The 72089-nt window shown below is 42.7% G+C and overlaps 2 protein-coding genes across 2 annotated transcripts; both read left to right on the forward strand.

Moving 5' to 3' along the window:
- Nucleotides 1–22867: 22867 nt before the first annotated feature.
- On the forward strand, nucleotides 22868–40303 carry LOC131269832 (uncharacterized). The gene is made up of 4 exons (XM_058272359.1): nucleotides 22868–22931; nucleotides 23365–23746; nucleotides 23864–24350; nucleotides 40133–40303. Exons 1-4 carry the CDS (start codon nucleotides 22868–22870, stop codon nucleotides 40301–40303), a joined length of 1104 nt encoding a protein of 367 aa, XP_058128342.1.
- A 15177-nt stretch (nucleotides 40304–55480) lies between these two features.
- On the forward strand, nucleotides 55481–56519 carry LOC131269833 (nucleolar transcription factor 1-like). Its single transcript, XM_058272361.1, has 3 exons — nucleotides 55481–55615; nucleotides 55691–55780; nucleotides 56394–56519. Exons 1-3 carry the CDS (start codon nucleotides 55481–55483, stop codon nucleotides 56517–56519), a joined length of 351 nt encoding a protein of 116 aa, XP_058128344.1.
- Nucleotides 56520–72089: the final 15570 nt, after the last annotated feature.

A 72089-nucleotide genomic window follows, 5' to 3' on the forward strand; every position in this document is an offset into this window, starting at 1 on the left:
GAAGATGAAAGGTGTCGCAAGATTTCTGCCTTTTGTATTTCAATTATTCTACACGCAGTGTGATTAACCAACTCTTGTAGATTAACTTCAGCTTTTGTTTCACTAATAGAAATAAAATCTTCACTTGGTGCGCAGGTTTTTTTAAGTTTGTTGATTTGGTAATATGACGGAAAAACTTTTTTTGATACTTTATGCAAATCATTATACTGGGATTTTGAGAAACTATTGTCTATAAAACATGCCAACGCTTCTTCGGCAGATACTAAAACATCACTTTTGGTTGTAATTGGCATAACACTTGAAGGATTTTTCAAAAACATGTCTATCATACTCATCAGCCTTAACTGCTTTTCTTTAAAAGCTAACAACCTCACTGAGTATAATTCCTTTTCGAGATTGCCGTTGATATCTGTCTCTTTGGCCACACTTCGACGTTTATTCCTCACGCAGAGATCATTAAACTCTTTTTTTGGCCGTCCACGACTTTTGTTTTCCGTATAGGCACTAATGTCAAATGGTTTGTTCAACCAGATTTTCGAATCCTTTTGAAAATTCTTCGAGTTTCTAGCACATTTCTTCAATCTAGCCTTGAAACTTTTTTCCAGTATCATCAACTTATTAGTCACTTTCAATTTATCACACGGTTTGATGCTTACTTTACTTTCAATGAACTGTAAAGCATACCCAATGTTTTCCTTGCAAGAAGCATTGTTTTTCAAAACGTTTATGATATCATTGATTATAAAGGAACCCATCGTGAAATTATTAAATCAATCTCAGATAGATTATTTACTTGAAAACTAAAAAAACGTTGTTCGTTCTCCAAGGAGCTTTCTGACAATTGGTGTTTATGCTGTTCAAGGTAAAGCTTGAATGATGTTTTTATAAACGAACGTATGTTATATATGTATCTTTTCAAATGCATACCGCTATGGTATGCCGTTCGAAGGTCAAAATTTTAACATCTACCTTAGGTATGGTTAGGGTATATTGTTTTCAAAAGCAAATATTATCAAATATTTGTGTTCACTTCTATGAGTTATCCACCCACAATTAGCGGCGTTTTACCATTAGGGTAGAAAAAGAGTGACAGGTATATCTACCCAAAATTCACGGCTTTTACAGGTAAGGGTACAAACAGAACAAAGTGTTAGTGTAGGGTACATTTATTATTATTTATTATTTTAGTGTAGGGTACATTATTCCGAGGAATTTTGGGTATAAAAAAATGGGTTTGTGAGCTGTAGAACAAGTAAAAGCGACCTGATACATTCAAAGCAAACCAAACCAAGTTTCATTCTTTGCCAGTGACTTGGCTTGTCTTTCCCCTTTTATGTGATGTTCAATCACTACCCTGCTTCACATTTTTCATTGAATGAGAATTTCAAATTTGAATGCATTGAATGAGAATTCATATTTCTTACCACACATGATGCTGCATATGGCATGATGGAGGCGCCTAGTAGCTGATAAACTATAAGCTTCACATCTAAAGTACAGAATAACGTAAAGATGCGCGCGTATGCGCAAAAAAACTATCATTTATTGTTACAAAACATTCTAGGCTATAAGTGGGTATGCATCATATTACAATCTTTCGCAATCCTTAGCGATGGCATAAGGTTAAAAACAGAAAATTGACAAATTTTCCGGGAGTTTTGCGAAACAATGCTTAATATTTTGTGACATTCAATTTCAATTAGCTTAAACTGTCAATAATTTTAAAGCTTGATAATAAACCTTTCCAAAACTGTGCTTGGAATCCGATTCCGACCATTATTATAGGAGTTACAGACCTTCAAAGTTGATGGATTTTTTTCAATTTTTCACGCAATATTTTCACAAATCTTGACTTTGAGAGGCTGTTTCTCAGAACCTGGAAGAGCAGAGGCTCTAGTTTTTGGGTCATTTCTTAGTTTCATCTTGTAGTTTAAGAAAACATGTCTCTTTTTTCTGAAATCCAAAAATGAATTTTTGATTTTTATCCCGGCTTCGCTCCATCGTGCACTGTGATAACCGCTGTAGGTTGCTCGAACGTTATTCCGCGAATTTCAACACTTTTCCCGTCGGTCTGCCTACAATTTTTGAGATTTGTTTACGTGCGCCTCGAAGTGTTTTCGGTTTGCTGCGTTTATTGAACCCGATTTGCGATGGCTACCCTTTGCCTTGCCTGTGCCCGCCCTTCGTCCCTGGAGGATCCGATCTACGCTTGCGACGGCTTCTGCAAGCGATGGACCCATCGATCCTGTATGGGTGTGAGTGGCGCCATCCTCAAAGAACTCTCGCGAGAAGGATCGCAACTTCTGTGGCAGTGCAGCAGTTGCACGGAGACCCGTCGAAATGGGAGAGAGCTGGCAGTTCAACAACTCTCTGCTGCCCTAGCGGACCTTCGCTCGCAACTGATAGCCGAGTTGGATTCATCCCGAGCACGTCTGGACGCAGCCACATCTTCGATTGAGGCTGCGTTGAAAAACGCACTCAGCCCACCAGTACGGCCCGCACCACGGGTTCACTCAACACACACACCCACCGCTTCAACCGCCATCACTACTCTGAATATTAATCCACCGAAGCGACGACTGATGGACCGTTCCCCCCCGTCCCCACCTGCTGTGGAACCAGCATCAACTTTTCTCACGGGCACTGCACTTCCAAACACCAAGGCATCTCATGCCGCGATAATACTACCGCCAGAAACGCCGAAATTCTGGCTCTATATTTCGCATTGCCGTCCAATGACCACTGTTTCGGAGATGCAAGCATTTGTCACTGAACAAATGGGCATTGATGATGCCACGGTTGTCAAACTTGTGCCTCAAAACAAGGAGCTCAGCACTCTGACCTTCATCTCGTTCAAGGTCGGGATGTCGCTGGAGCATAAACTGAAAGCTCTGTCACCTACCACGTGGCCGGTGGGTACAGTCTTCAAGGAGTTCATCAATCGAAGAAACACAATCCATGGTGTATTGTCCGCCTCTGAGGATCGTTCTGGCTTGGGGGAGGGCACTTCTGGGCACGATCCGAGAGTTCCACTACCAGCCTGCAGGACTAACTCACCAACCACTCCCGTCACTATTCCAACACGATAGCAGATTACCGACCAGCGACACCAAATATTAACCCGATCGATTGTCCCCGACCCCCGCTCACAACGTTGCTCCTTGTTCTATCAGAATGTCAGGGGCCTGCGCACGAAGAGCTCCGATTTTCGACTGGCGATGTCGGAGTGTGACTTCGATATCGTGCTCCTCACTGAAACCTGGCTTGACCCCTCATTGCCCTCCAGCCTATTCTTCGATCTTGACCGTTACGCGGTGTACCGATGTGATCGTAATAACGTAAACTCAACACGCACACGAGGTGGAGGAGTGCTGATCGCGTGCTCTCATCGGCTTCCCTCGCACGAGCTTCGGTCTAATTACCCCTCTCTGGAAGCTGTGTGGATCGACGTGTATATCAGCGGACAACACATCGTTATCGGGACCGTCTACATCCCGCCCTACCTCAACAATGATCGCAGGGCGATCGGAGTGTATTGGCGCTGTTTCGAGTAGACCATCCCGAGACGTACCGCTCATCATCATCGGTGATTTTAACCAGCCGCTCGTTTCCTGGACACCCGCCTACACCAACCTCCCGTTGATCGACAACTCACCGGTACTGTACTTCACTCCGTGCGCCGCCTCACCTGCCGCTCCCAGCCTCATCGATCTACTGCACTTGCACGATCTTCACCAGCTGAGTGGGATTCGCAACGTGAATGATCGCCAACTGGACCTTGTGCTGGCGAACTCTGCTGCCATCGCCGCCTGCCGCGTTTTTCCAGCCGTCGAACCTCTTCTGCCCGTTGACCCGCACCACCCGCCGTTTGATTTAGCAGTTAATTTTACTAACACCTCGCAACCTAGTGTTTCTAGTCGACCCAGGAGTATTACTCCCAGGCTCCTTAATTTTGCAAAAACTAACTTTCAAAAGCTGAACGATATCCTCTCCCGCGTCGATTGGTCTTTTGTTTTTTCCTGTACAACGATCGACGAAGGGGTGCAGGGTTTCAATGCCGTACTTGTTCAGGCAATTTCGTCTTGCACTCCTTTCCTTAAACCCCGTCCTTCCCCTCCCTGGTCTGACCACACTCTGCGCTCTCTGGGCTCGGACAAGCGCCACTATCTACGTATTTATCAGCTACACCGCTCGCCGTATTCCAAGCGCTTGTTTAAATACGTTTCCTCGGCGCACCGTGGCTATAATCGTGCTCGGTATAAGGGCTATATAATTCATCTCCAATCCCGTTTCCGTTCCAATCCGCGTTCTTTTTGGCGTTTTGTCAACTCTCGCCGAAACTCGAACTCACTCCCGTCTCGCATGTTCCGCGATGACATATCTGCGGACGATCCTGTTGGTATCGCGTCCCTTTTCTCGGACCACTTTAAGGAGGTGTCCGCCACACCGGTCACTGACCAGGCTGACTTGGCGCTGGGCTTATCGACCACCCATAGCAGCGCTCTATATGTCACATCGTTCCCGGTGGGAGTTGATCGGGTTGAACGAGCCATCCGTAGACTCAAGATGTCATATTCGCCGGGCCCGGATGGTATCCCGGCCTGTGTTCTCAAACATTGCCACTCGATTTTGGCGCCCGTTCTTAGCTCTCTTTTTGAGTGCTCGATATCCAGCGGGGTTTTCCCCCATGCCTGGAAAACTTCTTGGATTTGCCCCATCCACAAAAAAGGGGACAAATCGTCAGTAAAAAATTACCGCGGTGTCTCTCTGCTCTGCGCCTGTAGCAAGGTATTCGAACCTGTGATTAATCCGTCGTTACTGTTTTATGTACGCTCTGCTTTAAGCGAACAACAACACGGTTTCACTCCTGGTAGATCCACCACGACTAACCTCGTTGATTTTGTTTCTACTGTCAATGCCAACCTCGACAAGGGCTGCCAAGTGGACGCGGTCTTCACTGACTTTAAGGCTGCTTTTGACAGAGTATGCCACAGTCTACTTATGGCTAAGCTCCTCAAACTGGGCTTCTCCGAGATGATCACGGCTTGGTTCTCCTCTTTTCTTTCTCCTCGCTTCTGTCGGGTTAAAGTGAAACATTGCTTTTCCGATCCTTTTTCTTGTCCTTACGGTGTCCCGCAGGGGAGTGTTCTTAGCCCCCTCCTCTTCCTCATTTATGTTAATGATATCAGTTTTGTACTCCCACAATCGTCTTACCTCCTGTTCGCTGATGATCTTAAAATCTTGCTTCCCATTCACAATCCCTCTGATTGCTTACTGTTACAATCCCTCCTGAACCTCCTCGTGGGTTGGTGCTCTGCTAATTTTCGTACCCTTTGCCTCCCCAAGTGTTCCACTATCTCCTTTACACGCTCCCGTAATCCTATCCAATTTTCCTACTCTCTCGCAGGCACACCTGTCGCTCGCGTTGATACCATTTGTGACCTTGGAGTGATCCTCGACTCAGGTCTTCTTTTTAAGAATCACCTCGAGTCAATCATAGCCAAGGCCTATAGAACCCTCGGTCTTCTTCGCAAATACGCAGCCGATTTCTCAGACCCCATGTGTTTGAAGGCTCCATATTTTAGCCTGGTCCGCTCCATCCTAGAGTATGGCAGTGTGGTCTGGTGTCCCTCCGGTTCAGGCTGGATAGCGAGGCTTGAGGGTGTCCAGCGTTCCTTTACTAGGTTTGCTCTGTACCGCTGTCTTGACCACTCGGCCCCTAGCGCAGACTACCAGACTCGGTGTCAGCTTCTGGGTATTGAGACCCTCGAGTCCAGGCGCAATAACGCGCAGACTTTGTTCGTTGCGGGTTTATTGTTAGGCGAGGTTGACTGCGCCTCCCTACTGTCCCAGATTCACATCTACGCATCCTCCGTCCCCGCCCTCTTCTTGCTGTGCCTACTCGTCGTACGCGTCATGGCCAGGAGGACCCACTTGTGGCCTCCATCCGTCGCTTCAATGAGCGTTTTGAGTGGTTTGACTTTTCCTCCCTTTCATCTCTCAGATCCCATTTGCGTTCCTCCCCGTCCTAACCACTCTCTCCCCTTCATTTTCCCTTCTCTTCCTTGATACCTCTATTTTTAAGATGTTAGTTAGTAAGATAAACCATTGTTAAACCTTTATGGTGGACAATCTTAATTGAATAAATAACAAAATAACAAATATGTGCGGGTTAATATCTAACTATCGCGTTTGGATGCTGGATACCAACTGATGATCGCTTCCCGATCTGGATCGTTGGTTCACGGTCTTCAGATTGTAGGTGGTCCGCGTCGCTGCGGGAAGTGAGGAGGAATCACGATCGGATCCTGTGATTCCTTTAATTCCCACTAGTGAATGAGGAGGAACTCTAGCGACCGTTGCATATGTTGCGTTCGTTTGCCATTGGGAGCGCCATTGGGTTGGGAGCGCCATTATTGTTGATGTTTATGGATGACTCCAAATCATCTATGATGCGACGGCGTTTACCCACTGGAAATGCTGAGCGAGTGCTATAGGGCGAGGAGGGTTTAAGAGCCTCCAAACCGGTTCGAATCTCACTGGTCAGCGGTTCGACGACTAAAGTCTTAATTGATGACAACGCCGACTGAAGGGACGCCTGAAAGCCCACTTGGAGGCCCATCTCCTTAACTGCTTTACTACGTGGGTTCTTCAGCACGTTAGTGCAACCGATGCAGCTACAGTGTAGATCCGCATACATTCCCACAGCCGTTACTAATTGCTGCGGAAGCTTGGAGGAGCTGTGATGAAATGATGCCTCGCAATACGCGCAATTAATCCTCTCGTCACCCACGTCCAACTGCTTAGCACAAGAAAAGCAAATCTCCTCCATTTCAGTGGTTGAAAAAGCGGGCTTCAACGGGAACAAGCAGACTACAATAAGCAACAGGCACTGACTCGAGTAACGTGAGCAACGTAGCGCCACCAAACTTGGTCCAATCGAAAATCGAAAACCGTTAACGAACAGTTCTATAGACTTTTGATTAAACGCAGAGTTTATTCTTTCGACACGTGTGGTGAGTGTAACTGGCTTGACACGACTGACAGGTTCAAACAACATAGTTCTTAAGTTTATAGCATCCGGGTTGGATGTCCCATAATTCTCAACACCCCCTCTCAATTGGCGACCCCAATCATACTTCTAAGCCATTGGAACGGGATGACATCCAATGCTTTTGTAAAAATATCGGCTTGTTGCTGGTTAGACGACATTGAGACTGTAGCTTGCTTCCGACTTGTCCAAGAAACTGTAGAGTCGTATACTTTGAACATAAATCCCGTAACCGATTTACGATCCTCCAAATCGGCTGCCCAGTCAACATTCACATATCCAACAAGAGGTCCTGTATCAGTGTGTTTCTTATAATGGAGTCCCATGGCAGTTGTTCCTTTCAGGTATCTCATGTAGGAAAGCTGTTTTCACGTCCATCTGATGTATGTGGAATTCATCGTTGACGGCAACGGCTACCACCAACCACTCGAACTGTAGACAACTTCGCAACTGGGGCAAGCGTGTCCTCATATTCGATTTCCGGACGCTGCAGAAACCCTTTGCAAACCCTACCAGTCGCGCCTTACACCTGACCTGACGCCTAGTCTCGTCTTTCTTAAGTTGAAACACCCACTTTGTCTTTGATGTTCGCCATTCACAGCCTGGAACCATATATCACTATCCTCACGAGCACCAATGTTTTTATACGTTTCGGGAACGTCTGCGAAGAAGGGAAAGCCAACAGCACTGGCACTGAACCCTGTAAAGTAGTCAAGGAACTTACTTGGAAGACAGCGCTCTCGTTTGCTGCGCCTCAAGGACTGGTCGTCACCGGAAAAGTCCCGATCTAGATGCGCGAAATCATCTGCATCCGCTGCATCTTCATGCGTCGATTGAAACTCTCCCACTTGACATGGCATTTCATTCAGGACATTTTTCGGCGGCAGGTTGCTCATCTTTTTCTTCTCTTACATCAATGGCATCCTCGTAGCATTCCTGTTCTTCTTCCTTTTTGACTACATTTTCACTTTCCCCCTCTTGCTCGTGAGTTATCGATATAACCAGCTTTTTCTGCATTTGGTGTTTCTTTGTTCCACGCGAAGCATTGTTCGTTGAATTTAACTGAATAACGGTGGCCTTTCCACGACGGAGGGTCGATAGGTCCACATACGTCGGAGTGAATACGTTCCAACGGTCGGGATGCTCTGTCTCTCGTACCATTGAACGGCTCACGGCAATGTGTACCAAGAACACATACGTCACTAAACTTCAGCTTCTTAGGTTTGAATTTCACACCAAGGGCCAGATTCTCACGCACCAGAGTGGTCATGCTACTTTCACTGATGTAACCAAGTCGACGATGCCAGAGATCAGCACACTCTACTTCAGCTGTGTTTGCATTGGCATGCTGCATCTCCATCTCTAAAACATAGAGGTTTTCTCGCTGATACGCTATGGCGATCGTTTCTCCATTTATCTTAAAGGTAACTTGCTTTTCTTTGAATTGCACATCTACGCCTGCCTTAGTTAACTTGTTCACAGACATTAGATTTTTCCTTAAAGATGGAACATACAGGACATCTGTTGCGCTCATCATTGTTCCATGATTGCTCATTCCATTGATGACACCTACTTCCTTTGCCACGAGCGTTTCTTCATTATTTGCTATGCTGATGTACACCGGTTGCTGCAGTGGTTCCACAGATGCAAAATATTGCTTCGAATTTACCATGTGATCACTGGCTCCTGAGTCAAGAATAAACTCGAGCTTTTCCGATCCTTCATCTGATAGCTTCTTACATCTGACATCATCCGCTGTGAACACGACCGATCTTGATCCATTTGCAATGTTGGCATTCGTCTCGTTACGACAGTCTTTCTTCATGTGACCACGTTTGCCACAGCCATGACATTTTCCTGGAATTTTTTTTTTGATTTCGTACTTCTTACGATGTTCTCCAGCAAACGCAGTAGGCTTTTCTTCATAGCTATACATTCGATCCAACCGCTTCGACTCATCGCTTAACAACCGGACTTTCATCAGCTCGTATGTTAATTCGGCTTCCGGTAGATTGTCAAGAGCGGTTATTAGGGGATCGTAAGATTCCGGAAGGGTCAAGTCAAGAGCTGAGCAAACGTCACTTTCCTCGACTTTCGAACGACTTTCCTCAGCCAATCGAAGCTGTCGAATGAGGTCCTCGAATGTCATAAGGTGGGTACGCAATGATGTCCCTTCCTTAAGCAGGAGCCGTGCAAGCTGCCTTCTGATAACTGTTTGCTTTCCTGCCGACTTTTTCTCGAATGTGTCTTCGAGAGCCTTCCACATTTCTTTTACCGTAGACTTCTCTCGAATGCAGCCTAGATATTCATCCGATATTAGGCTTACCAGTACACGATGGAGCGAAGCCGGGATAAAAATAAAAAATTCATTTTTGGATTTCAGAAAAATGAGATATGTTTTCTTAAACTACAAGATGAAACTAAGAAATGACCCAAAAACTAGAGCCCCTGTTCTTCCAGGTTCTGAGAAACAGCCCGTCAAAGTCAAGATTTGTGAAAATATTGCATGAAAAATTGGAAAAAATCCATCAACTTTGAAGGTCTGTAACTCCTATAATAATGGTCGGAATCGAATTTCAAGCACAGTTTTGGAAAGGTATATTATCATGCTTTAAAATTGTTGACAGTTTAAGTAAATTGAAATTGAATGTCACAAAATATTAAGCATTGTTTCGGAAAACTCCTGGAACATTTTTCAATTTTCTGTTTTTAACCTTACGCCATCGCTAAGGATTTTGAAAGATTGTAATATGATGCATACCCACTTATAGTCTAGAATGTTTTGTAACAATAAATGATAGTTTTTTTTTGCGCATACGCGCGCATCTTTACGTTATTCTGTACTTTATATGTGAAGCTTATAGTTTATCATCTACTAGGCGTCTCCATCATGCCATATGCTGCATCATGTGTGGTAAGAAATATATGAAATTCTCATTCAATGAAGTATAAGTCGATGATCGTATCGTAAAAATGTGAAGCAGGGTAGAGGTTGAACATCACGTAAAAGGGGAAAGACAAGCCAAGTCAATGGCAAAGAGTGAAATGTGGTTTGGTTTGCTTGGAATGTATCAGGTCGCTTTTACTTGGTCTACAGCTCACAAACCCATCTTTTTATACCCAAAATTCTTCGGAATAATGTACCCTACACTCTAACACTTTATTCTGTTTGTACCCTTACCTGTAAAAGTTGAAGTTAATCTTCAAGAGTTGGTGAATCACACTGCGTGTAGAATAATTGAAATACAAAAAGCAGAAATCTTGCGACACCGTCCACGTCGTATTATTGTGCTCGTGGGGCATTGACGGATCTAGTGGACACAGCATTTACAATCCACTGTTTCATGGTTCCGGAGAAAATACTGCATCAGACAGTGATTTACTAGTATCGGCATTAACTCCTATCCGTTTTTCGTTCATTAGTGACAATTCAGAAATCATCTGGATAAACCTGATGCCCGAAAGTATTGGTGCTGAAGGCCAATTGTGATCAAGTTTGCGAAAGATTCCAAACGAAAATGTTATACAAACAGTAGATGATATCAAAAGCCAAATAACCACGTTAGTTCCTTATACAATTCAGCTAAATGAAACAATTTATGGGACTGAAAATTATTCATTTTACATGATTTGAATTGATGGAAAAATTTTGGCATATTTAACCGACACTATGTATACGCAAACATGTTGTATATATGGTGCAAAACCAACAGAAATAAACAATGTAGAGCACTTATAAAATGGATTTATTTCAAATCCTGAGAATTTATCTTATGACTTTTATACCACTACACTGCACTGTTGGATGAGATTTTTCGAATGCTTGCCTCACATTTCGTACACAAAAAACGAAAGGTTACTAAAAATTATAAAAAACATATACAATGATCGAAAAAAAAATTATACTGGAAAAGATGTACAAGAAATTTAGTGTTAACACGTTGACTGCCAAGCTTATTTTGGTAGTGTTTACCTGCAGGCCAACTTTTTCTTCATACAATATCGCTGGCTATCATTTTTGATAGCCATGGTCTGCTGGGAAGTGCATAGGTGCTCGAAGCACACACACACAGCTCGGCAATTGATATTTTTCTGGTGTTTTGCCTTTAACACCTTATTGTTTATTTCTATTGGCGTAATTATTAAATATATAGCGCCTCAAGATTTCTCCAATAAACGGCTTACTTATTAGCAGCGCGACTGCATCCGTCTCATTCACCCAATAGACACGCAATGACATTTAGCGAAAGAGACAAAGCGATTCACATGTGATTCTATAAACAAAAACCTTCCACTAAAACAGCTTGTAACATTTTTCATACCATAGTTATTTTAAAACCAACTACATATTAAGCTAGACAGAAGATGAAACTATGTAACTACCAAAGGATTTGTAGGTAAGAGTTGTCATTTCAAAGATATAGTACTTCAAAAATCATGGTAGGTGGCTATCAAAAATGATAGCCATGGCCCCCCAGGAAACATCACTGGCTATCAAAAATGATAGCCATGGCAGTCAACGTGTTAAAGTAGATGAACCAAGGTAAATGGGTAGAAATAGTACGACGAGAAATGTTTGTCGTCGGGCTTTTTCAAACATAGAAAAATTGAGCGATATTTTGCAAATAGAAACAGAACTTATAGAAAGGTTTCGAAATATTTTAATAGTCATCAACTGTTCACAGCCTTTAAATCCAAAAACTATTAGTCTATATTGCAAAGACACATACATGTTTTACATACATCATTACAATTGGTACAAAATGCCTTCCACTGTCCATAAAGTTCTTGCGCATGTAGGTGAAAACATTGTAAATGCCCCAGCACCATTCGGATCCTATAGAGAGGAAGCAGCAGAAGGTAGAAATAAAATATAAAGAAGGGATAGACGAGAACACGTCCGTAAAATGTAACGAGAATTCAATATTAAAGACATTTTTATGAGAGCATTACAATCATCCGATCCATACATTTTAACAATATCTCTGGCCTTTATAACCCTTTTTCGTAGATTACAGCTCCTCAAATAGTACTAGTCCCTTGCCAATTCAAAACCAAGAACTTGTACCATTTGTAACATTATACACATTTGTACCATTATAAGTTCAGAATATTCAGATAGTAGCTCTTCGTTAGGAGACGTTATGTCCGCGTTAGATGCTTTAAATATCAATTATTTTTCAGATGACAATATTTTGAATGAAAGTTTGTAGTAAATTTAATTTTTTTTATATCAAGCAAAAAAAATCTGTAAGTTAATATAAAAAAAAGATTGACCCATAGAAAAATACAAAAATATGCAGCGCCACCTGGCGGGATTGTCCAGAAACACCATAATTTCGTGTTATATATTAGTACTAGCTCGAAGCCCCGGCGAAGCTCGGGGAGGAAAAACGTGACTAAAGTTTTTATTCTTGGTCCATTTTCTATGCTACATTCAGATTGCCTACAGACATATCAGTATCTGTGATATCACGCGGAAGTTTTCTTTCATCAATAGTCTAGGGGGCAAAGTGCATGAGTGTTGTTCCGGAGGATCGGAGTTCGAATCTAGGCTAGGAAAAACTTTTTTGTTGACAGTTGTAAAAAATTTTTTTCATGATTTTTTTAAATATTTAATGTACTTTTTCAAATCTGATCATATTTTGTTACATAGATTTCAAATTATCATAACCATTTTTAAATTAACAGCTTGGTGGTTCAATTTATTCACATAGCCATATATACCTGTATTTTCCCTAAGCTATCCACTCGTTCAACTGGTGTACTGGTAGTGGTGCTCGAGCCTTGAATCAGAGGTTTGGTGTTCGAATCCCGAATGCGAAATTCTTTTATAGTACGAAATAAAATTTTTCTTCAAAATCTGCGTTTGCCATTCAAGTAGCGATATTTCCTCACTATTTCTAACTTGTGCTATGGTTCCTCGGCAAGACTACGGCTTCGCTCTTGGTAAACCCGTGTTCGAGTCCCATTTCCACTTAGAGTCAGGTTGTAAAAAGCATGCTTCACGTGCACTGTAAAATTATAGGGTTTATTGCCTCATCTCATCACGGGACTTTGAAACTGAGATTTATAAAAATAAAGATTACACGATATTACAATGAAAAAATTGCAAAACATTTGAATACGATTTTTATCCCGGCAATTTGCTCTTTTCGCTCCATAGTGCAGTATAGCTTTTGCTTTGGCGTCCATTTCTTGGAATTTCACCGCCTCTTTGTCGTCTGCTGGCCCATCCTTCACCACCGCGTCCCACACCTTCCAGGCTTCCAGATGGATCTGAACCCGGAATTTCCATGTGTCGAAGCCGGTTCCGGCGAACTGCGGGATACCGTGAACGGCCAATTCTCGTTGCTTATCTGGGCCCATAACCTATAGACTTTTGATTTAACGCAGAGTTTATTCTTTCGACATGTGTGGTGAGTGTAACTGGCTTGACGCGACTGACAGGTTCAGCTTATGTCAAACAACATAGTTCTTAAGTTTATATCATCCGGGTTGGATGTCGCATAATTCTCAACAAGTTCAGACTAAAATCAGCAGAAAAATCAACGAAAAAACTTAATGATAAGCTCGCAGACAAACGACACAACCGAGTGCTATGACAGTCCACTGTCAACTGTCAACTTCTTACTGACAATTCTAGCCGTTTGCCTTTTCTAAGCCTGCACCCGCAATCAAGGAAATAAACTTTAAGATGTTAAAACTCTAAGTCTTATTGCTTTGATGCTAAGATATTTAACCCTTTATTTGGACGTAAATATTGAATAAAATTTCTAGGTTGTATTAAAGTTTATGTCGTCCTTCCTCGGCGGTGGCACAGTTCCAAAAGAAAGGCTATCTCCACGCTCCGCCGAGGAAGACTTCCTTTCTCTCATCTTCCATCTTTATCCTACTTAGCATCGGGCGGGTCAACGTGCCTCGATAGCTTATCAGCTTCGATCGAGAGCTATCAGCTGATCGATGAGTAATGGATAAACTCATCGATCAGCTGACCGCTCTCGTTCTCCTTCCTCTCATGAAGGGACGTTGATCCGACCGTACTCCTCGTTCCTCATCTCACTTCTCTAACTCACACACTGCTGCTCGTTGACTTGGCAACACTATCTTTTATGTTCTTTCAACGGGGGGATGCGAGTTAAGTAAAAACCCAAAGGTTGGAGATGGCTTACACTTGCTTTATTCCGATAGTACAAGTGTTGACCTCGGTGGTCGAGACATGAATAACCTTATCGCACGATCTATCTTGTTTTGATCTGGCGTGCCTGGAAGGCACGATCAACCATCTCGCATCTCACTGCGCGTCAACCGATGAAACCCGACGTTTCTCGGAGAGCGCAGTGGCTGGCTGCGTACGTGCGTATAACATCTCCCCCCCTTTAGAAACGACGATACAGGTCGAACCTACCGGGCTGTTTTCGTTGCCTAGAAGACCGGCGTAGTGCCTGTGCTGGGGGCTTAGAAATTTGAGGAATCGGCGCGTGCGTGCCGGATGCTGATGATAATGCGCATGGTTAAGTTTCTTCCGTCGACATCAGCTGCGGTAGTACCGAAGTGAATCCTGGATCCACGGTAAGTACGGCTGGCGTTTGCGCCTGAGGCGCTGACGGTTTCTGCGACGTTGCCAGGTGCCACGAGTCCAACAAAACCGCTAAAGGTAAACGTCGCTGATGAGGACCCGCTGTGCCTCGTTGAGATGGTGTGTGTCGTTCGCGTAGCTGATTCACGTGACTCTTCATGATCTTTTGGTCAAAGGTCTTGACCTTGTAGAGAACCGCTCCAAGTCGCTCAATGATAGTACCTGCGACCCAACTCCATCCATTTCGCGAATAGCGCTTAGCGTAAATTTGGTCCGACGGCTTGAACTCTCTGTTATGTCCGGTAGTAGGCACCGTTGTAGGATCGTTGGAATGCTGGTGCCGGACGTAGCAAATCCAACGAGGTACGTATCGACCTACCTAGCATCTTTTCCGCTGGCGATTTGGACAATTCAGACAGAAACAGAGTTCGGTCCCAACTGACGGCAACATGCAACATTGCCCCGTTCCCACAGATTCCTACCCCCGCGAATCCAGAACTGTCAGCTTTCTCTTGCACACTTTGTCTTCCTTCTCGTTCTAATGATGAACCGGTGTGCTAGGGGAGAAGTCACATCTGCCCTTTCAGTCTGACACATTACAATAGCGGAGCCGATCGTGTAGCATTCCCACACTGCACAGCAACCCGAATGTGTGTTGGTGCACTTTATGTCGGTCAATCATGTAGAGCAGGGATGTCAAACATACGGCCCGCGGGCCACATGCGGCCCGCGACCCCTTTGAAACATTACATCGAAAGTTTGGATCCTTGAGTATTGGCTTATAGCAAATACCAAAATATTTAATGTAATTTTTTTCACGAACTGCGAATTGCAAGAGAACTGGACGAATGTCAATTTAAACAATTTTAATAAGAAAGTGATGTACAACTTTGCAGCAAAGGTTTTACACAGATTTTTCTAGGCAAGTGGATAAATAGTGTTTATAGAAAACAAACGTGATGAACTACAAGACCATTCCAAACAAAATAACAAATGCGGAGCAATAAGTTAGCTATTGTAATTATATACCTTTACTTTTCTAAAATCATTAATAAAATACACAATAGTGTTGAACTGCAACATATATTTCAATAAACTTGATTTGAATTCGTTAAAATTTGGAAAACGATTAACCCTCGCTTTTACTCAAAATTTGTAATTTTTTTAAGTAGTAATATAATATGAAAAAATGTGAAAATGTAAAACATGATTGACTGTTAAGATAAAACCACATTGATAAGAACATATTTTCATCACTCCAATTAATTATATGGTTTGGCCCGCGAGCCTATTTTGGGAGAAAATGCGGCCCGCGAACCTATTTTGGGAGGAAATGCGGCCCGCAAGGTGAAACGAGTTTGACATCACTGCTCTATGATAAACGCTACTCATTTCATCGAATTGCCGATCAATTGCAGTAGAAACATTTTCAAACATGTTTGTACTATCATTACAAATTAAAAAAAACGGCTAAAGATTATAAAACTAAAAACATTATAAATGTAAAGCAAACACAGTTTTGCTGAAAAGCTGGTGATGATAGAAAATGATAATAAATCATCTTGATGCAGACGACCGCATAGTACGACGCGATGATAATTATTATGAGCTAATTATGTGTCCGGATTCACATTCTTCGCAAAAGTAATGCGGGTGGATTGCGTTGGGGCACGTTACGCAACAAATGTTTGTACTATCATTACAAATTAAAAAAAAAACAGCTAAAGATTATAAAACTACAAAAATTATAAATGTTAAGCAAACAAATGTTTGCTGACAAAATGGTGATGATAGAAAATGATAATAAATAAAATATCTAGCATCTTGATGCAGACGACCGCATAATACGATGCGATGATAATTATTATGAGCTAATTATTTGTCCGGATTCACATTGTTCGCAAAAGTAATCCTGGTGGATTGCGTTGAAGCACGTTTCGCCACAAATTAAATCTCCTCCTTTGCAACACAAGAAACACCACCCTGCTGGCAGCGGTAACTCAAAATTCCGTGTCACGTCTACGTCTCTCCCGTCTCCACCCGTTTCCACCCCTCATTGGCCCACACTTTTCAAACGATGTGCAACATCGTCAACGGTCAATTGCTACAATCAGCAGGCCATCCTTCTCCCACCTTCGACCCCGAATTTTCGTACTCGCTCTTTTGGGACTTAGTCAATTTTTCAAACCTTTTTCATTTTTGCAAAACTTAAATAAATAACGTCGATTTGATTAATGATCAACAAATTTGTCAAATTCCAAAAGTATTTGTACTTTTGTACGTAACTATACAGAATAAAAAAGTTAAAAAGCATGTCCATAATACACTTCAAATGATTCCAGCACATTTTACAACGGATATAAACATAGAAAAGAGATTATGCGTTCTATTCCATCATTTTCAATATGATTTACGTCCATGTATCATATATAATAATTTTCCTTCCGAGGGTCGACCATGGCCCAACAAACACGCGCGCGAAAAGTAACCCTTATTCGAATGATGCCTGATTCAATGTCGCTACTAATTCAAAATCAGAAAAATGGGCCTGTTAAGCAAAACCGACCCTTCTGTGCGTTGTTGTTGGAATTTTGTGCTGTTAGTGTGTGTAAGAGTGAGATAAAGAAATAGGGAGAGGTAGAACGATAAAATGAGAGAGAAAGAGACATACAGTAAAGATAGAAGCTGACATAATGGGAAAAAGAGAGATAAAAATGGAATGTATGACAAGGCGAGGCATAGGGATAGGGATAGATATAGCCAGAGAGCCAGAGAGAGAGAGAGAGCGAGAGAGAGAGAGAGAGAGAGAGAGACAGAGAGAGAGAGAGAGAGAGAGAAGGAGATAAATAGACAGAGAGAGAGATAATGAGAGAGAGCGAGACAGTGTGAATGCGATGGTAGATGTGGTTGGCAAAGTGAGAAAGAGTAGATGGGAGATGGGAGATGGAAAATGGGAGATGGGAGATGGAAGATGGGAGATGGTTGATGGGCGGTTCATGGTGGTTGGTGAAAGGTTGGTCGTGGTTGGTGGGCAGTTGTTGGTGGTTGGTGGGCGGTTCGTGGTGGTTGGTGGGCGGTTCGTGGCGGTTGGTGGGCGGTTGGTGGTGGTTGGTGGGCGGTTGGTGGTGGTTGATGGTGGTGGGTGGATGGTCATCAGTGGAGGTAGATGGGTGGTGGGAGGAGGGAGGTAGGAAATGGGCGGTGGAAGGTGAGAGGGTAGAGTTGGGTAAGTAAGGGACATAGAGTGGTGAACAAAGAAAGAGAGGTATTGGGTGATAATGAGAGGGATGGGGAGAAAACGAGAATGAAAGAAAAAGAGAGTGAGAGTGAGAGGAGAGAGGGAGGGAGAGCGAGAATGCGAGCGGCATAGGACGATATGTCCGAGCTGTGCGGGCAGGTAGCTTTACCTTCCAAACGGGTGTATAATACTCGCGCGAATGTCAGTTTTGCTGTCATTTTTTTGTTTTGTTTCGTATCGACGCTCCTATTCGTGAGCCGATCCAAATGAAAGCGCATTCAGTGTTGATTTGAATGTTTAACTGTAACAAATTACAGAGAGGTAATGTGTTCACCGAAATCTTTTGAACAAACATTAAATATCATCACAAACAACTATTTTCCATCGGCTTGCAAGCAATACCAGTTGCGCAAATTTTTGCAAATCTATTTGTCACTCGACGACCGAAAACACATTTGCGCAGATTTTGACAGTTTATTGACTATCTGACATTTTACCGTTTGCAAAGGTTGCAGTACCCGGTTGCATGTGCTGTGTGGCACAGAAACTGGTACAATATGCTGTACCCACACAACACGAAGTCGTATAAAGTTGAATAAATTGAATCTCATATTAGTATATTTCGAATCGGAATCGCATTACGCATAGACAATGTACGAGCAATGTATATTCTTTGTTGCATATGATGCCGATTAAGAATGTAATACGATTTTCTTTATGCATACGTATATACGAACAATGTACGGCTGATGTATATCGTAAGTCGTATATGATGCCGACTTAGAAAACATACGACTAAAGATATACATTTTTAACAATGTACGGTTAGCGCCTCCACTTTTGTACGTTTAGGCATTATTTTAGCATCATTTACGATTCAATCATATTGCACAGAAGTACGATTATTTCAAGTTGATATTCGATTTACATGCATATGTGATGTGTGGGTAATTCGGTTCAAGTCCCTGTCTTCGAAAAACCTTCTACTAACCGAGCTGTTCGATAGACGCGTTTGGTTTTTTGGTTACATTTTGCGATATAACAGTGCTTTTGCATACATATCGATGGGGGCTTCAATTAAAGGGACACATCTTGCGCGTGAAGATCGGGCGCTGGTCGAACAGAGAGAGGGTCAGATTATTTCGTAATTTTTTATCCCGCAATTCGTATTTGTATTTGAACCCACTTATCGCTCGGCAATTGTCAACACAATATACCTTCTGCGGAAAGACCTAGAAACTGTAACGGGGACGGCATGGAACCAACAATGGGGCGGTAGGGGAGCCAGGGACTGCTGACGGGCCAGGTACCTGGCCTAAAAATCCTAGTTTGAAAATAACAATGAAAATCAAATTCACACTTCGACCAGATTTTCAATCACTCAATGCCAAGCGAAACCGCCTACATTATTGTGGGATTTGGTTGTCCTGTGGACAAAGTTTATTGCGGGTGGATAAATTATTTTTATCACCGATTTTTCATGCAATTGTTGAATAGGCGAAACCTCAACCATGTACAAAAAAATATTATCAAATTTAAAAAAATTTAGGACAGATAAACTTTCGTCACACGCGATTTTTGTTCAACGATCACACTTATTTTTGGCCACCATAGTCTCAAACCCACGCTCACAGTCAAGCTGTCAAGGGAGCGTTCAGTGATGGCAGCCGCCGGGACCGGCTTGGAGTGCGTCGAGCGCAGTGAAAATAAAGTGGGTAAATTAGTGGTGTTTTCTGTGTTTTTTAGTGATCTTTATGGATAAGAGTGAAGAAATTGTGTGTGGGCTTGCTTTGCTGCTCATATTCAGCCCGAAAACGACATATTTAATCGATAGATAGTGTTGTTTACATCGCTACTCTTCCGCACGGAGAGGTACTGCTGCTGCTGGCGTCCGATCCGTTCTCGCAGAATTCGATCGATAAAAAACAAAAAAAGATGAATATTCCATCATTGATTGTGTATAAACATCAATAGTAATTTCCTATCTATTTTCATTTCTAGAGCATCTTTCGTCGGAAGCTTGTTTTGGATTCCGCTGCTCGGATGCGAATCCGAAGATATTCTCTAGTGTACAAGTGTTGTGTGTAGTGCAGTGATATGTAGTGAAATTTATGACTAAGAATAGTCTTAAGCGGTGTAGGTAATTAAAAATAAACCGAAATAAATATATATGTTGATAAAAATATTACGGAACTGGCGGACTTATGTTTGCATGATGACCATCACTATACAGGGTACTCGGGGGCCGCCATTTCTAATCCATGCGCATGCGCAAAATCGCTCACGAGGGTAACTCAGACCCGCGCAATTAGCTGTTACATTGCGCGCCAATTGCGCGCTAATTGCGCGGGGTATACAACATTTTTATGTCACGCGTGACATTTTCTGCCTCCTGGGCAATTCACATTGAGAGCTATCTGATCAAGGCTGTGTTTGGGACATATGAGCTGCTGCGTGGTAAGCATTTCCGACCCAGCCGAAATGCAGCGCCGATCCGGATGGTACGAAGACGAACACTTGATACATCGTACCAGAGCTGTTTTCTCGTTAGAGGCTTTTCCCCTTGGATCGTCGGCGACGCAGTTACTGACTATTAACGACTGCAAACTATGGAAAAAGGCGTAAACATGAAATGTGGTACTGGCGAACGCACAAGCTACCAGCACAGCGACACTTCGTTTCGTTTTTGGTTTCTTCCAACTCATCATTGCGCACAAAACAGCTTTGTTTCACAAGAACATCCTTCAACTCGCTACCCGAACAGTCGATACAGTTAAAACGGCGCTCATCCACCATTGATTGCAGTTTCACTTGTTCCAATAGGTAGGCTGTTATACAATGCAAATGCATGTGACGGTTGCACTTCATACACTGGACCACGATTGGTGGGTGTTTACAAATGCAGCATACCGCCCTGCCCTTTGGCAGACCCTTGGTAATGGATTTCGGGTCGATCTGGAAAATAAATTCTTCTTCCAACGTAGGTTTTTCTTTTGTAATCAGTACAACAACAGAATCTCCATGTTCATCATTGTGCTCTGGCATAAATCCATCAAGCATGTGGCATAAGTTACGCATTTGAGTTAATCTACGCAAGACTACGCTGCGCTTTTTGATGATGAGCTCCGTCACTTTTGAGCGAGGTAAGTTTCCTTGCATATTGTTCAAGCATGAATGTCTTCTCATCAGTGCTTTGATCATCTAGCAGGAATGTGCTCCCTAAATTCACAATCACTTTGATCAACAGCTCTATGTAATGTTTGGAATCATCACTAAAAAGGGTTCCTTTCTCTTCACTTTCATGCACCGATGCATTGGACGGTCCGGCTATACTATTCTGTATCGTGGAGATTTGCTGCAGTTTCATTCTTTTTCTTGTATGTTCTGTTACAATCGGAATTACATCGCATGACGGACTTTCGGCAGTGGGGGGAGCGTGTCCTCTTGTTGTGTTTTCCTTGTCCTTTTATAACTCCAATCGATGCCAAACGGACTCTTTCCAGTTCAACTGATCAGTAAAACTTTTCCAGGCGCATCTCAATGTCAATAGCGTTAAATTCCTCTGCCTGCTGTGATGCTACCTTCCAGTTATTCCGCAAAGCTCCCTTCAGCGCTGCTTTTACAGCCTTCCCATGTTCACAATTGTCCATACAAGCAAGATAAACGAACTAATGAAATTGCACTAAAAGAACAAAACAGATTAATACATAAAATAGCTAGCCGACTGCAAGTCCTGACTAGTACTGACGCGCAATGAATACCACGGTCGTCATATAACTAGGTAGCGTAATGTAGAACAATTAGACATATATTTACCAGCGGAATTTCAACACACTTGCCCAAAGTCCGTTTAGACAAGGTCCCATCAAAACGATCAAAACGATCAAAACAGATGCTCAAAACCAAGATGATTAAATACTGAATATAGTGTGTACTTATCTGGTTCAAAACTATTGAGGCTATCTGGATTGAAAGGACCGAAAGCGATGGTAACTATCGACGCTGTCCCTTACAAAAGGTTAACACACGTCTTTATGTGGCCATTACACTCGCTCGAGCTCAGTATCGGAAAAGTCAAATAGCTTTACCAGTCTCAAGATATCTACATTGGTATTCTCTATGACATAGAGACTCAATAGTTTTGAACCAGATAAATACACACTATTGGAGTTATAAAAGGACAAAGAAAACACAACAAGAGGACACGCTCCCCCCACTGCCGAAAGTCCGTCATGCGATGTAATTCCGATTGTAACAGAACATACAAGAAAAAGAATGAAACTGCAGCAAATCTCCTCGATACAGAATAGTATAGCCGGACCGTCCAATGCATCGGTGCATGAAAGTGAAGAGAAAGGAACCCTTTTTAGTGATGATTCCAAACATTACATAGAGCTGTTGATCAAAGTGATTGTGAATTTGGGGAGCACATTCCTGCCCAGCGGGCATTGTTGCACAACATTCTCTAAAAATTCACTCAAAAAATGAATTTTCCTCAATGCACCCCCGCTGGAGTCCACAATTGTGCACTACAGCGTCGAGTAGCGCAACGTCATGACGTCATCACTCCACTTCGTTTGCCCATTGCACGTACAGTTCTCATACGCCTTCCTTCTCATACACCTTCCTTCTCGTATGCCTTGATCAAAACCAACGATAAAAAAAACCGCAAGAACGTTTCGGTGGGTCATGAACGGTGGGTCATGAAGTTCTTCCTTCTCACACACCTTCTTTCTCATATGCCTTGATCAAACTCAACGCTAAAAAAACCGCAAGAACGGTGGGTCATGAAGTTCTTGCTTTGTTTTCTTATCAACCGAGCAGTATTTTTTTTTTTTATGAAATCCGCGTGGATGGCTTGTTTTGATGTGTCAACTTTGTTTTGATAAGGATTTATCGCTTTTCTTGAGCAGTGTCCAATCTTGAGCAGTGTCGATTGTTTTTTTAAATTGTTTGCTGTTAATCGTTGTGATTTGAAGTGATGGATCGTGAAATAGAAATGGAGTGGGAGGCATTCAAGCAAAGTGGATCAAGTGCTATACCGTGGGCAGATCTAGGCGTTGGTAAGTGAAAGTGAAAATACAAATTATATTACCGAAACATTGGTAATGTGTCGGGTAATAGCATATGTGGTGTACTCTTGCTGCTGGTTACGTATAAATATACGATCGGGATCTGGATGCAGTTTTAATAATTAGTAATATTGTTTTAGATATAACTCCTGAAGAGGAAGCGATGGAATTAGGTAGAGCTTCGTCAAGCAAAAGAAAGAACGGTGATGAAGTTTCTAGCGGTCCTAGCCATCGACCTCGAATGGACGACACTGAAATAGAATGGACTGAATGGCAACGAATGAGTGCGTCTGAAATAAAATGGCCTGATCTAGGAGTTGGTAAGTAAAAGAAAAAATGATTAAATTGTAATATATTGTTTTAAAGCCTCCGGGCAGCTGGGTTGGGTTATGTAATATTTCATTCTATACTTCAACTGTTTTAGGTATAACCCGAGATGAAGATGCTTTTTTACAAGCGGCATCTACGAGCGGCATTGTTGAAGCCAACCGCCAGATAAGTTTTGAAAACAGGGTGGAGGTTATTGGTAGTGGAAGCTTAATTTTACCCACGGAGGAACCTGAAACAATTTCGAGCCATGAGGACACATCTATTGACGGATCTGATGATGATGATGATGACATCAGAGTGGATTGCACTAGGTTGGCTAGATATGTAGATAGCTATAGCCGACATGAGGCGTTGAGACGGTGGGCAATCTTGGAACTCGTATCACGTTCGTCTCTAGGAAAACTTCTGGCGATCTTGAGGAAGGATTATAAATTGCAACTTCCTAAAGATGCACGGACACTTACCAAATCATCCTCTCCAGTCGTGGTAAAAGTAAAATCGATCTTGGGAGGACGATTTTGGTATCAGGGGGTAGAGACGGTCCTAAAAAAATATTTTAAAGATGTCATACCCAAAGATGACCTTCTTTCCATACAAGTGTCGATCGATGGGCTTCCCCTTTTTAAAAGTTCAAACACACAACTGTGGCCAATACTTATAAAGGTGGAAGAATTGGTAGATGCTCCGGTAATGCTTGTCGGTGTTTTTGGGGGACAAGCAAAGCCGGAGAACATCGAACAATATCTTCGGCCGCTAGTGTTGGAGGTGAACGATCTCCAGCAAAGAGGCTTGCAGTTCGGTGACAAGCAGGTGCATTTTAAACTTCGCGCCATTGTTGCCGATTCTCCGGCGCGGGCGTATCTAAAAGCTGTCACCAGTTATACTGGTAAGCATGGATGCTTAAAGTGTTCCTGTGTTGGGGAATACATCAAACCGGAGAATAAAGTCATTTTTGACTCCGTGAACTCTGCACCGCGCACGGACGCGGGCTTTCGAGCTAAGGTAGACAAGGACCATCATAAGAGTTGGCGGACACCACTAGAAGATATAAATAATTTCCATTTAATAGAAGACGTCGTTGTTGGCGATCGGCTCCATTTAATTGATTTGGGGGTGACCAGAAAAATTCTTCGAGGGATGCTGGATGGCAAATTTGCAACCCTTGGTCGATGGTCAGACCCCCAGAAGGAAGCTGTGTCTAAGTTTATGGAAAATACACGGCTTCCTTCTGAGGTGCATCGCCCCATGAGGCACCTCAATGAAGTCCGCAATTGGAAGGGAACCGAATATCGGTCCTTCCTGCATTACATTAGTGTTGTGGTCTTGAAAGATTGCATGAACGAACAGGCTTTCAATCATTTCTTGCTCTACTTCTGCGGTGTGACCTGTTTTGCATCCACGGCACATCAGCGACATTGGCCGCTTGCGAAAAAGCTCCTAGAAAAGTTTGTAAAGGAGTTCGGCACGATATATGGTCGTTACCACTTGACAAGTAATGTTCATAATCTCCAGCACGTGTATGGAGAAGTTTTAAAATTTGGACAACTTGAAAATTTTTCGGCTTATTGTTTTGAAAACCACTTGCAGTTTATCAAACGCTGTATTAAATCGGGCACGAAGTGTGTGGAGCAAGTGGCAGCCAGGGTGCAAGCCAGAGATTCTATCCAGACGGCTGCCAGTTATAGTGCTCCAAACTATCCAATGTTGATGGTAAATCGGGTTGGATTACACGTAACAGCCGATTTTACCTTGCTGCCCGAATTTAGAGATCAATGGTTTTTGACCCACCAGGGCAGCGTCATCAAATTTTTGGAGGCAAAGAAAAGTTCTTTGTCTTCGTTCATCTTGATTGGGATCCAGATTGACCATAAGACGGAGCTTTTCGAAGGAAAGTGGGCAGACGGCAATTCGCAAATAGAATTGTCGTCTGCCGATTTGTTTATCTATAAAATAAAGGAAAATGCTCCGTCAAGAAGGGTGGAAGTACCGTGTGAATCCATAAAATGTAAACTATCAGCAATATATTTACCGAAGCGATCTCTCTCAAGACCACCAATAGATCCTCCTGTTACTATTGCTCTTGATACCATAGCCCTTTTCCCGTTGCTTCATACACTCCGTTGAGAAGATAGTTTTATGGATTCCATGGTTGCTTCCACGTCAACAAGAGATCATCGTGCTCGATAATGTTCGTGGAATGACCTTTTTAACCGCTTTTATGGCTACTGATAGAGCATTGCTAGTTGATATTTTGAATCCTTTAGCACTATGCTGCCTCGCGGGGCTCCATGCTGAAACAGATAGATCGCCTGCGCCCTACTCAAGCCTCTTTTCTAGCGAGTCTGTGTTCTCATGGTCTACATAACGAAATGTTTCAGGTTCCTTCGCGTATTCATGTATTTAACATACATTTTTGACTTCGACTATGATGCTGGTGATGATAATTTAAAATGAATTTTCATTCAACATACATTTTTGACTTCGACTATGATGCTCGTCGATTTTAAATTATCATCTTAAAATGAATTTTCATTCAATAATAAAACATGAAGTGTATGCATAAGTTTGAGGATCCTTAAGCGTCTGTGTGGGTTTCTCAATCTTTTGCATGGGTGAGCGGTGGGCCATTATCATCTCCATCATCATAGCAAATGTAATTAAAAAAAACAATTCAACATCATTAACAATTCATGTATTATTCTCATAAATTAAAACTAAAACCCTATCAATAAATCTAAATTAAACAAACTTAGAACTAACCAGAAATAAACAAAGCCCTATCACCAAATAGAAAAGAAAGTAACTAAACTAACTCATGTACTAAAGCTAAAATTAACTTACGTACTAAGGGAAGAACGGTCTGTTTTTTTTGTAAGTGTATGGTTTGTTGGCCGAACCTTTTATAATCCCTTTTGTTTTTGCCGTGCTCGCTGCGTTTTTTAACTTTAACCTTACAAAGGCTTCTACAGCGGATGCATGCACTTGGCCATCATGACCGTTCTCCGCTATTTTTTTTAAAAGTAGAAATATATTATGATAAATACTAAACCTAATTTTTTTTTCAGGACGTCCTCCGCCAGACCAGCTGCATTTGACCATAAACTGTTTGTTAAATAGGAGCTGCATACCCTCATGCATCCTCTGCTTTGCCTCCGTTTTAACTGTACGAGTCTGCACCCATTGCAGAACATCTTGGAAATGTTCAGCGTTACGAAGCTTGAACTCCAACTCGTCCAGCTCTTCTTTGCTATCCACTGCCTTCAGAGTAAACGGGGGTTCCTGATGTGTTACCACCTGTGGGGGCCGTTGGTCCAGCACATCCTTCATCCCCCGGACAACTTTCGTCAGTATAAATGTTTGCCGCAGGTTCATATCCACACGCTCGGAAATAGAATGCAGCGATTGATTGTTTGCCGTAACACTGGGTGTCTCCATGATTATGCTTTAATTCTATAAAAATCAAATATACTAGTCGTAAAAACCGCTATAGTAATGTATATTTAACTTACCTTGCCAACTTTTTAAAACAGTGAGTGAAATTGTATGTTTGTTTAGTATTTTTCACCTGATAGAATTTTCAGCCACTGAAACTAGCATACAATGCTTTGAATTTCTTAAGAATTTTCCCGCTTGCACGCTCTAGAGTACAGAGCTTTCGTTGCCGTTCCGAAATTGTTTATTTTGATTTCGACTTGCTAACGTAGACTATATTGAATGAAACTCTATGTGTTTTATAGCTCACTTTCAATCCATTGTCGCCCCATAGTTAAAAAATATATGACTATTTTTACGTCACCAACTTAATTTCATGTTTTAATTTCAAGATTCTTCTATTTAACCAGTAAAACTACAAAAAACAAATTTGAAGGGGCACAACCATATTTCCTCCATGTAAACACTGTTATAGAACGATCGACGTTATTGACAGCTCCACGTTGTTTACATTTTACAATTGATCGAAAACAATCGATCTGGATAGGAGTGAAAAGTGCAGAAAGTGAGGTAATAAATAATGTTAATTACGTTCTAAGTGGGTAAATAAGGTAAGTAAGTTCGACAGGTACTTGGACTACACGGGACCCGTGCACAAAAAATGGTGGTAAACGTAAGCTCCAATCCGTGCTATACGATTCTCCAAACCCGTACCAGCCTGGCCGGATCATCAAAATTATAGTGAAAATATTAACAAGTGAGTATGAATAATCGCAGTTACTGTGAAATTATTAGTACATAAGTATTAATCATCAACAGTGCAGTGAAAATTGCACATTGCTATACATATTTTAAAAATGCTTAATATTTATATTATATCTTTATTTTTTCCAGCAGTTTACTCCACGTTTCCTCAAACAGCACTGAAAACACCCAGCATAGTGCTGCAGGGATCACCGTGGTGCAATAACCGGCGTAAAGGGAGATGTTTTCAACACTTGGTCTAATGTATGTTTTTACTGTTATTTATGTTCAAATTGTTTTCATAATTTGATATTAATTCTTTTCTTCAAATTTGTTTCTTTACAGCTTACAACGGAACTGTTTGCCCGCCATTGTACAAATGGGCTTTTTATGTAAATAAATATTTATTCAACGAGAATAACGTTGAATTTAAATTTTCACGGTCGTTAAATTATTGTCGAAAGAATTGACGTAACGAATGTGGGGAATGAAAGAAAGGAGGAAGGGGTGAGGGGCGAATGAACACCCGCTGTAGTGACGTCACAATGCTGAACCGTCATTGTGACGTCACGAAACGTTCATTCATATTTGGCTAATCTTTGGCTAATCTTTTTCGAGGATTAGCTAAAGATTAGCCAAAATGTGTAGCGTTGCAAGCTAATGATGCGCAACAATGCCCGCTGGGTGCTAGATGATCAAAGCACTGATGAGAAGACATTCATGCTTGAACAATATGCAAGGAAACTTACCTCGCTCAAAAGTGACGGAGCTCATCATCAAAAAGCGCAGCGTAGTCTTGCGTAACTTATGCCACATGCTTGATGGATTTATGCCAGAGCACAATGATGAACATGGAGATTCTGTTGTTGTACTGATTACAAAAGAAAAACCTACGTTGGAAGAAGAATTTATTTTCCAGATCGACCCGAAACCCATTTCCAAGGGTCTGCCAAAGGACAGGACGGTATGCTGCATTTGTAAACACCCACCAATCGTGGTCCAGTGTATGAAGTGCAACCGTCACATGCATTTGCATTGTATAACAGCCTACCTATTGGAACAAGTGAAACTGCAATCAATGGTGGATGAGCGCCGTTTTAACTGTAACGACTGTTCGGGTAGCGAGTTGAAGGATGTTCTTGTGAAACAAAGCTGTTTTGTGCGCAATGATGAGTTGGAAGAAACCAAAAACGAAACGAAGTGTCGCTGTGCTGGTAGCTTGTGCGTTCGCCAGTACCACATTTCATGTTTACGCCTTTTTCCATAGTTTGCAGTCGTTAATAGTCAGTAACTGCGTCGCCGACGATCCAAGGGGAAAAGCCTCTAACGAGAAAACAGCTCTGGTACGATGTATCAAGTGTTCGTCTTCGTACCATCCGGATCGGCGCTGCATTTCGGCTGGGTCGGAAATGCTTACCACGCAGCAGCTCATATGTCCCAAACACAGCCTTGATCAGATAGCTCTCAATGTGAATTGCCCAGGAGGCAGAAAATGTCACGCGTGACATAAAAATGTTGTATACCCCGCGCAATTAGCGCGCAATTGGCGCGCAATGTAACAGCTAATTGCGCGGGTCTGAGTTACCCTCGTGAGCGATTTTGCGCATGCGCATGGATTAGAAATGGCGGCCCCCGAGTACCCTGTATAGTGATGGTCATCATGCAAACATAAGTCCGCCAGTTCCGTAATATTTTTATCAACATATATATTTATTTCGGTTTATTTTTAATTACCTACACCGCTTAAGACTATTCTTAGTCATAAATTTCACTACATATCACTGCACTACACACAACACTTGTACACTAGAGAATATCTTCGGATTCGCATCCGAGCAGCGGAATCCAAAACAAGCTTCCGACGAAAGATGCTCTAGAAATGAAAATAGATAGGAAATTACTATTGATGTTTATACACAATCAATGATGGAATACTCATCTTTTTTTGTTTTTTATCGATCGAATTCTGCGAGAACGGATCGGACGCCAGCAGCAGCAGTACCTCTCCGTGCGGAAGAGTAGCGATGTAAACAACACTATCTATCGATTAAATATGTCGTTTTCGGGCTGAATATGAGCAGCAAAGCAAGCCCACACACAATTTCTTCACTCTTATCCATAAAGATCACTAAAAAACACAGAAAACACCACTAATTTACCCACTTTATTTTCACTGCGCTCGACGCACTCCAAGCCGGTCCCGGCGGCTGCCATCACTGAACGCTCCCTTGACAGCTTGACTGTGAGCGTGGGTTTGAGACTATGGTGGCCAAAAATAAGTGTGATCGTTGAACAAAAATCGCGTGTGACGAAAGTTTATCTGTCCTAAACTTTTTTAAATTTGATAATATTTTTTTGTACATGGTTGAGGTTTCGCCTATTCAACAATTGCATGAAAAATCGGTGATAAAAATAATTTATCCACCCGCAATAAACTTTGTCCACAGGACAACCAAATCCCACAATAATGTAGGCGGTTTCGCTTGGCATTGAGTGATTGAAAATCTGGTCGAAGTGTGAATTTGATTTTCATTGTTATTTTCAAATACATGGACGTAAATCATATTGAAAATGATGGAATAGAACGCATAATCTCTTTTCTATGTTTATATCCGTTGTAAAATGTGCTGAAATCATTTGAAGTGTATTATGGACATGCTTTTTAACTTTTTTATTCTGTATAGTTACGTACAAAAGTACAAATACTTTTGGAATTTGACAAATTTGTTGATCATTAATCAAATCGACGTTATTTATTTAAGTTTTGCAAAAATGAAAAAGGTTTGAAAAATTGACTAAGTCCCAAAAGAGCGAGTACGAAAATTCGGGGTCGAAGGTGGGAGAAGGATGGCCTGCTGATTGTAGCAATTGACCGTTGACGATGTTGCACATCGTTTGAAAAGTGTGGGCCAATGAGGGGTGGAAACGGGTGGAGACGGGAGAGACGTAGACGTGACACGGAATTTTGAGTTACCGCTGCCAGCAGGGTGGTGTTTCTTGTGTTGCAAAGGAGGAGATTTAATTTGTTGCGAAACGTGCTTCAACGCAATCCACCAGGATTACTTTTGCGAACAATGTGAATCCTGACAAATAATTAGCTCATAATAATTATCATCGCATCGTATTATGCGGTCGTCTGCATCAAGATGCTAGATATTTTATTTATTATCATTTTCTATCATCACCATTTTGTCAGCAAACATTTGTTTACTTAACATTTATAATTTTTGTAGTTTTATAATCTTTAGCTGTTTTTTTTTTTTAATTTGTAATGATAGTACAAACATTTGTTGCGAAACGTGCCCCAACGCAATCCACCCGTATTACTTGTGCGAAGAATGTGAATCCGGACACATAATTAGCTCATAATAATTATCATCGCGTCGTACTATGCGGTCGTCTGCATCAAGATGATTTATTATCATTTTCTATCATCACCAGCTTTTCAGCAAAAATGTGTTTGCTTTACATTTATAACTAGGATTTTTAGGCCAGGTACCTGGCCCGTCAGCAGTCCCTGGCTCCCCTACCGCCCCATTGTTGGTTCCATGCCGTCCCCGTTACAGTTTCTAGGTCTTTCCGCAGAAGGTATATTGTGTTGACAATTGCCGAGCGATAAGTGGGTTCAAATACAAATACGAATTGCGGGATAAAAAATTACGAAATAATCTGACCCTCTCTCTGTTCGACCAGCGCCCGATCTTCACGCGCAAGATGTGTCCCTTTAATTGAAGCCCCCATCGATATGTATGCAAAAGCACTGTTATATCGCAAAATGTAACCAAAAAACCAAACGCGTCTATCGAACAGCTCGGTTAGTAGAAGGTTTTTCGAAGACAGGGACTTGAACCGAATTACCCACACATCACATATGCATGTAAATCGAATATCAACTTGAAATAATCGTACTTCTGTGCAATATGATTGAATCGTAAATGATGCTAAAATAATGCCTAAACGTACAAAAGTGGAGGCGCTAACCGTACATTGTTAAAAATGTATATCTTTAGTCGTATGTTTTCTAAGTCGGCATCATATACGACTTACGATATACATCAGCCGTACATTGTTCGTATATACGTATGCATAAAGAAAATCGTATTACATTCTTAATCGGCATCATATGCAACAAAGAATATACATTGCTCGTACATTGTCTATGCGTAATGCGATTCCGATTCGAAATATACTAATATGAGATTCAATTTATTCAACTTTATACGACTTCGTGTTGTGTGGGTACAGCATATTGTACCAGTTTCTGTGCCACACAGCACATGCAACCGGGTACTGCAACCTTTGCAAACGGTAAAATGTCAGATAGTCAATAAACTGTCAAAATCTGCGCAAATGTGTTTTCGGTCGTCGAGTGACAAATAGATTTGCAAAAATTTGCGCAACTGGTATTGCTTGCAAGCCGATGGAAAATAGTTGTTTGTGATGATATTTAATGTTTGTTCAAAAGATTTCGGTGAACACATTACCTCTCTGTAATTTGTTACAGTTAAACATTCAAATCAACACTGAATGCGCTTTCATTTGGATCGGCTCACGAATAGGAGCGTCGATACGAAACAAAACAAAAAAATGACAGCAAAACTGACATTCGCGCGAGTATTATACACCCGTTTGGAAGGTAAAGCTACCTGCCCGCACAGCTCGGACATATCGTCCTATGCCGCTCGCATTCTCGCTCTCCCTCCCTCTCTCCTCTCACTCTCACTCTCTTTTTCTTTCATTCTCGTTTTCTCCCCATCCCTCTCATTATCACCCAATACCTCTCTTTCTTTGTTCACCACTCTATGTCCCTTACTTACCCAACTCTACCCTCTCACCTTCCACCGCCCATTTCCTACCTCCCTCCTCCCACCACCCATCTACCTCCACTGATGACCATCCACCCACCACCATCAACCACCACCAACCGCCCACCAACCACCACCAACCGCCCACCAACCGCCACGAACCGCCCACCAACCGCCACGAACCGCCCACCAACCACCAACAACTGCCCACCAACCACGACCAACCTTTCACCAACCACCATGAACCGCCCATCAACCATCTCCCATCTTCCATCTCCCATCTCCCATTTTCCATCTCCCATCTCCCATCTACTCTTTCTCACTTTGCCAACCACATCTACCATCGCATTCACACTGTCTCGCTCTCTCTCATTATCTCTCTCTCTGTCTATTTATCTCCTTCTCTCTCTCTCTCTCTCTCTCTGTCTCTCTCTCTCTCTCTCTCTCTCTCGCTCTCTCTCTCTCTCTGGCTCTCTGGCTATATCTATCCCTATCCCTATGCCTCGCCTTGTCATACATTCCATTTTTATCTCTCTTTTTCCCATTATGTCAGCTTCTATCTTTACTGTATGTCTCTTTCTCTCTCATTTTATCGTTCTACCTCTCCCTATTTCTTTATCTCACTCTTACACACACTAACAGCACAAAATTCCAACAACAACGCACAGAAGGGTCGGTTTTGCTTAACAGGCCCATTTTTCTGATTTTGAATTAGTAGCGACATTGAATCAGGCATCATTCGAATAAGGGTTACTTTTCGCGCGCGTGTTTGTTGGGCCATGGTCGACCCTCGGAAGGAAAATTATTATATATGATGTTTTTAGTTTTATAATCTTTAGCCGTTTTTTTTAATTTGTAATGATAGTACAAACATGTTTGAAAATGTTTCTACTGCAATTGATCGGCAATTCGATGAAATGAGTAGCGTTTATCATAGAGCAGTGATGTCAAACTCGTTTCACCTTGCGGGCCGCATTTCCTCCCAAAATAGGTTCGCGGGCCGCATTTTCTCCCAAAAAAGGCTCGCGGGCCAAACCATATAATTGATTGGAGTGATGAAAATATGTTCTTATCAATGTGGTTTTATCTTAACAGTCAATCATGTTTTACATTTTCACATTTTTTCATATTATATTACTACTTAAAAAAATTACAAATTTTGAGTAAAAGAGAGGGTTAATCGTTTTCCAAATTTTAACGAATTCAAATCAAGTTTATTGAAATATATGTTGCAGTTCAACACTATTGTGTATTTTGTTAATGATTTTAGAAAAGTAAAGGTATATAATTACAATAGCTAACTTATTGCTCCGCATTTGTTATTTTGTTTGGAATGGTCTTGTAGTTCATCACGTTTGTTTTCTATAAACACTATTTATCCACTTGCCTAGAAAAATCTGTGTAAAACCTTTGCTGCAAAGTTGCACATCACTTTCTTATTAAAATTGTTTAAATTGACATTCGTCCAGTTCTCTTGCAATTCGCAGTTCGTGAAAAAAATTACATTAAATATTTTGGTATTTGCTATAAGCCAATACTCAAGGATCCAAACTTTCGATGTAATGTTTCAAAGGGGTCGCGGGCCGCACCCAATGTTCTTGCGGGCCGCATGTGGCCCGCGGGCCGTATGTTTGACATCCCTGGTGTAAACCAAAAGTGTGTTGAATTTTCAATGTTCATGGCGCCTAAACGGAAACTAATAGGATCCATCAACAAGTCGGGAACAATGTCAGCTCATGTGCGATCTGGTCCGGGAAACGGATGAGGAGTTCGATCGTCCACGAATGCGTTGGCCGGATCTTAGAATCGGTAAGTAAACAAAGTGGTAGTGCAAAATCATAACCATAACAGCGATTCACTAATTCTATTCATTGGTTTGTTTCGTTCAACAGAAATAACACCGCCCTGGAGGCAGAAAATGTCACGCGACGCGTAAAAATGTTGTAAACCCCGCTGGTTTGGCGCTGGTTTGGCGCTGGTTGTGACACGCAACCAGCGGGTCTGAGATACCCTCGTGGGCGATTTTGCGCATGCGCATGGGTCAGTAATGGCGGCCCCCGAGTACCCTGTATAGTGATGGTCATCATGCAAACATAAGTCCACCAGTTCCGAAATATTTTTATCAATATATATTTATTTAGGATTATCATAGATTAACGACACTGCTTAACCTTCAGGTCTACGACCAAAAATACCTACGTTAACATACGACCGCCTACCCGGGTAGGCGTTTGTTTTGTATGGGGGTTTGCATTTTGCTGTGCTTCAAAGCTAATATCTTTTGTTCTAGATGCCGTAGTGAGTTGAAATTTTCAGTAATGATACTTAAGAATGTTTTCTAACACATCCCATTCAAAAAGTAATATTAAAAATTCGATAAGTAAGTAATTTTTTCATTCAAATATATTTTATCCCATAGATCTACAATCGCCAACTCTGTAAACCATACATTTTCAATAAGTTATTGTGTTTGTTTATACTTCTTAAGTTTCTGGTGAAAAAAAATGCCTTCAACATTTTTCCTTATAAATTGAAATTTCAAAGATGTAGAAATATTTTTCTATTAAATTTTACGTTTCGGAAATGTTCATGTTCCTCAGTAAATTCAGTGGCATATCTGGAAGAAATTCTTCATTATACATTGTTACAACTGATATTTAAGCCTTAACATTTTAAAACTTAGCTCATATACATAAATTCGATCGTTTTGTTTCAAACGATAACAGTTTCTTTTGTATTTAATTCAACCCGTTGCATCATGATTTTCTTGCAATTAATAAATTATTATTTTGTGTAGCAAATTATGAAAGTTCACCTAGAATGCTTTCGTTGTCGCTGTGTGGTCCAAAATGTAGCATAATTTGCATATTTGTACATCGTCTTCGAGTTTATCTCATTACTAATTGTTCGAGGAGTTCGAGGAGTAAAACAGTCTTTCATAGTGTGTCTTAGATAAATTTGGATTGTTTTCAATATAAATATAAAAAGAAAATCCCGAGGGGCACCTCCTTTCACCTACTGGTGGTTTGTCTTGGTACAGAAAAATATAAACTCTCGTACAAAACGTATGACTTACCCGGGTAGGCGGTTGTACATTTAAGGGGTATAAATAGAAAAATGGTGTAAAAAAATACTTCGAATAAAAATAAAAAGTCGATTTTCGGCAGAATGATAGGGAACATGTTGCTTGAGGCATTCCAGGAATTTCGAGTCGATATAACTGTTCAATTCGAAGTAATTGCAAAATAAAAGGGCAAAACTTACCCAGGTAGGCGGTTGTAGATCTGAAGGTTAAGACTATTTTAAATGATAAAGTTCACTTAACATCACTACACTACACACCACACTTGCACACTAGGGAATATCGATATCTAGCATATCTTCTGATGCACATGCGAGCAGCGGGATCGGGATCCAAAACAAACTTCCGACGGAAGATGCTCTAGAAATGAAAATAGAGAGGAAATCAGTTATTATTGGTGTTTATAGGCAATAAGTGATGAAATACTCATCTTGTTTTGTTTTCCATCGATGAATTCTGCGAGATCGGATCGGACGCCAGCAGCAGCAGTACCTCTCCATGCGGATGAGTAGCGATGTAAACAACACTACAACTTCCATTTTTGGGCTGAATATGAGCCGTAGACGAAACACATACACAATATCTTCAGTCTTATCTGTAAAGTTCACTAAATAACACTGAAAACATCACTATTTTACGCACTTTATTATCACTGCATTCGACGCGTACCAAGCGGTCCCGGCGGCTGCCATCACTGAACGCTCCCCTGACAGCTTGACTGTGAGCTTGGGTTTGAGACTATGGTGGTCAAAAATAAGTGTGATCGTTGAACAAAAAACGCGTGTGACGAAAATTTATCTGCCCTAAAATTTTTTAAATTTGATAATGGTTTTTTGTACGTGGTTGAGGTTTCGCCTATTCAACAATGGCATGAAAAATCGGTGACAAAAATAATTTGTCCACCCGCAATAATTTTGTCCATGGAACAACCAAATCCCATAATAATGAAGACTGTTTGGCTTGGCATGGAGTGATTGAAAATCTGGTTGAAGTGTTGATTTTCATTGTTATTTTCAAATACATGGACGTAAATCATATTGAAAATGATGGAATCGAACGCATAATCTCTTTTCTATGTTTATTTCCGTTGTAAAATGTGCTGAAATCATTTCAAGTGCATTATGGACATGCTTTTTAAGTACGTTTAATCTGATTAGTTGTATAATAAGTTTGAAATTGAACCAACTAAGTTTGAATGACCAACTAGGTCATTGATCAAATCGACGTTATTTCTTTATGTTTTGCAAAACTGAAAACTGTTTGAAAAATTGACTAAGTCCCAAAAGAGCGAGTACGAAAATCCGGGGTCGAAGGTGGGAGTAGGATGGCCTGCTGCGTGTATCAACGGTGTTGCATTTCGTTTAAAAAGTGTGGGCCAATGAGGGGTGGAAACGGGTGGAGACGGGAGAGACGTAGACGTGACATGGAATTTTGAGTTCCCGCTGCCACCTGGGCGGAGGAAGAAGCCGCCCTTGGGAGAGCAGAATGTTGAAGAAGCGGAGGAATTCGACGAAAAATAAAAATTTCCGCGTTGGCAGCTCGAGCAGAACACAACACCGTCTTCTCCGTCTCATTTGACATCCGAAATGGAATATATAGTAGTGTGCGTGCCATTATGGTGAAATAGCACGCACACATTCGTAACCTCTGTGTGACACTAACACCACCACAAAACAACCGATTGAATGTTGCATCCCCACCCCTTTTTTGGTGCAACACTTTGTCTCGTTATGGAGATCGAAAATTAACAAACGAGATGGTAACGATATGATAACGAGACAAAATTCGCCAGTTGGGGTGTGCTTCGGTAGGCGAGTAAGAAGATATCTAATGCTTCTTGAAGTGTGGTACCGTCTGCTGAGATTTTCAGAATGGCTCGTTTAAAAGTATCGACGAACCTTTCTGCCTGCCCATTGGATTGTGGATGATAGGGAGCCGTCGTTATATGTTGTACTAGCTTGACGCCCCGGCGTTACGCGGTGCAGAAGAAATTGAGAAAAGAATTATGGTTTTACCTAATACTTGAGAGAATTTTGTTTGAATTTTATAGTTACAATAACGACATATTTAAAATGTTTGATACTTTATCAATTTCCCCGCGATGTATAAACCTTAGTGTAACTATGGTGGATACACCTTGGCATTTGTTTACATGCTTGTTTTGTTTGTGTTAGTAAAACTGAGTTTAAATTGTAAAATTTAGATGATTTTATCAAAAAATAGTGATCAAACAAACCTTCAACAACATCTGCAGTACTTAAACTAAATGTGTGAAAAATTTCAGAAGCGACGGTTCGATATTGGTCGAGTCTTAAACGCCTTTTAAATGATTGCAACTTTCACTTAACAGCAACTGTCAAACACTCATTTCACTCATGTGAAACCCAACTTAACACGTCTAAACGCGAAATAAACAAACAATTTGAGTTGCGCAACAAGGTGTATAAATATAGAAGGTGACTTTATGTCGCTTTGGAAGGGGTGCCATATTTGAGAAGCGTTATGTCAAAAGCCCAATCTTTTTCCGATACCCCCCCCTCAAAACCCATATGAATACCCCAGAAATGTTATGTCAAGTCATGAAATGTCATTTTACACTGGACGACTTCACCTTCTAATTTATACACCTTGGTTGCGCAACTAAAATTTCACTTAACGTAGCCGGTCCATAAATTTCTTTCACAGCAATGAAAGTTTCTTGGCAGCTCGTGCAACTGACAGCTCTGAAAGATGTCAATGGTAAACAAACTTTTAGAATGATCGTTAAAAATTAAAGCAATCAATGAAAACGCCCACTTTTAAAAAAAAATCGTTGTCTTGCATCTTTGTTTTTTTTTTTTGATGAACTCATAAATTATGAACGCCAAATGAAAGAAAAATATATCGATCGAAACACATTGACGAAATCAAGTTCGATTAAGGCAGCGCTCTGTGAGCTATCGAACAAGACAAACACGACAAACACGACAAAAAAAAAACGATCAAATCCATGCAATCAACCTCAAGTTATGTCAAAAGCCCAATCCTTTTCCGATACACCTCCTCAAAACCCATATGAATACCCCAGAAGTGTTATGTCAAGTCATGAAATGTCATTTTACACTGGACGACTTCACCTTCTAATTTATACACCTTGCGCAGAATCGTGGTTCTCGAATTTTATTGACAGTTATGGTTTCAGTGCTCGTACATGTCGTTGCTGCGCTAGTTCAAGTACAGTTTGTGAGTTCAGTACAGTGCAGAAAGTTTAAGTGATGGATCATAAAGTGCGCTCAAAAAATGTATGTATGAGCTATATAACCAGTTTTGTGTGGATAAAGAAATGTTTGCTACATAATTCCATTCCATTTTTGATCAATTTGTAGTCTATTAAAGATCAGGAAACATCGCTCCGGCTAATCAGTGCCGTGCAAAATCGGCCCTGCTTATGGATGGAGAGGGATAAGTCGTTCAAAAACAAAATTTTGAAGCAAGATAGTTGGATGGCAGTGGCCGAAGAGATCGGAGTACCGGTGGAAACAACAAAAAAGAAGTGGAGGAATCTAACCATCCAATACTACGACAACAGGAAGGCATACAGAGCGAGATGTGTGACGGGATCAAGTAAGTTTCCTTACTAGAAAAGAAATCAACTCAAACATCAATATTCAGGACAAAATGTTTTTATTTTCAAGGTGCAAGCGACGTAGAGCTGCCGTCTTGGTATGGATATATACCAATGAACTTTTTGGAGCAAGTAAATCAGGCACGACGAACGGTGAGCACGGTAATATTTTTATTGTTCTCGATATTTAGTAGATTTTAAGTACAAGGCAACAAATACCTTAGCATTTGAAATAACCATCGGATTATGTGCGGTGCTATTGCCTATCGTAACAGGTTATTCATAAATAGGTCGTGCGCAATGTGTTGTCTGATGTTGTGCATGTTTCTAGATATATTGCGTGGCGTTATTTGTAAATCCAGCATTGACTCACTTGGTACATTATTTTGCCATGATCCAGGGATTAGAGTATTTTCGTCATGCTGACGATCGAAAATTTCGGCTGGTGTATAGGAATCGCATGAGTTTCGTTTTCTTAAAAAATTATGAAGATAAACTGCTGCTAATACCACTTTCTCCGCAACTTCAGGATTTAACTCCATAGTTGATCTAAGCACACGAAACACGCTAGACATTATTCCAAACACATTCTCAACGATTCGCCTAGCTTGTGAATGGCGGAAGTTGAAATGTCGTTCTGGTGTTCCAGGGGTTGTATTATTAGGAAAAGTCCTAATGCACCATTCGTTCATAGCAAATGCTTGATCTGCCAACAGCATGTATGGGACTTTTATGCTGTAAGGTACACGCAGTACTTCAGGGCCTGGTATGTGCAACTCGTGGTTCTCAAACTTTTTTTTTATTTCGGTGTTAGCCAACACACCACCATCTGAAATTTTGCCTTGGCACCCCACATCAGCATAAATGAAGTTGTAATTTGCATCTACAATTCCTAACAGTACGATGCTAAATGTTCCCTTGTAATTAAAATACTCCGATCCACTGTTGTTTGGAGCTTTGATTAGAACGTGTTTTCCATCCATTGCACCTATCACGTGAGGAAAATTCCATCGTTCTTCGAATTCTTTTGAAATGTTTAACCATTCCTCAGCGTTGGCAGGAAGCTGAAAATAAAAAAAATCAATATAAAATGGAATTTTCCATTAAAAACATGGATGAACTACTTAATGATATTTTATGTATGGTTTATTTTTGATGTTAATATTATGTTTAATTTTAATTTTTTTTTTTGCAGCTTCAAGCAGATGATTCCATCATCGAGGTGTTTAACGATGACAATTTTGACGATTTTGCATCCGTAGAACCCGAAGTTACAGTGGATATTTCACCTGTTCAGCAGGACATTGTTGAGGCACCTGGTCCGTCCGGCATATCCGCACCTGTCCGTCCGATCACGCAATCGTAAACGAGTGGCCAAGAAGCCGACGTTAATGCCGTACCACCAACAACATCCGGCAAGTCGGCGGTCAAAAGGAAGCGCGGCCTTAACTATCGTGTAGCAGATGCCTTGGAGGCGTTGGACGATTCTTTGGCAACCGTTACGAATTTAGTCAATGAATGGCACGGGTATGATGGAGTTGGTAAAATGGTAGCAGAAGTGTTGCTACAAAATAAGCAACGTAATGCGGAACTATGTGGAAAAATATTCGAATTATGTGCACAGTATCAGACCACTGCTCGAACAGAAGCTATCCAAAAAATATGTGGGTTTTGGAAACCTGTTCGGACAGTGATTTTAAAGAATTAAATGAAACTATTAGGGAATTTATTAGCAAGAGGGAAAAGACAGAAGATTAATAGCAGGCCTTGGTTTTGGAATCCAAAGGCGAAAAAAACCATTCATAGTTTTTTAAGTTTAGTTTGATAACAGAGTGAATGTTGAATTAATGAATTATAAAATATACGTGAAATAGTTGAATTGAGTGATACTTGATTTATTTAAAGATTTATAAGATTAATTTACCTTTACATATTTTCCTTCACGGAGTACTAATATGATTGCCCCACACACTTCTGGTACAATATGCGAAATAGACGATGGAGAAACCTTCAAAAGAGTGACATGCGTAAAATAATAGAATATGTAGTTTGAAGCAAATCATTTAAAAATACATACTCTGAATGTGTACTGCAAACTAGTATATGAGTCACCTGTAGCCAAGAAACGCAATGCAATCGACAGCCTTACCCGAGGGCTTATTGCTTCTCTCATGTTGGTATCTTGCTTTTTAATATACGGTGTTACTGCTGCTAATAGATATTCGAAATCTTCACCACACATTCTCAAAAAATTCCTAGTTGTTTCCACTTCTTCCTGTATGTCAAACAGGAGATTTAAATTTCTGTTTAAAAACAGTTTTCGCATCCACATTCGCCGGAAACGGTGACGTGTTGTACGACGCTGCTCCTCAATTAGAATTCTTAACCTATTTAGGTTCACTCGCATGATCGCTAACTCTAATTGAATAGAATTATCCATTTTACACCACTTTATTCTTCAAACGTTATTGCACTACTGTACAGTTTGATCACCTGCTCAAGACTACAGAGTTGTTTGTTTATCCCTCCAACTTTGACAGTTGACAGTTAGCGTTAATTTGTTGTGAGTCGTGTAAACGCGTGATGCGTTCGGAAACTTTCAGTCCACTGAAATGAAGACGACTGAAAGTTTCTCTTGCATGAAAGTTGCTGTCATTTATGCTGTAGGTGTACATAGAACAGAGGCATCGCTGCTGCAGCGTTTGAGGGATCACCACCCTCTCTCCGAAAAGAATGCACTCGTCCACGATTGATAGCGCCTCCCTTCTGGCGTGAAGACGCCAGATAATAATAATAATGGATCGTAATAATGGATCTCGCTTTGTTTCTCTTGCTAGGTCCGCGAAACTAACCGGTAGTGTCTGCAACGCACTCACTACTAATGATTTGACGTCCGCTTCTAAGCTGGCAATTATTTGATCTTCATCAGGCTTGGTGTGTATACTTATCACACGCGATAGCAAATTGGCATTTCCGAAATCTTCGGTGCGAACATACTCGATGTCAAAGTCGTATGCTAGCAAGGTGAGCGCGAAACGCTGAATACGGTTTGCCGTGAATGTCGGTATGCCTTTCTTTGAACCGAAGATGTGTAGAAGCAGGCGATGATCCGTCTGCAGGGTGAAGTGCCAACCAAAAATCATTTTGTGAAACTTTTTAACAGCAAATATAATGGCCAAGCCTTCCCTGTCAATTTGGCTGTATCGTTGCTCTGTTTTAGTGAGGGCACGTGAGGCATGTTGGATAACTCTTCTGAAACCGTTGGGGTATACATGGCTGATGGTTGCCCCGAGACTGATTGACGATGCATCTGCCGAAACCACTATTTTGAGATGCGGATCATAGTGGGCGAGTTGTAAGTCCGATGCAAGGAGAAGTCCACTGGAATGGAGTGTTTTCCTTCAGAAGCGTGCCCAGGGGGTATCGCAGATTACGTATGTTGGGAATAAATCGGCCATAAAAATTAATCGCCCCTAAGAACGACCGCACACCGGTAACGTCCGTCGGCTCCGGAAGATTCTTTATCACCGCGATGTTTGTTGAATCTGGATGCAGTCCGCGGCAATCGATAAGGTATGTTATCTGTTGCATTTTAAATGCACATTTATCGACCCGAATGGTGAACCCATACTCTTGAATCCTGGCAAGCACGTTTGCGAGTAACTCGTCGTGCTCTGCTTCCGTAGATCCACCCACAATAATATCGTCGAGATAACCTGACACGTTGTCATGCCCGGCTAGCATTTTATCCATAACCATTTGAAATGCTGCTGGAGCTATCTTTATACCTGGAGGGAGGCGGTTGTAATGATAGAGACCGCGATGCGTGTTTATGGTCAGCAACGGAAGGAACTGAGGCTCGATTTCAACTTGGAGGAACTCGTCGGACAAGTCGATTTTGCTAAAGACTGTGGAGTTAGCCAGTTTTGCAAATTTATCATCCGGTGGCGGTAGCGGGTATTCATTTGGTTCTAGAGCATCGTTTAGTCCAGTGGAATAGTCTCCACATAAGCGCAAAGAGCCATTGGCCTTTTTACTATGACAACTGGCGCAGCTCAATCAGACGCTTTTACTGGTGTGATGACACCTAGCGTTTCCAACCGGTCTAGTTCCCGGTCAACTGCTTCTCGTACCGCGTAAGCTACTGGACGCTTGGGCCGGAATACCGGATGATAATTATCCTTGAGTGTAAACGAGACACTCGCTTTTGTACATAAACCAGTACCTTGGAATACTTGGGGGAACCTCTCTTGCCATGATTGCTGCGCGTCGTTCGATTTCTTCAGCTGGAAGCAGAATTGAACAATGGGAGTTGACCACAACGAAAATGCGTCGATTAGATCAAGCCCTAGAAGAAGCAGGCGTGCTGGAGTAACAAAAATCTGAACCTGCTTGGTTTGGTCGGCCGCGCTAACATTACCCATAAAACTCCCGTCCAGTGCCAGGTTAGCACCCGATGCTGTGTGAGCTATTATCGAAGAAGATGCTAGTTCAGGATCGCCGATACGCTGCCAGGTTTTCCGATCGATCACGGTGATATCCGATGCGGTGTCAAGCTGCAATCGGACTGGCGAGCGGTTTATCAAAACTGGCACACATTTGCGCCGTTGTTGAACATTGTGGACGTTTAAAGATAGTATTTGCGTTCTCCTGCGCCGGGTGAAACGGTTTTTTGATCTGCATCAAGCTGCTGTTTCGCAATGGCCCTCTTTATGCCCAATACTCGAACACGTTTCGCATCGGTGTGTACGATAAGCACATTCTCGCATCCAATGACGGCCTCCGCACAGCCAACAAGGATTGTTAGGAACAGCTGTGTCGGTAGAATGTTGTCGTCTTTGGCGATCCCCTCTAGTGTTGACTGCTAACACGCGCTCCGATGCGGGGGCCTCTATCATGGCGCTGTCCTTTTTCAGGTTTGCAAGCCGGTGGCATTCTGTGGACACTTGCTGCAGAGTTGTGCACACTCGATCCTCGGTGCGGGCCAAAAGGCGTGGCCGTAAATCAGAATCGGCTTCGTCCTTCAGGCCACAGACGAATAGTAGTGTTTTGAAATCGTCTTCGTTAAGCTTGCCGAGCTCAAACACTACGCACGCTTTGTTGATGCGGCATGCGTAGCTGAGGTGATCCTCGGTTGGTTTTTTAGTTAGTTGCAAGCATTTGAATCTTCGGCTGAGCAGTGATTCCTCTGTGTCGAAAAGCGCCGTCAGCTTTACCACGGTGTCCTCCAATGAGAAATCTGACGGACGACTGGGCATTATGAACGAAAGGTACCGGTCGTGCGTGCTTTCTTAATAGCAACCGAACTTTGGCAGGGTCGTCGATCCTTGCAGCGTCCTTCTGAAAGAGATCGGTGTAGCGCGAGTACCAGTTCTTGAAAGTGATTCCAATTTCTTTCTCATACCGGAACTCTGAAATGGTATGAGAAAGATAGTCAATGATTTGCTCTGGTTGGACGACGGAAGGCGCGGTACTCTGATTGAGCGTTCCCTGCTTGAAAAACTCGTTGATTAGCTGCTGCTGTTGGGCCATTTGTTACTGGAGCACGCTCAGCATTTGTAGCATCGCTGCGCTTTCTGGTGATGCGCTGGAGTGCAGCGATGGCGGTACAAACGAATGCGATGGCGGCGCTGATGACTGCGATAGCGCCGCTGATGACTGCGATGGCGGCTGACCAAATGTCGGTCGTTGAACCGACGCTTCCTCGTGGCGTCCCTGTCCCCGGAAAGTCCTGCAATCCGTATGTTGGCTGCCGTGGGACGCCTGGCTGGATCGTTGGGCCAGGAACATTTGCGCGATTTTGCGATAATCGGCGCAGCTCGGCTTCTTCGAAGGCTTCCGAGGGATTCATGTCGTAAGTCTCCATCCTTCGGCGTTTTCGGCTAGACGAACGATTTTTTTTCTTTATTCACAATCACGGTCCACGTTAAAACACCAGTTCAATAAATAAAACGTAGTCCGCGAAACACACAACACATTAAAGAAATATATTTTAATGAGTACGTCGCTTAGCCTAGGGAAACAACTGGACAAGATAATTCCTGTCGCGACATGTTCTGATCGGCGATCAATGCAAACAAAATGATGGAAACGCTGCGGTAGCTGGTTTCCTTTCGAAACGTGGGAAGTGCTGCGGTGGACGGTTGTGCACATCAGTTAGGTTTGGGCGAAGCCTGGAGGGTTGATAAACGGGAGATGGAAGAAGGGTATCGGCACAGCGGGGTTAGCCAAATAGTATATAAGGAACCAGAGCATTATAATAAAAGCTCGCAGTTTTTACCTTAAAGGCGCAAAATCTCTTAAATAAATTAAAAAAAGCAGTTTTGACCTGGAAGTGCCAGGGAACAGTAGAATCCGAAATTTGTCGACTTTTATCTACAGGTCCTCACGTCGTCAGTCCGTTGCTCCGCCGTTTGAAGTCCTCTTCGTTTTCAACAGTTAAAGTTTAAGGAAATCGGTAGGAAGCCATTCTGCTTGGCTACTCGGTACGTTTCACCACGGTAGTTTTCGACCTGACCAATGTTACCCTTTTTGAAAATGGGTGTCATCCACGAATATTTCCATGCGCTGGGAAACTGACTTCAGCTAAGCGACAGGTTGAAGAGCGACGACACAGGAGCAGTGATGGCGCTCGCACAGTTAATAATCACTGATGAAGGGATTCCATCCAGTCCGGGAACATATGAAAATTTAATACGACGTATATCCTTAGCAACGATTTCTTCAGTGATGGGGATGTTCATGCTGGACAGGTCCACAGCTGAATGAGATCCCAAGTAACATTTCCAAGACCTAATAGACTTTAACAAGTTTATCCATGTTTTAACATGGGTGTACAAAGTTGACAGTTGGTTGTTAACCTACGCGTAGCGGCTCTCCGTAAAGGCTTTTTTTTCGTATTTTCACGGTGTTAAACTGTCCTTTCGTCTATTTATTGGTTAATCACGGCAATATAACCTCCGTGGAAAACTAAAACTTGTGAAGTGCCTACAATTTACGCTACTGGTCAATAGTTTTTTCCTGAACAATTTTACTATGCTCCCGCGCATTTGGGAATGGCCTCCGTTTGTTTTTCGTGCGCGATGGACGTCGGCCCCTTGTCACTTGTTGCTACTGCGAGGCCACTTTTCATCACGGCTTTTCTTCCGTTCCGGAGCATATTCTACGGGAGATCGCTAAATATAAACAACTAGCTCGAAGCTCCAGCGAAGCTCGGGGAGGAAAAATGTGACTGAAGTTTTTATCCTTGGTTCATTTTGTATGCCACATTCAGTTTGCCTACATACATATTAGTAGCTGTGATATCACGCGGAAATTTTCTTTCATCAATAGTCTAGGGGGCTAAGTGCGTGGGTGCTGTTCCGGAGGATCGGAGTTCGAATCTAGGCTGAGAAAAACTTTTTTGTTGACGGTTGCGAATTTTTTTTTCCATAATTTTTTTTAGATATTTAATGTACTTTTTCAAATCCGATCATATTTTGATACATAAATTTCAAATTATCATAACCATTATTAAATTAAAAGCTTGATAGTTCAATTTATTCACATAGCCATATATACCTATATTTTCCCTATGCTATCCACTCGTACAACTGGTGTACTGGTAGTGGTGCTCGAGCCTTTCATCAGAGGTTTGGTGTTCGAATCCAGATTGGGAAAATCTTTTATGGTACGAAATAAAATTTTTCTTCAAAATCTACGTTTGCCATTCAAGTAGCGATATTTCCTCGCTATTTCTAACTTGTGCTATGGTTCCTCGGCAAGACTACGGCTTCGCTCTTGGTAAACCCGTGTTCGAGTCCCGTTTCCACTTAGAGTCGGCTGCAACAGCTGCAATGCAGTGATCTCGAACCCAAGGAGCATGAAACTTAAAGAAACGGGACTCCAAGTTGGGTTTCAAGCCGCCCTCGCCATCGCCGTTGACTCAATGAAAAGCATAATCGTCGACCCATTGACAAAGGAGCTGCGCGCTGGTTTTGCGGCACTCAACAACACAGCCTCTAGGACACCCGTTAGTGATCGTCGACACCGGCAAGGTTCTCTATCTAGACGTCTGTTTGCCGATGTAACTCGTGATGATGTTAACCGTGATGCCCCTCATTTGACGCGCATCACCAATAAGGAAAACTACATTACCGCCCGGAATATTGCACGACCACCAAATAGTCAAATTGGCACAAAATCACCGTCCATCGAATCGGTTGGCCTGGTGCCCATACAGGAGCCCGTCCCCAAAGCAACACTATATTTGTCACGGATTGCACCGCAGGTCAAGGTCCACCAAGTGGTTGACATGGTGAAACGTCACCTTGGGACCGACGACGTGATAGCGCGTTGCCTCCTAAGTAAGGATACGGACCCCATGACTCGTCGCTTGCTTTCGTTCAAGGTCTGGGTTCCGAAAAGCTCGCTGACACTTGCGCTCTCACCTGGGACTTGGCCCCGTGAAGCGATGCAATCTTGCATCGCTCGCATTTCGGCCACGGGTCAGTGTACGCGGGGAACCGGGCAATAGCAACAGCGCAGCCCATCGATCACCGTTGATCGGTGTCGAGTTCCACGCGCGCATTGCCCTGTGGCCTGTTAGAGTAAGACGGTTGGGCACGGGAGGGAGTGAGCCCAACCGAACTAGCCTTAAGTTGGGCGGTGTGATCCAAGGTCTCGATGGACCTTAGAGCGCACCGCCAAATCAGTCAGTTGAGCACAGAGAATAAACGACGACTCCCTCTGAAACCCGGCCCGCTACACCCGTATCCTTCTCTTCAGGGAGTTTACGGAAGTTGTATACCCGACGATGATATCCCCGCGAAACGATCAAAACATTCCCGTAAACAACAACGTTACACAGCCGCTGCCGGAACTAACCAATTAAACCATGGCCCAACATCAGGCACTTCTTCCAAAGAACATACACACATGTATTCCTCCTGATACACTGCGAACTCAGTTTTCGATCTATTATCAAAACACCGGCGGCCTACGGACAAAATTAAACGGTTTCTTCGTTGCAACGAGTGCCTGCGACTACAATGCGATTGCAATCACTGAAAGCTGGCTCAGCGATGCGATTTACTCATCCCAGCTATATGTACAAAATGACGTTACGAGCTTTCATATCAATGACATAAATCTAACGACAGAGTTAATTATAGCGGCCATCGCAGATATCAAGAGCTCATTCATACCAGGACCGGACGGTATCCCTTCCATAGTCATTAAGAAATGTTCCAAAGTACTTGCTGGACCTCTGTTGAGTATATTCCGGCTGTCACTCCAGTTGCATGTATTTCCGACTGCGTGGAAATCTTCGTTCATGACTCCTGTCTTCAAAAAGGGCATCAAAACGGAGGTTGATAACTATAGAGGTATTACTTCGCTATGCACCTGTGCAAAAATTCTTGAAAAAATTGTCCACAACTCCGTAATGTATCGATGCAACAATATTATATCACTCTCTCAGCATGGGTTTATGCCACGAAGGTCAGTAACCACCAATCTGGTACAGTTTGTTGAGGAATGCTTAATTTCGATGAAAGATAAGAAACAACTGGATGCGATCTACACCGACTTTAGCGCGGCCTTCGATAAATTAAGTCACCCTATGCTACTAGCGAAGCTGCGAGAAATTGGATTTGATCCCGGCATGGTCGCATGGAATGAATCCTATATAACTGGCAGGCTCTATAGAGTCAAGATAGAAAATGTACTTTCCTCTCCGTTCACTAGTACGTCAGGCGTGCCGCAGGGAAGTAATCTAGGTCCATTACTGTTCATCTTATTTATTAACGATCTGTCATCCGTCCTCAGTAACGTACCTCACCTGATGTATGCAGATGATACAAAAATCTATAGTGCCATCAACTCGACGCGTGATTGCGAAGGGCTCCAACTCTTTCTCGACGAGTTCACCGTATGGTGCTCCAATAACCTCATGAGTTTAATTGAATGTAAATGTCGGGTTATCACGTATCATCGCATTAAACATCCAATACAGCACACATATACTCTGATTGGACACACGGTGGCTCGTTGCACAGTAATTATCGACCTTGGAACTTCTCTTGACTCCCGTTTGACATTTCGTGAGCATTATGAAGTCATTCTCGAAAAGGCAAACAGAATGCTTCATTCAGCGACAAACCGCTGACTTCACAGATCCGATGTGTCTGCGTGCGCTTTTAGGTCGTAAGTCTAATGTGTCTCTATGTTGTATCAAGTGAAAATTGTGAATTATTTTTAAGATACTTTTAAGTTGTCAGGGCTGCCTATGCCAGACAAACACTAAACGAAATAAATAAATAAATAAATAAAACAAAGTCCAATTGATTTTATAGAGATTTCTCAGCAGGCAAAATAGTTTTAATAATTTTAACATCCTTAAAGCCTTTTGAGCATAGCTACAAAACCGATCATTAAGTCTAAAATCTTAGTAGTCTTGAAGAGTCTGTGAATACGCTGTAAAGTCCTTAAAACCTTCTCGTAAAACCAATCAATGACAATGCGTATTAAAACCATATAGACTTAACGTAGCCTTGTGGGGGAATCCTTAAGATTGCGTTAAGAATGTTATTGGAAAATCGTTTTGTTGCTAGTTTTTTTTTTGTTTTGGGTCATATATAAGTAGTGAAAAACCAATTGTGGTGAATATTTGAAACGAAAACCTACTGTAAACGGTAAAAAATAAGAAAACACAACCTATCCAAGTATCCCATCCAGCCATATTCGTCAAAAACATTGGCGATTGTGCATGGACTTTCAATGTTGGATGTGTGATTTAGTGCTCTTGTCGTGATCGGAGCAGTTATTTATGTGGAATAAAGCTATACTAGGTGGAATTAAGGAATAACAGCTGCGTTTGCGGATAGTGATCTCGAAGTCAGCTCCCGGATCACCTTTCCGGGAATTTTGGTGCAGTGCTGTGCCGGATGGCTATCTCGGCATTCTGGCGTGGTGCTGAGCAGTATGCCTTTCAACCGCTGCAGCCAATGAAGAAGTCATCGCCCGAATCATCTACCGCGCGAAACTGAGAATGTCCCGCGCGATGTAGTCAGCATCAATTCCGTAGCCATTGACGTATCATCTGTGACCGCTGCACTCAACCAGCTGAAATGCTCCTACTCCCCTGGTCCCGATGGCATTCCTTCCTCTGTGCTGATCCAGGCCAAGGAGTCGTTCGCCCCTGTCCTTGCTCGGTTGTTCGCTCGATCGCTCAGGGATGGGAGCTTCCCCGCCTTGTGGGCGTCTGCTTGGCTGGTCCCGGTACATAAGAAGGGAAGTCTCACATCCACTTCCAACTATCGAGGCATTTCCCTCCTTTGTGCAGTCTCAAAAGTCCTCGAATCTATCATCCACTCTGCCATATCTCCTCTTGTATACACCATTATCCCATCCTCTCAGTATGGGTTCATGTCCAAACGCCCCACCGTAACCAACTTAATGTCCTTACTACTCACTCTGTACCCGAATATAGTGGCTGGTGGGCAGGTCGATGTTGTCTACACTGACTTTAAGGCAGCCTTTGACTGCTTACCTCACCAGCTACTCTTGGCCAAACTCGAGCGGATGGGTTTCGGAGGGGCGTTTCTGCACTGGCTCCAGTCCTTCCTTACGGATCGGACATACAGGGTCAGGGTTGAGGGGTCCCTCTCCGATCCGCTCATCGGCCAATCCGGTGTACCTCAGGGGAGCGTCCTGAGTCCCCTTCTCTTCTCGCTTTTCATCTCGGACTGCGTTCGCATCCTCCCCCCGGAGGGTTGTCTGATGTACGCCGATGATGTCAAGTTTTACCTTCCTGTGTCCTCGTCGAACGATCCTCTCGTCCTGCAAAACTTTGCGGATGCTTTCTCGGCCGGGTGTGCGGCGAATGGTCTCGTTCTTTGCGTGGATAAGTGTTGTGTAATCTCGTTTGGTCGTTCTTCCGACAAACTGTTGCACCACTACCGTCTCAGCGGCTTGCCACTGCCTCGCGTGACTGTTGTCAGGGACCTTGGGGTTTGGCTGGACGATCGCCTGACTTTCAGGACACACCTGGACTCAGTCATCGAACGCGCTAACAAGTTGCTGGGACTCATCAGCCGCATGGCGTCGGAGATTCGCAGCCCATAGGCTGCGTGTCCGCCCTCCACTCCATATCCCAACTAGCCGGTCTCTGTTTGCTCAGAACGACCCTTGGCTGCGGGCGCTGTCTGACTTCAACGCCGTTGGTCACCTGTTTGACCACAACATATCCTCCGTTAGTTTTCGTTCTCGTCTCTTGTCCACCGTTTCCTAATTCCTTATCATATTTCCTCTATCTCTTAGTTGAACTCATTTCCTCATTTCCTCACCCTGTTCTCATGTTCTCTCTGTTAAGCTTAAGTAACGGACTTTGTACAGCCTACATGGCAAACAATTTTAAATAAAATAATAATAATAATAAAAACATACCATCGAGAGCGAGAAAATCCGATGCTTTTTCAGCAAAATCATGTGTTAGGGGAGACATCACCGATATTGTCCCCGTTGAGCCGGTTTTCAGTTGATATAAAGCCTGAGAACATCGTGTTGGATGCGAACGATACCGTAAAGTTGATAGATTTTGGATTTACTTGCTGCTTGTCGAAGGTAGATGATGAGGATGAGCTGCGGCTGTCGGAAACCTTCTGTGGGAGTTTCGCATTCGCCAGCCCGGAGTTCGTCATTTGTAGACCGTACGCTCCGCAATCGTGCGACTTATGGACATCGGGAGTAGTTCTCTACATGATGTTGTTTGGCAGACATCCTTACGCCACCTGCAAAAAGAGCTACGTAAAAAATATATGACGACAAAAAAGCCGACGTCCGGCTTAAGAAAATAAATTGGTCTTGCGTCGCTGTCGGCAACCACACGGCCGAAGAAGCGGAGGTGGCAACAAAATTGTTGCTACACAAAATTGATAAGCATCGGACCCTGGACGAAATGCTCTGCATTGTGCAGAAGAAAGGGATTCAGGCGTGTTTGGCAGAGAAGCCGAAACATCCACCAAATGAATACAACCTTTTCATAAAAGCAAACCTCCGGATGCTAAAATCGCAGCATCCGGAACTAACTTGGGTAAGTGCTGCGGTGCATGTGGTCGCTAAAGGATTATGGTTGCAACATTTTTTTCAATTCTCTTCTCGTTTTCAGGCCGAGCTGCTTCGGAAAGCGGGCAAAAAGTACAAGCTGCTTTCCGCAGAGAGCAAAGCAGTCTACAAACAGCTCGCAACCTGGGCGAAAGTAGACTACAATGAACAGATGAAACAATATTCGTAAGTTTAAAGAATCGACCGAAAGGTTACTTGTTTTTAATTGATTAAAAAATTTGTTTTGTTTTGTTTACTTTTAGCTTCCATAACCCAGCAGCAGAAACCCAACATTTATCACAAAAGAAAGCAAACCGCACCATTACTCCCTACATCATTTACTCCAAACAAGATATTCATTCAAATATGTCTTGCGCCGACCGGAAACAACTGTGGAAGTACGCTGACCCTGCCGCAAAACTTCCATACATTATTGAAGCATCGCGGGCGGAACACCACCGGCTTAGCAAGGAGGAGAAAACCATTGACAAGGCAAATGGAAAGCCTCACATCGTGCCACTCGTCACGAGCGACTTCTTTGTCATGAAGTCCGGCCAGCATAAACCACCATTCAACGCAGCAAAGTGTCGCCGGATTGCACGAAACAAATTCCACCGACTACCTACAGCCCGCAAGACAGCAATAGAACAGAAACATAAGGACGCTCAGCTGAAGTACATCATTGATCAACTGGCCTATATTGACAAATTTTTATCTTTACAGATGCAAGCGGAGAGGGAGGAGCTGGATCGGTACATGCTGGCTGTGCTACCGAAAACGGAAGCAGCGGACGAAGACCAGGCCAGATGCAGCACCGATGATTTCGACGACTTGCCGATTGCGGAGTCGACGGCGCTGGACGATGCATCCCTTTTTGGCCATATTGATCAACGCACTAGCCGTCCTAAAAGAAGAAAACCGGATAATTCGTCGTCGTCATGAATAATTCTTTTAACTATAAAAATGGAAAACCTTGTTCAGTTTTAAGTAATGCATGCAATATAATAAATTAATGCATGCAAATGTAGATATAGCTCATTCAATTATAATAAATGCATGCAAATAAAAAACTATTAAAACCATAACACTCATGTTCAAGTTATTTGAGTTTTGGCTACATTTTCCCCATTTTTGCTGCTCGCACTCTTTAATTTCAATTTCGCTGGCACTCCTTACTTATTTTGTAGTTTGAATCCACGTTTCACCCACACTTCGTGCATGATAAACTGCATCTCATAAACCCAGCAAAGCATAATATGGAACGCAAAATCAAGCGTAGCTCAGGCTGCATCAAACCAATCTCGCAAAACAAAACAGTTTTGGAAACGTTATGCGGAGCCCAACATGATACATCACTTAGCGAGATACGTAGATGCTTATTTCAAAAAATCATAGATGAGGGCAGACACCACCGATGTTGGCCCCGTTGAGAAGGTTTTCAGTACCGTAAAAAACACAAAACCAAGCTATGCTCAGGCTACATCAAACCAATCTCGCAAAACAAAACAGTTTTGGAAACGTTATGCGGAGCCCAACAACATACCATCGAGAACGAGAAAATCCGATGCTTTTTCAGCAAAATCATGTGTTAGGGGAGACATCACCGATATTGTCCCCGTTGAGCCGGTTTTCAGTTGATATAAAGCCTGAGAACATCGTGTTGGATGCGAACGATACCGTAAAGTTGATAGATTTTGGATTTACTTGCTGCTTGTCGAAGGTAGATGATGAGGATGAGCTGCGGCTGTCGGAAACCTTCTGTGGGAGTTTCGCATTCGCCAGCCCGGAACTCGTCATTTGTAGACCGTACGCTCCGCAATCGTGCGACTTATGGACATCGGGAGTAGTTCTCTGCATGATGTTGTTTGGCAGACATCCTTACGCCACCTGCAAAAAGAGCTACGTAAAAAATATATGACGACAAAAAAGCCGACGTCCGGCTTAAGAAAATAAATTGGTCTTGCGTCGCTGTCGGCAACCACACGGCCGAAGAAGCGGAGGTGGCGACAAAATTGTTGCTACACAAAATTGATAAGCATCGGACCCTGGACGAAATGCTCTGCATTGTGCAGAAGAAAGGGATTCAGGCGTGTTTGGCAGAGAAGCCGAAACATCCACCAAATGAATACAACCTTTTCATAAAAGCAAACCTCCGGATGCTAAAATCGTAGCATCCGGAGCTAACTTGGGTAAGTGCTGCGGTGCATGTGGTCGCTAAAGGATTATGGTTGCAACATTTTTTTCAATTCTCTTCTCGTTTTCAGGCCGAGCTGCTTCGGAAAGCGGGCAAAAATTACAAGCTGCTTTCCGCAGCGAGCAAAGCAGTCTACAAACAGCTCGCAACCTGGGCGAAAGTAGACTACAATGAACAGATGAAACATTATTCGTAAGTTTAAAGAATCGACCGAAAGGTTACTTGTTTTTAATTGATTAAAAAATTTGTTTTGTTTTGTTTACTTTTAGCTTCCATAACCCAGCAGCAGAAACCCAACATTTATCACAAAAGAAAGCAAACCGCACCATTACTCCCTACATGGACATCGGGAGTAGTTCTGTACATGATGTTGTTTGGCAGACATCCTTACGCCACCTGCAAAAAGAGCTACGTAAAAAATATATGACGACAAAAAAGCCGACGTCCGGCTTAAGAAAATAAATTGGTCTTGCGTCGCTGTCGGCTACCACACGGCCGAAGAAGCGGAGGTGGCGACAAAATTGTTGCTACACAAAATTGATAAGCATCGGACCCTGGACGAAATGCTCTGCATTGTGCAGAAGAAAGAGATTCAGGCGTGTTTGGCAGAGAAGCCGAAACATCCACCAAATGAATACAACCTTTTCATAAAAGCAAACCTCCGGATGCTAAAATCGTAGCATCCGGAACTAACTTGGGTAAGTGCTGCGGTGCATGTGGTCGCTAAAGGATTATGGTTGCAACATTTTTTTCAATTCTCTTCTCGTTTTCAGGCCGAGCTGCTTCGGAAAGCGGGCAAAAAGTACAAGCTGCTTTCCGCAGAGAGCAAAGCAGTCTACAAACAGCTCGCAACCTGGGCGAAAGTAGACTATAATGAACAGATGAAACAATATTCGTAAGTTTAAAGAATCGACCGAAAGGTTACTTGTTTTTAATTGATTGAAAAATTTGTTTTGTTTTGTTTACTTTTAGCTTCCATAACCCAGCAGCAGAAACCCAACATTTATCACAAAAGAAAGCAAACCGCACCATTACTCCCTACATGGACATCGGGAGTAGTTCTGTACATGATGTTGTTTGGCAGACATCCTTACGCCACCTGCAAAAAGAGCTACGTAAAAAATATATGACGACAAAAAAGCCGACGTCCGGCTTAAGAAAATAAATTGGTCTTGCGTCGCTGTCGGCTACCACACGGCCGAAGAAGCGGAGGTGGCGACAAAATTGTTGCTACACAAAATTGATAAGCATCGGACCCTGGACGAAATGCTCTGCATTGTGCAGAAGAAAGAGATTCAGGCGTGTTTGGCAGAGAAGCCGAAACATCCACCAAATGAATACAACCTTTTCATAAAAGCAAACCTCCGGATGCTAAAATCGCAGCATCCGGAACTAACTTGGGTAAGTGCTGCGGTGCATGTGGTCGCTAAAGGATTATGGTTGCAACATTTTTTTCAATTCTCTTCTCGTTTTCAGGCCGAGCTGCTTCGGAAAGCGGGCAAAAAGTACAAGCTGCTTTCCGCAGAGAGCAAAGCAGTCTACAAACAGCTCGCAACCTGGGCGAAAGTAGACTACAATGAACAGATGAAACAATATTCGTAAGTTTAAAGAATCGACCGAAAGGTTACTTGTTTTTAATTGATTAAAAAATTTGTTTTGTTTTGTTTACTTTTAGCTTCCATAACCCAGCAGCAGAAACCCAACATTTATCACAAAAGAAAGCAAACCGCACCATTACTCCCTACATGGACATCGGGAGTAGTTCTGTACATGATGTTGTTTGGCAGACATCCTTACGCCACCTGCAAAAAGAGCTACGTAAAAAATATATGACGACAAAAAAGCCGACGTCCGGCTTAAGAAAATAAATTGGTCTTGCGTCGCTGTCGGCTACCACACGGCCGAAGAAGCGGAGGTGGCGACAAAATTGTTGCTACACAAAATTGATAAGCATCGGACCCTGGACGAAATGCTCTGCATTGTGCAGAAGAAAGGGATTCAGGCGTGTTTGCCAGAGAAGCCGAAACATCCACCAAATGAAAACAACCTTTTCATAAAAGCAAACCTCCGGATGCTAAAATCGTAGCATCCGGAACTAACTTGGGTAAGTGCTGCGGTGCATGTGGTCGCTAAAGGATTATGGTTGCAACATTTTTTTCAATTCTCTTCTCGTTTTCAGGCCGAGCTGCTTCGGAAAGCGGGCAAAAAGTACAAGCTGCTTTCCGCAGAGAGCAAAGCAGTCTACAAACAGCTCGCAACCTGGGCGAAAGTAGACTACAATGAACAGATGAAACAATATTCGTAAGTTTAAAGAATCGACCGAAAGGTTACTTGTTTTTAATTGATTAAAAAATTTGTTTTGTTTTGTTTACTTTTAGCTTCCATAACCCAGCAGCAGAAACCCAACATTTATCACAAAATAAAGCAAACCGCACCATTACTCCCTACATGGACATCGGGAGTAGTTCTGTACATGATGTTGTTTGGCAGACATCCTTACGCCACCTGCAAAAAGAGCTACGTAAAAAATATATGACGACAAAAAAGCCGACGTCCGGCTTAAGAAAATAAATTGGTCTTGCGTCGCTGTCGGCTACCACACGGCCGAAGAAGCGGAGGTGGCGACAAAATTGTTGCTACACAAAATTGATAAGCATCGGACCCTGGACGAAATGCTCTGCATTGTGCAGAAGAAAGGGATTCAGGCGTGTTTGGCAGAGAAGCCGAAACATCCACCAAATGAATACAACCTTTTCATAAAAGCAAACCTCCGGATGCTAAAATCGCAGCATCCGGAACTAACTTGGGTAAGTGCTGCGGTGCATGTGGTCGCTAAAGGATGATGGTTGCAACATTTTTTTCAATTCTCTTCTCGTTTTCAGGCCGAGCTGCTTCGGAAAGCGGGCGAAAAGTACAAGCTGCTTTCCGCAGAGAGCAAAGCAGTCTACAAACAGCTCGCAACCTGGGCGAAAGTAGACTATAATGAACAGATGAAACAATATTCGTAAGTTTAAAGAATCGACCGAAAGGTTACTTGTTTTTAATTGATTAAAAAATTTGTTTTGTTTTGTTTGCTTTTAGCTTCCATAACCTAGCAGCAGAAACCCAACATTTAATACAAAAGAAAGCAAACCGCACCATTACTCCCTACATCGGGAGTAGTTCTGTACATGATGTTGTTTGGCAGACATCCTTACGCCACCTGCAAAAAGAGCTACGTAAAAAATATATGACGACAAAAAAGCCGACGTCCGGCTTAAGAATTAAATTGGTCTTGCGTCGCTGTCGGCTACCACACGGCCGAAGAAGCGGAGGTGGCGACAAAATTGTTGCTACACAAAATTGATAAGCATCGGACCCTGGACGAAATGCTCTGCATTGTGCAGAAGAAAGAGATTCAGGCGTGTTTGGCAGAGAAGCCGAAACATCCACCAAATGAATACAACCTTTTCATAAAAGCAAACCTCCGGATGCTAAAATCGTAGCATGCGGAACTAACTTGGGTAAGTGCTGCGGTGCATGTGGTCGCTAAAGGATTATGGTTGCAACATTTTTTTCAATTCTCTTCTCGTTTTCAGGCCGAGCTGCTTCGGAAAGCGGGCAAAAAGTACAAGCTGCTTTCCGCAGAGAGCAAAGCAGTCTACAAACAGCTCGCAACCTGGGCGAAAGTAGACTACAATGAACAGATGAAACAATATTCGTATGTTTAAAGAATCGACCGAAAGGTTACTTGTTTTTAATTGATTAAAAAATTTGTTTTGTTTTGTTTACTTTTAGCTTCCATAACCTAGCAGCAGAAACCCAACATTTATCACAAAAGAAAGCAAACCGCACTATTACTCCCTACATGGACATCGGGAGTAGTTCTGTACATGATGTTGTTTGGCAGACATCCTTACGCCACCTGCAAAAAGAGCTACGTAAAAAATATATGACGACAAAAAAGCCGACGTCCGGCTTAAGAAAATAAATTGGTTTTGCGTCGCTGTCGGCAACCACACGGCCGGAGAAGCGGAGGTGGCAACAAAATTGTTGCTACACAAAATTGATAAGCATCGGACCCTGGACGAAATGCTCTGCATTGTGCAGAAGAAAGGGATTCAGGCGTGTTTGGCAGAGAAGCCGAAACATCCACCAAATGAATACAACCTTTTCATAAAAGCAAACCTCCGGATGCTAAAATCGTAGCATGCGGAACTAACTTGGGTAAGTGCTGCGGTGCATGTGGTCGCTAAAGGATTATGGTTGCAACATTTTTTTCAATTCTCTTCTCGTTTTCAGGCCGAGCTGCTTCGGAAAGCGGGCAAAAAGTACAAGCTGCTTTCCGCAGAGAGCAAAGCAGTCTACAAACAGCTCGCAACCTGGGCGAAAGTAGACTACAATGAACAGATGAAACAATATTCGTAAGTTTAAAGAATCGACCGAAAGGTTACTTGTTTTTAATTGATTAAAAAATTTGTTTTGTTTTGTTTACTTTTAGCTTCCATAACCCAGCAGCAGAAACCCAACATTTATCACAAAATAAAGCAAACCGCACCATTACTCCCTACATGGACATCGGGAGTAGTTCTGTACATGATGTTGTTTGGCAGACATCCTTACGCCACCTGCAAAAAGAGCTACGTAAAAAATATATGACGACAAAAAAGCCGACGTCCGGCTTAAGAAAATAAATTGGTCTTGCGTCGCTGTCGGCTACCACACGGCCGAAGAAGCGGAGGTGGCGACAAAATTGTTGCTACACAAAATTGATAAGCATCGGACCCTGGACGAAATGCTCTGCATTGTGCAGAAGAAAGGGATTCAGGCGTGTTTGGCAGAGAAGCCGAAACATCCACCAAATGAATACAACCTTTTCATAAAAGCAAACCTCCGGATGCTAAAATCGCAGCATCCGGAACTAACTTGGGTAAGTGCTGCGGTGCATGTGGTCGCTAAAGGATGATGGTTGCAACATTTTTTTCAATTCTCTTCTCGTTTTCAGGCCGAGCTGCTTCGGAAAGCGGGCGAAAAGTACAAGCTGCTTTCCGCAGAGAGCAAAGCAGTCTACAAACAGCTCGCAACCTGGGCGAAAGTAGACTATAATGAACAGATGAAACAATATTCGTAAGTTTAAAGAATCGACCGAAAGGTTACTTGTTTTTAATTGATTAAAAAATTTGTTTTGTTTTGTTTGCTTTTAGCTTCCATAACCTAGCAGCAGAAACCCAACATTTAATACAAAAGAAAGCAAACCGCACCATTACTCCCTACATCGGGAGTAGTTCTGTACATGATGTTGTTTGGCAGACATCCTTACGCCACCTGCAAAAAGAGCTACGTAAAAAATATATGACGACAAAAAAGCCGACGTCCGGCTTAAGAATTAAATTGGTCTTGCGTCGCTGTCGGCTACCACACGGCCGAAGAAGCGGAGGTGGCGACAAAATTGTTGCTACACAAAATTGATAAGCATCGGACCCTGGACGAAATGCTCTGCATTGTGCAGAAGAAAGAGATTCAGGCGTGTTTGGCAGAGAAGCCGAAACATCCACCAAATGAATACAACCTTTTCATAAAAGCAAACCTCCGGATGCTAAAATCGTAGCATGCGGAACTAACTTGGGTAAGTGCTGCGGTGCATGTGGTCGCTAAAGGATTATGGTTGCAACATTTTTTTCAATTCTCTTCTCGTTTTCAGGCCGAGCTGCTTCGGAAAGCGGGCAAAAAGTACAAGCTGCTTTCCGCAGAGAGCAAAGCAGTCTACAAACAGCTCGCAACCTGGGCGAAAGTAGACTACAATGAACAGATGAAACAATATTCGTATGTTTAAAGAATCGACCGAAAGGTTACTTGTTTTTAATTGATTAAAAAATTTGTTTTGTTTTGTTTACTTTTAGCTTCCATAACCTAGCAGCAGAAACCCAACATTTATCACAAAAGAAAGCAAACCGCACTATTACTCCCTACATGGACATCGGGAGTAGTTCTGTACATGATGTTGTTTGGCAGACATCCTTACGCCACCTGCAAAAAGAGCTACGTAAAAAATATATGACGACAAAAAAGCCGACGTCCGGCTTAAGAAAATAAATTGGTTTTGCGTCGCTGTCGGCAACCACACGGCCGGAGAAGCGGAGGTGGCAACAAAATTGTTGCTACACAAAATTGATAAGCATCGGACCCTGGACGAAATGCTCTGCATTGTGCAGAAGAAAGGGATTCAGGCGTGTTTGGCAGAGAAGCCGAAACATCCACCAAATGAATACAACCTTTTCATAAAAGCAAACCTCCGGATGCTAAAATCGTAGCATCCGGAACTAACTTGGGTAAGTGCTGCGGTGCATGTGGTCGCTAAAGGATTATGGTTGCAACATTTTTTTCGATTCTCTTCTCGTTTTCAGGCCGAGCTGCTTCGGAAAGCGGGCGAAAAGTACAAGCTGCTTTCCGCAGAGAGCAAAGCAGTCTACAAACAGCTCGCAACCTGGGCGAAAGTAGACTATAATGAACAGATGAAACAATATTCGTATGTTTAAAGAATCGACCGAAAGGTTACTTGTTTTTAATTGATTAAAAAAATTGTTTTGTTTTGTTTACTTTTAGCTTCCATAACCCAGCAGCAGAAACCCAACATTTATCACAAAAGAAAGCAAACCGCACCATTACTCCCTACATGGACATCGGGAGTAGTTCTGTACATGATGTTGTTTGGCAGACATCCTTACGCCACCTGCAAAAAGAGCTACGTAAAAAATATATGACGACAAAAAAGCCGACGTCCGGCTTAAGAAAATAAATTGGTCCTGCGTCGCTGTCGGCTACCACACGGCCGAAGAAGCGGAGGTGGCGACAAAATTGTTGCTACTTGTGTAGCAATGAACAGATGAAACAATATTCGTATGTTTAAAGAATCGACCGAAAGGTTACTTGTTTTTAATTGATTAAAAAATTTGTTTTGTTTTGTTTACTTTTAGCTTCCATAACCCAGCAGCAGAAACCCAACATTTATCACAAAAGAAAGCAAACCGCACCATTACTCCCTACATGGACATCGGGAGTAGTTCTGTACATGATGTTGTTTGGCAGACATCCTTACGCCACCTGCAAAAAGAGCTACGTAAAAAATATATGACGACAAAAAAGCCGACGTCCGGCTTAAGAAAATAAATTGGTCCTGCGTCGCTGTCGGCTACCACACGGCCGAAGAAGCGGAGGTGGCAACAAAATTGTTGCTACACAAAATTGATAAGCATCGGACCCTGGACGAAATGCTCTGCATTGTGCAGAAGAAAGGGATTCAGGCGTGTTTGGCAGAGAAGCCGAAACATCCACCAAATGAATACAACCTTTTCATAAAAGCAAACCTCCGGATGCTAAAATCGCAGCATCCGGAACTAACTTGGGTAAGTGCTGCGGTGCATGTGGTCGCTAAAGGATTATGGTTGCAACATTTTTTTCAATTCTCTTCTCGTTTTCAGGCCGAGCTGCTTCGGAAAGCGGGCAAAAAGTACAAGCTGCTTTCCGCAGAGAGCAAAGCAGTCTACAAACAGCTCGCAACCTGGGCGAAAGTAGACTACAATGAACAGATGAAACAATATTCGTAAGTTTAAAGAATCGACCGAAAGGTTACTTGTTTTTAATTGATTAAAAAATTTGTTTTGTTTTGTTTACTTTTAGCTTCCATAACCCAGCAGCAGAAACCCAACATTTATCACAAAAGAAAGCAAACCGCACCATTACTCCCTACATCATTTACTCCAAACAAGATATTCATTCAAATATGTCTTGCGCCGACCGGAAACAACTGTGGAAGTACGCTGACCCTGCCGCAAAACTTCCATACATTATTGAAGCATCGCGGGCGGAACACCACCGGCTTAGCAAGGAGGAGAAAACCATTGACAAGGCAAATGGAAAGCCTCACATCGTGCCACTCGTCACGAGCGACTTCTTTGTCATGAAGTCCGGCCAGCATAAACCACCATTTAACGCAGCAAAGTGTCGCCGGATTGCACGAAACAAATTCCACCGACTACCTACAGCCCGCAAGACAGCAATAGAACAGAAACATAAGGACGCTCAGCTGAAGTACATCATTGATCAACTGGCCTATATTGACAAATTTTTATCTTTACAGATGCAAGCGGAGAGGGAGGAGCTGGATCGGTACATGCTGGCTGTGCTACCGAAAACGGAAGCAGCGGACGAAGACCAGGCCAGATGCAGCACCGATGATTTCGACGACTTGCCGATTGCGGAGTCGACGGCGCTGGACGATGCATCCCTTTTTGGCCATATTGATCAACGCACTAGCCGTCCTAAAAGAAGAAAACCGGATAATTCGTCGTCGTCATGAATAATTCTTTTAACTATAAAAATGGAAAACCTTGTTCAGTTTTAAGTAATGCATGCAATATAATAAATTAATGCATGCAAATGTAGATATAGCTCATTCAATTATAATAAATGCATGCAAATAAAAAACTATTAAAACCATAACACTCATGTTCAAGTTATTTGAGTTTTGGCTACATTTTCCCCATTTTTGCTGCTCGCACTCTTTAATTTCAATTTCGCTGGCACTCCTTACTTATTTTGTAGTTTGAATCCACGTTTCACCCACACTTCGTGCATGATAAACTGCATCTCATAAACCCAGCAAAGCATAATATGGAACGCAAAATCAAGCGTAGCTCAGGCTGCATCAAACCAATCTCGCAAAACAAAACAGTTTTGGAAACGTTATGCGGAGCCCAACATGATACATCACTTAGCGAGATACGTAGATGCTTATTTCAAAAAATCATAGATGAGGGCAGACACCACCGATGTTGGCCCCGTTGAGAAGGTTTTCAGTACCGTAAAAAACACAAAACCAAGCTATGCTCAGGCTACATCAAACCAATCTCGCAAAACAAAACAGTTTTGGAAACGTTATGCGGAGCCCAACAACATACCATCGAGAACGAGAAAATCCGATGCTTTTTCAGCAAAATCATGTGTTAGGGGAGACATCACCGATATTGTCCCCGTTGAGCCGGTTTTCAGTACCGTAAAAAACTTAAAATCAAGCGTAGCTCAGGCTGCATCAAACCAATCTCGCAAAACAAAACAGTTTTGGAATCGTTATGCGAAGCCCAACAACATACCATCGAGAGCGAGAAAATCCGATGCTCGTTTAGCAAAATCATGTGTTAGGGGAGACATCACCGATATTGTCCCCGTTGAGCCGGTTTTCAGTTGATATAAAGCCTGAGAACATCGTGTTGGATGCGAACGATACCGTAAAGTTGATAGATTTTGGATTTACTTGCTGCTTGTCGAAGGTAGATGATGAGGATGAGCTGCGGCTGTCGGAAACCTTCTGTGGGAGTTTCGCATTCGCCAGCCCGGAACTCGTCATTTGTAGACCGTACGCTCCGCAATCGTGCGACTTATGGACATCGGGAGTAGTTCTCTGCATGATGTTGTTTGGCAGACATCCTTACGCCACCTGCAAAAAGAGCTACGTAAAAAATATATGACGACAAAAAAGCCGACGTCCGGCTTAAGAAAATAAATTGGTCTTGCGTCGCTGTCGGCAACCACACGGCCGAAGAAGCGGAGGTGGCGACAAAATTGTTGCTACACAAAATTGATAAGCATCGGACCCTGGACGAAATGCTCTGCATTGTGCAGAAGAAAGGGATTCAGGCGTGTTTGGCAGAGAAGCCGAAACATCCACCAAATGAATACAACCTTTTCATAAAAGCAAACCTCCGGATGCTAAAATCGTAGCATCCGGAACTAACTTGGGTAAGTGCTGCGGTGCATGTGGTCGCTAAAGGATTATGGTTGCAACATTTTTTTCAATTCTCTTCTCGTTTTCAGGCCGAGCTGCTTCGGAAAGCGGGCAAAAATTACAAGCTGCTTTCCGCAGCGAGCAAAGCAGTCTACAAACAGCTCGCAACCTGGGCGAAAGTAGACTACAATGAACAGATGAAACAATATTCGTAAGTTTAAAGAATCGACCGAAAGGTTACTTGTTTTTAATTGATTAAAAAATTTGTTTTGTTTTGTTTACTTTTAGCTTCCATAACCCAGCAGCAGAAACCCAACATTTATCACAAAAGAAAGCAAACCGCACCATTACTCCCTACATGGACATCGGGAGTAGTTCTGTACATGATGTTGTTTGGCAGACATCCTTACGCCACCTGCAAAAAGAGCTACGTAAAAAATATATGACGACAAAAAAGCCGACGTCCGGCTTAAGAAAATAAATTGGTCTTGCGTCGCTGTCGGCTACCACACGGCCGAAGAAGCGGAGGTGGCGACAAAATTGTTGCTACACAAAATTGATAAGCATCGGACCCTGGACGAAATGCTCTGCATTGTGCAGAAGAAAGGGATTCAGGCGTGTTTGCCAGAGAAGCCGAAACATCCACCAAATGAAAACAACCTTTTCATAAAAGCAAACCTCCGGATGCTAAAATCGTAGCATCCGGAACTAACTTGGGTAAGTGCTGCGGTGCATGTGGTCGCTAAAGGATTATGGTTGCAACATTTTTTTCAATTCTCTTCTCGTTTTCAGGCCGAGCTGCTTCGGAAAGCGGGCAAAAAGTACAAGCTGCTTTCCGCAGAGAGCAAAGCAGTCTACAAACAGCTCGCAACCTGGGCGAAAGTAGACTACAATGAACAGATGAAACAATATTCGTAAGTTTAAAGAATCGACCGAAAGGTTACTTGTTTTTAATTGATTAAAAAATTTGTTTTGTTTTGTTTACTTTTAGCTTCCATAACCCAGCAGCAGAAACCCAACATTTATCACAAAATAAAGCAAACCGCACCATTACTCCCTACATGGACATCGGGAGTAGTTCTGTACATGATGTTGTTTGGCAGACATCCTTACGCCACCTGCAAAAAGAGCTACGTAAAAAATATATGACGACAAAAAAGCCGACGTCCGGCTTAAGAAAATAAATTGGTCTTGCGTCGCTGTCGGCTACCACACGGCCGAAGAAGCGGAGGTGGCGACAAAATTGTTGCTACACAAAATTGATAAGCATCGGACCCTGGACGAAATGCTCTGCATTGTGCAGAAGAAAGAGATTCAGGCGTGTTTGGCAGAGAAGCCGAAACATCCACCAAATGAATACAACCTTTTCATAAAAGCAAACCTCCGGATGCTAAAATCGTAGCATCCGGAACTAACTTGGGTAAGTGCTGCGGTGCATGTGGTCGCTAAAGGATTATGGTTGCAACATTTTTTTCAATTCTCTTCTCGTTTTCAGGCCGAGCTGCTTCGGAAAGCGGGCAAAAAGTACAAGCTGCTTTCCGCAGAGAGCAAAGCAGTCTACAAACAGCTCGCAACCTGGGCGAAAGTAGACTACAATGAACAGATGAAACAATATTCGTAAGTTTAAAGAATCGACCGAAAGGTTACTTGTTTTTAATTGATTAAAAAATTTGTTTTGTTTTGTTTACTTTTAGCTTCCATAACCCAGCAGCAGAAACCCAACATTTATCACAAAAGAAAGCAAACCGCACCATTACTCCCTACATCATTTACTCCAAACAAGATATTCATTCAAATATGTCTTGCGCCGACCGGAAACAGCTGTGGAAGTACGCTGACCCTGCCGCAAAACTTCCATACATTATTGAAGCATCGCGGGCGGAACACCACCGGCTTAGCAAGGAGGAGAAAACCATTGACAAAGCAAATGGAAAGCCTCACAACGTGCAACTCGTCACGAGCGACTTCTTTGTCATGAAGTACGGCCAACATAAACCACCATTCACCGCAGCAAAGTGTCGCCGGATTGCACGAAACCAATTCCACCGACTACCTACAGCCCGCAAGACAGCAATAGAACAGAAACATAAGGACGCTCAGCTGAAGTACATCATTGATCAATTGGCCTATATTGACAAATTTTTATCTTTACAGATGCAAGCGGAGAGGGAGGAGCTGGATCGGTACATGCTGGCTGTGCTACCGGAAACGGAAGCAGCGGACGAAGACCAGGCCAGATGCAGCACCGATGATTTCGACGACTTGCCGATTGCGGAGTCGACGGCGCTGGACGATGCATCCCTTTTTGGCCATATTGATCAACGCACTAGCCGTCCTAAAAGAAGAAAACCGGATAATTCGTCGTCGTCATGAATAATTCTTTTAACTATAAAAATGGAAAACCTTGTTCAGTTTTAAGTAATGCATGCAATATAATAAATTAATGCATGCAAATGTAGATATAGCTCATTCAATTATAATAAATGCATGCAAATAAAAAACTATTAAAACCATAACACTCATGTTCAAGTTATTTGAGTTTTGGCTACATTTTCCCCATTTTTGCTGCTCGCACTCTTTAATTTCAATTTCGCTGGCACTCCTTACTTATTTTGTAGTTTGAATCCACGTTTCACCCACACTTCGTGCATGATAAACTGCATCTCATAAACCCAGCAAAGCATAATATGGAACGCAAAATCAAGCGTAGCTCAGGCTGCATCAAACCAATCTCGCAAAACAAAACAGTTTTGGGAACGATATGCGGAGCCCAACAACATACCATCGAGAGCGAGAAAATAAAATGCTTTTTCAGCAAAATCATGTGTTAGGGGAGACATCACCGCTATTGTCCCCGTTGAGCCGGTTTTCAGGTGACATAAAGCCTGAGAACATCGTGTTGGATGCGAACGATACCGTAAAGTTGATAGATTTTGGATTTACTTGCTGCTTGTCGAAGGTAGATGATGAGGATGAGCTGCGGCTGTCGGAAACCTTCTGTGGGAGTTTCGCATTCGCCAGCCCGGAGTTCGTCATTTGTAGACCGTACGCTCCGCAATCGTGCGACATGCTACAAAGGAGGAGAACAAATCAGAATCGAAGAAAGAGTCAACTCCGCAACTGGTGTACCTTCTCGAGCTGGAACAGATTGAGCAGGACTTGATGGAGATTTCTAGAAGCGAACCATCACCGAAACGCAACACTGGTGAACCGTTGGTAATGGTGAACGGGAATGATACTTCGTTGACATTTAATGGGCATTTGTTCCATTGTGGAGATACAATAACAATCAAGGGACTTCAGATGAATCCGATTTCAGGTACAATTACCCGTCTTTCCCTGGAAAGCCTGTACTTCAAATAAGATAACCTGGACAGTGAGCAGTGTACCATTCTCTACCCTCTCAACAACCTGCTTAAGAAGGACGTACCATTCAAATGGAAGAAGGAACAAGATAGAACGTTCCAAAAAGAAAAAAAATATCCAATTTAACGGATGCTTGGTACATTATTCACCAGAACTTCCTCTCTTGTTAGCTACAGATGCTTCTCCATATGGAGTTGGTGCCGTTTTGAGCCACGAATATCCGGACGGTACAGAAAGGCCTCTCCAGTTTGCGTCTCAGACGCTTAACAAAGTTCAACAAAAGTACATGCATGTTGACAAGGAGGCATGTGCGATCATCTTCACGGTAAAGAAATTTTTCCAATACTTATACGGAAGGCAGTTTACGCTCGTGACAGATAATCAGGTAATTACCAAAATACATAGAGCATAAAGGCATACCAGTAATGTCAGGCCTACGAATGCAATACTTCGCTACGTACTTACAAGGGTTTGACTACAAAATTCGGTTCAGAAAGGCCGCCGATAATGCCAATGCAGATACTATTTCACGCCTGCCTTTAAACGAGCAAGATACTAGTCAGATAAACACCTGGGTCGCGCCATAACAGACGTTACTTATCATATAGTGACAGATGCTACCAGTCATAGTGATAGGAGACAGGAAATAAAAACGGCGTGGTCAGAAGTGACACACTCGCATACAGAAAGCCGGCTGGTCAAGACGTGTTAAACAAGTGGTATCCGAAAGAGTAATAATATGACAGATAAAGAAAGAGAAGTGCGTTCCGGAAAGGAAAGCACAAGCCTACTTCGGTCAGCTCGTTGGTGCTATCGAGTATTTGCATTAATGCGGTATCGCTCATCGTGATATAAAGCCTGAGAACATCGTGTTGGATGCGAACGATACCGTAAAGTTGATAGATTTTGGATTTACTTGCTGCTTGTCGAAGGTAGATGATGAGGATGAGCTGCGGCTGTCGGAAACCTTCTGTGGGAGTTTCTGTTGGAGTTTGCATCGATGCCCAAGGGTGTTAGAGCTTGCATCGACGTCCAATTGTCAGCGCTGCTGACAATCAATGTGTATATAAACTATATTTGACTACTTCGATTGACAGCATGATTATTTGAATAAAACGAACTTTAGTTGAGCTTTGACCGTCAGGTAGAACGGAACCCTCGTGTGTAGTACACTCATTTATTCAAGCTCAGCCAACAGGCTATGGGCCCAGATAGAGGCTAACTTGTGTTTTTTACTATACAGTCTTGTGACCAGTTAGAGTCGTGTACGTGTGTAAAGAAAACAAGTAAACGAAGAAAATTCGGTTGCGCTTCCGAATAAAGGCAAAGCAGTTACGCCTTGGAGAACAAATAACAAAATGGTGGACAACAAGATCTTTTTCCAGAAACTCAAAGGGACGAACTGGAACACTTGGAAAGTGCGGATAGAAAATTTGTTGCAGCGTGAAGACCTTTGGGAGGTTGTGGAAAAGGAACCGACAGCTGCGGATGAAAAGAATGGTGCTTGGAAGTCCAGCAACAGACACGCTAAGGCGAATATTATCCTATGCCTGGAAGACAGCCAGCTCCCCTTAGTAAGAGATCAAGTAACAGCCCATGACGTCTTCAATGCTCTCAAGAGACATCATGAGAAGAACACGCGATCGGTAAAAGTTTCATTGCTAAAGAAACTTTGCGCATTGAACCTAGAAGAACGTGAAAACGTTGAACAGCATTTGTTCAAAATTGACGAATTGTTCGATCGTTTGATCGCAGCCGGAATGACTCTTGACGCAGACATACAAATATGTATGATTCTTAGAAGTCTTACCGCGTCATACGATACGCTCGTGACAGCACTCGATTGTCTATCGGACGAGGCCATTTCTGCGGAATTGGTGCGGTCAAAAATAGCGGATAAAAGCCAGCGCCGGATTGAACGACAATGTTTTTCAAACCATCGGGGTGAAAAGGCACATGTTTCAGTGGAAAATAACCGACACCGTCCTCCTCGTCTCTGTTATTTTTGCAAGAAGCAGGGTCACCTTATGGCAAATTGCAAAACGAAACAAAGACAAAATAAAAGCAATGGCAAGGCAAAGACTGTACTGAGCGATATTCCTGGAACAGCGTTTGTTGTCAACGGCGGGTACAGCAACGTTTGGGTCATCGACAGTGGTGCCAGCGGTCACATGTGCAATGACAAAGAGCTTTTCACAGAATTAAATGAATTTGCTGGAGGTTTTATAACACTCGCAAATGGAGAAAAGACAAGAGTTCCAGGTGAAGGAAAGGCTTTTATTACCGTAATTGATGGTAACAAAGAAGACCGGCACATTACTTTCACTGACCTAAAATATGTGCCCGGCTTAGAAGTCAACCTAATCTCAGTGGACCGTTTGGCGAAGAAAAATATGATTGTCCTTTTCGATCGCGAAGGGTGCAAGATTACCGATGCGAATGGAACCATCGTGGCAATCGGTTTACGAGTCAACGGTCAGTATTATCTACGATTGGCTGAGGCATCAGCGAGAGCATCCAGTGATCAACATCACACTAATTGTCAGCATCTGTGGCATCGACGTTTGGGACACCGCGATTGGGCAGCAATTGAAAGGATCAACAAAGAACAGCTAAGCACTGGGATAAAGATCGCCGATTGTGGCATGAAACTAGTGTGTGAGTGCTGCCTTCTGGGGAAATCTACCCGTAAAAGTTGTGTAGAGGTTCCATTGACTGCAGAATTTCTAAAGAAGCCAAACGTTGGTAATAAGGAAACCGAAGAGGCATCACAGGAGAAGGAAATTCTGGACTCTGAAACGAGAATAATGGAAGAAAACCCACGTCCAGAAAGAAAAAGAGAAATAAGATCGCCTTCGAACTTAGAAGACTTTGTTCTCGGGTACGCAGCAGGTATAGCGTCGTGCGCACGCGAGGAGCCACCTGATATTGGAAAGACTATGGAAAAGGAAGAATGGCGTGAAGCCATGACTTCCGAAATGCAATCGCATCTGTTGCCAAATTAACGAACAGCAGTGTGTGAGAAGTGAGATGAGGCACGAGGAGTACGGTCGGGTCAACGTCCCATCATGAGAGGAAGGAGAACGAGAGCGGTCAGCTGATCGATGTGTTTATCCATTACTCATCGATCAGCTGATAGCTCTCGATCGAAGCTGATAAGCGATCGGGGAACGTTGACCCGACCGACCCAAGAATGAGCGAGACGACAATAAGCGTAAGGAAACCTTCCTCGGCGGTGCCACGGAGAAAGTCTTTCTCTTTGGATTGTGCCACCGCCGAGGAAGACGACATAAATTTTAATACTCTGCTAAGATACGAGTTTTCAAGATTTTCGTCTGTAAAATAAATAGTTAAACCTTAGCATTATAAATTAGACTTAGCCTTTATTATCCTAAGCTTTATAAGTTAGACTAGGTTTTAACAGCATCATAAGATTGGGACATTGGAACTGGGGCCAATTCCTAAGAGACGTGAATCTGTTGGATCCAGATGGGTGTTCGGAATGAAAAGAAACGAACAAGATGAAATCGTAAAAGGCAAGGCCCGTGTAGTGGCACAAGGGCATACACAACGTTTCGGGATTGACTATTTTGATGTGTATGCTCCAGTAACCTCAACGCCCAGAACATTCCTCACTGTTGCTGGTAGACATAAAATTGGCGGTTCGCCTTCTGGATGTGAAAACGGCGTACTTAAATGGAACACTGCAAGAAGAAATGTAAATGCGTCAACCACCTGTTTTGCAGTAAAACGACAGCTATTTTGTCAGCTTAAACGGAGCGAGATCACCCTGGAGTACGACGAAACCATTGGGACCGCAAAATCACGATGTATTTTGCAAGTTGCTCAATCTTGAGTAGTTGAAGGATGTAGTCATCGATGAGGAGGAGTGTTGGATATTGCATCGACGCCCAAGGGTGTTAGAGCTTGCATCGACGTCCAATTGTCAGCGCTGCTGACAATCAATGTGCATATAAACTACATTTGACTACTTCGATTGACAGCATGATCATTTGAATAAAACGAACTTTAGTTGAGCTTTGACCGTCAGGTAGAACGGAACCCTCGTGTAGTACACTCATTTATTCAAGCTCAGCCAACAGTTTCGCATTCGCCAGCCCGGAACTCGTCATTTGTAGACCGTACGCTCCGCAATCGTGCGACTTATGGACATCGGGAGCTACGAAAAAAAATATATGTACGAACAGTTGAAGATCATATCGAAGGGCTACAGCTTCTCGGAAAATGTTACGGTAAGCGACGAAGTGAAGAAGCTTTTTAAACAAATCGTCATTCTTGTTGAAAATCGCATCAACGCTACTAACATGCTATAGCTAGAATACCAATTATAAATTCACTATAGATCCGGGGTCGGCAAAGTCCGGCCCACAACAGATTTTATCCAAAAGTTTCAAAAAGTTTAATGATAAAGATTAAAATATTTCATCCTACCACTTTTTATGTAACTTGAGAACATCAAAATCTTCCTTCTTCATGCGAAGAAAGTTGATTATAGTTTCATTTGCGTGCTCTGCTAGAATATTGTCCAGCAAACGGTTGCCATCTTCTTGCCTCCGGCAAAAATTGGACGCATCCACTACCTACGCACAATACGTCTGTTGCGTTGCCTGTTGCATTGTTGCAAGTTTTGGGTACTCAACTCGATGACCCGCGATAGGGTAGTTAGCCACACTTCACTCTCTTCACTTTTAGTTTTTTTGTGAATTGAAATAAGATCTTGTTTGCTTT

This window comes from Anopheles coustani, assembly GCF_943734705.1.
Source record: "Anopheles coustani chromosome X unlocalized genomic scaffold, idAnoCousDA_361_x.2 X_unloc_1, whole genome shotgun sequence".
In the NCBI taxonomy this organism is placed as follows: domain Eukaryota; kingdom Metazoa; phylum Arthropoda; class Insecta; order Diptera; family Culicidae; genus Anopheles; species Anopheles coustani.

What these genes read in the sequence shown, in the direction of transcription:
- LOC131269832 (XM_058272359.1), top strand. Translation starts at nt 22,868, where the DNA reads ATGGAGTGGGAGGCATTCAAGCAAAGTGGATCAAGTGCTATACCGTGG. An exon ending in ACACTTACCAAATCATCCTC is followed by an intron (nt 23,747 to 23,863) that starts TCCAGTCGTGGT and finishes CCTTCTTTCCAT; the next exon opens with ACAAGTGTCGATCGATGGGC. An exon ending in ATTTAATAGAAGACGTCGTT is followed by an intron (nt 24,351 to 40,132) that starts GTTGGCGATCGG and finishes TTTTTTTTGCAG; the next exon opens with CTTCAAGCAGATGATTCCAT.
- LOC131269833 (XM_058272361.1), top strand. Translation starts at nt 55,481, where the DNA reads ATGCTCTGCATTGTGCAGAAGAAAGAGATTCAGGCGTGTTTGGCAGAG. An exon ending in AGCATCCGGAACTAACTTGG is followed by an intron (nt 55,616 to 55,690) that starts GTAAGTGCTGCG and finishes TCTCGTTTTCAG; the next exon opens with GCCGAGCTGCTTCGGAAAGC. An exon ending in AGCTCGCAACCTGGGCGAAA is followed by an intron (nt 55,781 to 56,393) that starts GTAGACTACAAT and finishes TCTCGTTTTCAG; the next exon opens with GCCGAGCTGCTTCGGAAAGC.